The sequence below is a fragment of the Ornithorhynchus anatinus genome, chromosome 2 (assembly GCF_004115215.2).
Source record: "Ornithorhynchus anatinus isolate Pmale09 chromosome 2, mOrnAna1.pri.v4, whole genome shotgun sequence".
NCBI lineage: Eukaryota > Metazoa > Chordata > Mammalia > Monotremata > Ornithorhynchidae > Ornithorhynchus > Ornithorhynchus anatinus.
Genome location: NC_041729.1, coordinates 115,621,071 through 115,693,159, shown reverse-complemented (window position 1 = coordinate 115,693,159; position 72,089 = coordinate 115,621,071).

Below are 72,089 nucleotides of genomic sequence, written 5' to 3'. Positions count from 1 at the left end.
GGAAGGTAACTGATGGTGCACACTGCAAAACTAGAGCATTAGCTTGAACTGAGAGGGTGCCATAAAAAATGCTTATGTAAGAAATGCATTAACATTAGATAGGGCTCTCATGAAAGCCCTAAAAGAAGAAAGGCATGTTGGGGGACTCCTGTAGACATATTTTAGGAAATAATATTAATGTCAATGTGTAATAAAAACCAAACATACAGAAGTGAATGCTCAAGACTTTGTTTTAGGAACTTGCATACTGCTGGAGAAATCATTTTCATCCATTTCATTTATACTGAACCTAGCCGCAGCAGTTAAAACCAATGTACCAGAAACGTATTTTAGCACTCAGTGATCCTAATATTTTAATTTATTTCTGGGCAGAAATTCCATTATGATTGACATGATAAAGGTCTTGGCTTGTAATTTACCAGTGCAACTTTTTCACAACAAATGTGCCAGTTTTAATTAATTAACTTGTCACTATCTTAATGTCAAAACACTGAAGAAATACATATGTCTTCACCGACACCTTCCAAGAATAAGTGAATGTATACTGATAAAACAAATTTAGACTACAGACATAAAATCCTGTAGAAATGAAATGTATACTTGCCTATGCAGACAGTTCAAGCAAAGACAGAAAAGTAGTTACCATTTCTGCTTTTAAAATCAAAAAATATTTTAAAATATTTTGATTTTAATTTGTAAAATGTTCTGCTGTTATATTTTTAGTATATGGAATTTTCTAGACAAATATTTGATGAAAAATTGTTGAAACAAATACTTAATCATAATTCTTTTTATTTCAATTCAGAATATTTGTGTGTTCCCTTTTTAGCAACCTTACAGCATGTCAGGGTGACTTAGATAGAACAAAGCCTTTTTCCTCATGAAGAATAAAACCAGAATCACAAGATAATTTTTATAGGAGAGAGCCGGTCAAATTTTTCACCTGTTCAAATCTTTCTTCCTGTATTTATGACGCTAAATACCTGAAGAAATGTCTTTCTAGATTCCAGAATGCTCTATAGGAAAGAGGGGAAAATAAGGGAAATTGCTTATCATCAACCTCTTTCTCAATGGTAATGCTATCAGTAGTGAGTCCCACTGTTCCCAGGGTAAGGAGAATAGCATCAGAGGTAGTAGATGCTTTTATGAGGGGTCCGAGATGGGGTGTTATTTGCATAAGAGGTGTTTGGTTGGCTTACAATTTTGTCTGGGAGCCCTATCAATTCTACCTAGCAGCATGGCTCAGTGGAAAAAGCACAGGCTTAGGAGTCAGAGGTCATGGGTTCTAATCCCAGCTCGGCCACCTGTCAGCTGTGTGACCTTGGTCAAGTAACTTGACTTCTTGGTGCCTCAGTTATCTCATCCGCAAAAATGGGGATTAAGACTGTGAGCCTCACGTGGGACAACCTGATTACCCTGTATCTACCCCAGCGCTTAGAACAGTGCTTGGCACATAGTAAACGCTTAGCAAATACCAACATTATTACTATTATTAGTCAAAGAGATTGAACTACGATCCAACGTGGTGCTGGTTCCCCTATATGATTGACATCTGCTAGGCATGTGATGCAATCTGATGCCAGCCTGAGTCCCAGCTTAAACCATTTATGTAGAGTCCTCTTGATCTCTCCCTCTGCTTATCCCAGGTCTGCTCCCCAGCTGCCCCAGTGAAAGAGACAGAAGCAGCAGCAGCAACAACTCTCCCTGAACAGAGAAGAGGCACAGGAATAAACAAAGTGGTTGTGTCCTGGCTCTTCAGAAGCAGAGTCACAAAGGACGATGGAGAGGCTGAAGCAGCAACAGCTCTCCATGCCCTTACTGGAGAGCCCTAACTCCCACCTCTTCCACTGAGGCCTCTCCATCCCTCCCGGGACATCGGTCTTCAAGAAGCCAGGACAAAGCTGCTTATTTTACTCCTTTGGATCCTCTCTGTTAGGTGTGGTTGTGGAACCTCAGGCAGGGGGATTTTGATGTGGGGGTGGCAGTAGAAGTGCTGGTGGAATTGGTGGCATCTCTCCATGCCTGGCCAGGAGAACCACAGCTGTGGCGGCCCAGAGTGGGGTCCCGCTGCCCCAGCCATGGGGGTCCCCACTCCTCAACCTGCATAGACTGCAGGACATATCCTTCGCCCTACCTCTCCTGTCAAGGTCAGCTCCAGGGAAAAGCCCCACTGCTTTCATGCTCAGCTTCACCACCCATTCAGAAGATTGGCCAACCTCAATCATTAGTCTTTATTTAGTGCTTTCTGTGTACAGAACTGTGTACACAGCTTGTACATGCTTGTACACTGTACCAAGCATTTGGAAAAGTACAATGCAAGAGAGTTGCCCTGTTTCCTGCCTACAACAAATTTATATTCCAGATTTTGTAATTTAAACTATGCAGATTGTTGACCAAGAGGCATTAAAAACCTCTCCTTTATGGGATCTTCTTGAAGGATTTGCCTGAGTGTGTTCTGTAGTGCAAAAAGCACCGATTTGTTATAGAACCTTAATGAGCACAACCTAGGTAAAATAGAAGCACAATAGAAGCACAAAGTATGCACCTTGCATATTAGAAGTTTTCATGATTATAAAGGAGACAGATATAAAAGTATTTACAAAGAAAACTGGGGAACATAAAAAAAAGAGTAATTTCTCAATAATATTTGTGGCATTTATTAAATGCTTACTATGTTGAAAGCACTGTTCTAAGAGATATCCATGTCCGACTGCCCCTGATATTATATTATATTAATGTCTGTCTCCCCGCCTAGACTGTAAGCTCATGATGGGTATGAAATGTGTCTGCTACATTTTACTCTCCCAAGTACTTAGTACAGTACTCAGCACACTGTAAGTGCCCAGTTAAATTGACTGTGACTGACTGACTCAGGGCTCCCAATCTAAGTAGTAAGGAGAAAAGGTATTGAATCTGCGTTATGTAGATGAGGAAACGGACACATAGGGAAGTTAAGTGACTTCCCCAAGATCCCAGCAGACAAATGGCAGAGCAAGGATTAGGACCTGAATCTTCTGACCTTCAGGCCTATGCTTTTTCCACTACACCATGCTGCTTCCTCTAAATTTATCCACACATTTGCTACACTAGAAGATGATTTACCTTCTACCACAGTCCTCCCATGGTCTGGCTAAAATAAATATGTGGTGTCCTAATTTTGTATAAAGTCCTGGCTGCTTGGTCTTCTAAATTCTGAGGAGAATGTCTCTTCTGATATCTTCACTTCTTCACTGTAGGTGCCTCTTGAGGCTCAAATCTAGATTTCTTTCTTTGCATTCCTTTGGAGAATTCATCTGTTCCTGTGGCTTCAACTACCACCTCCATGACAATTATTTTAATCTTGGGTTTTAAATTTAGCTGTAACACTTGTCTTCTGTGTGACCTTAGGCAAGTCACTTAGCTTCTCTGTGCTTCAAGTTTTCTCTTCCAAAGTGAACCAGGGCACCAGCCACCTAAATATCAGAATGCTATTTCATAACTGCCCCAACTAGCAAAGTGGAACTCAGGAGCCCAGGCAGGGAACCATTTCCATGACCAAAGCCTTTGGACACACCCCAGACCAGGAACGTGGAAGAAGGTGGTGCATGACCCCATGCCAACCAAATAAGGTAAGGAAGAGCAGTGTTGGGGATGGAACAGAGATTGAACAAGCAGAAACTGGAAGTCTGATTGGGCTGGAAGGATAAATACCTGCCATTTCTAACATTTTGCACAGCAGATTTAGACTTGCATCAACCTGTTTCAGGTTGCCCCTGCCCAGACTGTGGGATGCCCTCTCTGCCTGCATCAAGTGAAGGGCCATTCAACAGATGAGTGACATGCTGAGAGCTGATTGTGTAATGTATAAGAGACTTGCTCCCAAGAGGAAAGAATTTGTGGACAGAAGGTAGGTGTTTTGCCATGTGCAAGTAACCCATAAATGTATTCCTCCCAAAAGGGAAGGGTTTGTGGGCAGGAAGTAGGTGCTCTGTCATGTACATATAACACATAAGCAAATTCCTTCCAAGCGGGAAGCATTTGTGGGAGGAAGTAAGGTGCTTCACTATGTGTGAGTAACTCATAAGTGCATTCCTCCCTAAAGAGAAGTTTAATTTGCTGCACGTTAATAACTAAAAATAAGGGTATTCCTTCAAAGAGGAAAGTTCAATTCACCACAGAGAATAAATTTTGCATGGCACAGCCTTTCTCACTCTGGCCTCTAACTCTCTCTGTGCCTATCCTCAAACCATACCACTGTGACAGGTGACATTTCCTCATCTGTAAAATGGGGATTCAATACCTGTTCACCGTCTTATTTATACTGTGAACCTTTTGTGGGACTGGGACTGCATCTGACCTGATTAAACTGCATCTATCCAGGAGTTGTTATTGTCGTCCTCATCCTGCCATCATCCTCCTCCTCTTCCTTCTCTTCTTATTCTTCCTATTAATAATAATAATGATAATAATAATTGTGGTGTTTATGGAGTGCTTACTCTGTGCGGAGTACTGCACTAACTTCTGGGTAGATACATAATAATCAGGATCGATATGGAGCTCATAGTCTAAGTAAGAGAGAGAATAGGCCCTGAATCTCCATTCTGAAGATGAGGAAACTACAGAGAAGTGGCTTAACCAAGGTCACTCTGAGAGTAACAGGTTGAGCTGGAATTAGAACCTATGTCTTCTGGCTCCCAGGCTCCTACTCTTTCCACTAGGCCACTGGAACATTTATGAATCTTTTAAATAAAACTGGTCCTAATTTAATCCCTCAGAGAATCCACAGTTTTTACCAGATTTTCCAATAAAGAAGCCATTTATCCTCCCAGTAATTTTCTTATGCAGTCAGTTTTGCTTTTAAAATATGTTTTCATTAAGCATGATAGAATGAGATGGCAGTTGGGGAATTTTCTCTGGACAATGCATGTACATCTGCCTAGAGCAGTGATGCAGCAGCATAATGATCACAAGCACTATCCTGAATGTGTTCTTCTGGAATGAATCCCCCACGTTATATTTTAAGCAACATCTTTCCATGACAGTGGATTCTTTCCAAATTCATAATGTTTCAGGCTTCTATTTGAAAATAAAAATATATTATGTCTATGAACACCTCTTTCTCAAAATTATTTTAATTTCTTCAAAAAATTCCAACAGATAAATGAGACATGATTTCATCTTACCAAATGTACTATCTTTCCCATATTATCCTTTCATCATTAAGGTTGTGGGAGTTTCTTTGGATGAAACTAATTTCAGGCATACCAATGAATTTAACCAATCTATGAATAATAGGGTTGCTTCTGCAACCCTTCTTATTGATGAACATTATACCTCATGTTGTGGAAAGAGCATGGCTCTGGGAATTGGGAAAACTAGGTTCTTAGGTACAGCTCTGTGAATAGGGAAATGTTGATTGGGATTTTGTCATCAGTAGAAATGGCTAATGAACTAAGATCCCCCTGAGTAAGGTGGACAGGCCCAACAGAAATCCATGTCCAAGTAGAAACACAATCGTCAAAAAATGTGTCACTACTCAAACTATTATTCTGCTGCTCATATTCTTTTGCATGGGGCCTTAATTTCAATAGTGAGCCTCATGCATCATCAGTTAAATACAGTTGATTGTGCATTTTTATGAATTTTGTCATTAAATCTCTCTAGGACTCACAAGAAGATGACACCCAGGCCTGTTAAGGTTAGCTTTATCAATCTGTTTGAAAATGCCTTTGGGGTTATCCCCGTTTTGACCTGATTCCTCTAACCAGCATATTAAACAAGAATGGAAGGGAAATCAAATACAAAATATCTGCTAAGATAGTGGCAAAAGAAGGGAGAAGATAGAGTTCACAGCAGGCATTTGTGTTAGGAATTAGATTCATGCCTGAATGAACTCACAAAAGACTTTTCAAAAAATGGGATCAAGGGCAAGATGGTAAAATTAATGATACAGACACTTATTCCCATATTGTCTCAGAAAGGGGGAAAAATATATGAAAGGAATTGGAGGCTATTCATACAGCTGAACAGAGATTATAACAAATATGTGATAACATCAATAAAAGGTTGAATATTGTTTGAGAAGTAATGATCCAGTGTGAAAAGATGTCAAGTAAAATACAAACGGATTGCTGTATGCTCAATGCACTTAGGAGAAATTTTTGTATTCACAAAGGAAGTGTGGTTGAGTTGGCACTTAATAAGATTGATCTGGAGAAAGCCTTTGGCAGGATGAATCATGACTTTCAGATGATCCTGCTGGAGGTTTACAGGATTCCTGATAGGTTTATAATATGTAAAATCAATGTATGAATCCATCAAAAGTACCCTATAGTTGAATGAATAGAAGACAGGTTTCAGACAGAAATTATATCATTACAAATACGGATGATAAAACCCCTAACATCCCACGTGGCACCTATAAGTCCAGTAACATTCCAAAGCAAAGATGATATGATTAGGAGCAATTTAGAGACAATAAAAGCTTAAGTTAATGGCATCAAGAAAATAGGCCAAACATTACCCTTTACTACTTTTAAAATATGAAGTATATATATAAAATGAAACAATGAATACAGACTAGACTAGAGTACAAAAGTTAGCCAAGCAGAAAAAAAATAACAATGATTACTGGGGCAGAAGAGAAAAGCTAATTAAAACTTTCAGTACCAATGAGGGATGATATGATTGGGAAAAGAATTGGGGTGCAAAATTGGAGAAGCAAGAGAGAAGAGTAAAACAAAGACTACTGAGGTTGCCTTTAGACAATATAGAGTTTTGTGCAGAAACTGCTGGATAGTTCTCTAATCTATGATTTGGGACAAAGAATAGATATTTTAAAATACAGTTATAATATTTAGATCTATAATAGAGGAGTTTGGGAATGATGAACAAGTAATGTTTTACATCTTGCTTTAAGTATGGAAAGCCAGAAAAGAAAGTAGACTAAAAGAGTCCAAATGGAAAACAGTCATTTCAATGCTTACACAGGTCAAGTTCCTGGCATTTACACATTGCAAAATAAATGCTGATGGTGACATTGTTTCTTTTTAAAGCTTTTCACATGTTATGCCAAATCTTATCCTGTTTGAATCTGCAAGATATCCCACTTTATCTCCAGTACTAACTTTCCATTGTATTCTTCATTAATTTTACCTTATGATTTTCTCTTATATATATGGATACACTTAGGAATATATTGAAACTTCATTAAGCAAAAATCGATAATTCACTTTTTTAGACAGATTTTGATAAAAATTTAATTTTTTTTTTGCAGTTTCCAATAGGACTGATGTTAATGGGCACATACTTATTTTGTATACAAAGCATCTTTCTTCCAAAGAGCTTAAAGTGCTTTATCAATTTATCAGTGAATATACCAGTTCTGTCAAATATTTTTCCAAGTACTGCAGAGGTTTTTGTCAAGTTAAATATACCTCCAATTAATTAGTGTATTTATAAGTATTTTGTTCTTTGAAAATATATGTATAAGGTATGTTCTAAGAAAATTTTGATAGAAGCTTAATCTTTGTATGTGCTGATTTGGAAAAGTGCATTGTTTTTCTACCTCTGGCATTTTGAATAGATATTTAAGTATTTTCAAGTTTTTTTTTATCAATCGATCATACATCTATTGAGTGCTTACCGTGTGCAAAGCACTGTATTTAAGCACTTGGGAGAGTACAGTATAACAATATAAGAGGCATTTTACATGCCCACAAGTTTTACAGTGTAGCAGATGAGCTTACAGTCTAGAAGGGCTTTAGCAAAAATTTGTACTCACAGTGCTCATTAATTTTTGAGAGCAGTAATTGCAAATATTCATTTTTTTCCCATTTCTACTTTTTAAAATGATGTCACATTTATCCATGACTGCCTTTTTGACAGAAAAAAAATAATGTAACAGGAGGCAACTGGTCTTTAGAAAAAAATGTGTATTTAAGTGTTTGTGTTATCCTGCTCATAATAGGGCAGTTTCTGAAGGCTGAATTCTGTTGGTAAGTTGCCAGCAGGAAGGGGGAAAAGACTCCCAGTGTTTACTGGCACCTTTAAAACAATTTAAAGCCATAGACAGGATGAGCAACAACCAATGTGAACACAGTAATAATGATGATGATGATAATAACGGTGTTTGTTAAGTGCTTACTGTGTACCAAACACTGTACTAAATGCTAGGTCAGAAACGAGAGCATCAGGTCAGACAATCTCTGCCCATTATTGGGCTCATAGTCTAAATCAGAAAGTGAGGAGATATCCAATCCCTAGATGAGGAAACTGAAGCCCAGAGAAGTTGAATGATTTGCCCAATGTCACATAGCAGGCAAGTGGCATTTCAGAGATTAGAACCCAGTTCTCTTGTCTCCCAGGCCCCTGCTCTTTCCTTTAAGCTCAACTGCTTCTCTAGAGCAGCTCTACCTCTTTGTAGGGGGGATGATTACCAGTGATTATAAACATTTGGAATGCTACTAGTGATACTAATTTGTGATTCAGAACTGGACATGGAATTCAATTCAGCTATCTGGACAGAATATAGCCACACTATGCATAGGCAAAGTAGCAAACTACATAGAGAAACCAAGAGTATTCTTTACTAGATAGAATTAGGGTGGTTCCTGTGGCATTACTGATGGTCTTTAGTTCTAAATCCTATCTGATAGGGCTCTCCAATTCACTTTAGGAGAGGCGGACCCCAGTGATCTTCTGCTGAGTATTAAAACCCTTTAGTTCTCCTTTAGTCCCACTATAGGTTTTTGGGCACCCCACTAACTTCTCCCCAGGTCCCTGCACCCCTATCATTGTCACCACTTGGTAGATTCATTTATTTATTCAATCGTATTTATTCAGCACTTAATATGTGCAAAGCATTGCACTTGGGAAAGTACAGTATAACAATAAAAGACACATTCCTTGACCACAATGAGCTTAAAGTCTAGAGGATGAGAAAAACATGAATAAATAAATAAATGAATTTCAAATATGTACAATGAATTACAACTATGTGCAGTAGACATAGATGTAACCCAGGCTTCTCCCTGAAGGTAAGAGGTCAGCAGGAACTAGCTTACCACATCCTAAACAGGGCTGGATGCAGGAAGCCCGTGGACAAAACATTCCTTCCACACCCACAGCTGTCCAGGTCCACATGTCTCCAGAGCGCCTGGAGTTTCTTCTCCAACCCCTACTACAGACATACACAAACCTCTGAGATCTCAATGATATTCAATACACTCTTAAAGAGATAGCAACAAAATAATTTCAGTTCCAACTCCCTTTCTCTGTATCTACTACTTCTCCCTCCAGAACTTTGTACTTCCCTGTTTGCTTCCCTGGGATCGAGTTTTTCAAATCGTCAGGGGCAGGAGCCTTACTCCTCCAGAGTCTTAGCAGCTGGACTCCAAACCTACAGGGATGGACCCTTAATAGACAGGGTGAACTCACAGCTTGAGTTCTCTTGGGCACACAGCTCACTGTCCCCGACAGTCTGATGGCTAGAGGTCTTGCCCTATCTGACCCCACTTTTTCCTCTCCAACCCCTCTATAATGATAATAATAATAATAATGGTATTTGTTAAGCACTTACTACATGCCAAACACTGTTCTAAGTGCTAGACTCTATGACTGTTCAATTATACTATCAAGGGCTCAATAGAGTACCCCAGACTAAGCCCCCCTTTTACTCAGCTCACCCTCCGCATCGCCCAACTCGATCCTTTTGTTCTATCCCCCTCTCCCCGCCCATGGCACTTGTGTATATATGTAAATATCTATAATTCCATTATTTATATTGATACCTGTTTACTTATTTTGATGTCTGACTCCCTCCTTCTAGACTGTAAACCTGGTATGAGCAGGGAATGTCTCTATTGCTGAATTGTACTTTCCAAGCACTTAGTACATTGCTCTGCACACAGGTAGCGCTTAATAAATACAATTCAATGAATGAATGAAAGAGTGACTCTCTTGGTTCCCTCTTCCCTCTTCTAAGTGAGGGAACAAATGAAGCTTTTCATAATGCCTAAAAGACATCACAATTTAGAGAAGGTCTAAGGTCCCTGATTAGTGGAAATATCCAAATATCTATTTGACAATGTGACTTTAAAAATTCTGCTCTCCCATAAGTATCTTGAGTAGTTTCATTAGAATCACCTGTCATATTTACAAGTTGCAAGATAGGGTAGCAAACAATATGATCCTAGAATGCAGTCAGTCATCACTGATCATTACAGCACAGCTTCATTGGAAGGGTTATAAGAGGAAATACATTATAGTAATGTCTAAGAAGATTAGAGAAGCAGCGTGGCCTAGTGGCAAGAACATGGGCTTGGGAGTCAGGAAGTGGGTTCTAATCCTGGCTCTGCCACTTATCAGCTGTGTGATAAGTCAAGTCACTTAACTTTTCTGTGCCTCAGTTACCTCATCTGTCAAATGGTGTTTAAGAATGTAAGCCCCACACGGGACAACCTGATTACCTTGCATCTACCCCAGTGCTTAGAACAGTGATTGGTACATAGTAAACACTTAACAAATACCATCATTATTATTATTAGAATGGTGACCTGAATTGTAAAACAAGGACAGCAGAAAGAACTTTAAATATACAATGAGGTACAATTTCAAATGATACAACACATGTAAGGATTGGTCTAAGTCAGTAGATGGAAGAAAAACAAGCTAATATGCAGTGATCATAAATGGAAAGGATCTTTTGCTATGGCAGCTTTTGGAAAGGGGACTAATTGAAAACAAAACCATCACTACAAATAGCAAATAGAATCCGATGATCTCTTCTCATGAAAAATGTGGAAAGGATGCTTCAATCGTATTTAATTTTTTCAGCCATACAGTTAGATAAACAATTCACTGTCATTAGCAACCTATTTAAACTCTAAGGACAGTTTTAAACATAACTACTAGACAATCAAAGCGGTTCATTGTACTTTATTGTACTTGGCAGAATTTGAAAGTACAGCACTTCATTGTCTGTAATTTACCAATGGGGTATTCAAACTCACTTTCCACAAAGCATTTTCTTTATAACTGCTAATGTTGACAAGTCCCAAGCTGGTTGTATTTATTTACATGGTTAGTTAATGCTCACTTTTACCTGTTGTATTTAGTAAACATTAGGCAAATTTTCTGAAAAGGTGAGCCTTTCAAACTGCTCCTAAATAGATCCAAACATGTATAAACCTCACAACTGAGTGACGTGGACACTAATACAGGAACTTACCTAGATTTTTTTTTAAGACAAAAACCATACTATTTTCCCTTGATTTTACAGAATTTCAGGCAAAGTATATTTTGCTTCCTTTAATCTCAGTCCATTTTAGTTGTTTACTCAATCTATGGAGAAATGAAAGGAGAATTAAACACCTGGTTTGCTGAAGCATATTACCCTTCTGATCACATAGTCCATGCTAGATCATTAGGAAGAATTGCTCCAGTCCCAGGAAGCTGTTATCTTTAAAATCTGTTCTCTGACTGGGAAATGAATGGTAAAATAAAAGCTGATTGGAATACAAGAAAAGAAATGGGAATCATTCTAAAGAAAAATGGGTGCCACTCCAAGAATGAAATTGAAACAACTGGGACCTCTTTAATTAATATTGACAATTACTTCCCCAGTGCCTATTTTTGCATTCCTTTCCTCTTGTCGATATTACAGTGTCTGCCCAGGAACTGACATTTCTTCACTCTTTCCTTTACCTGCCTCTCTTAGCCCTGTGGAGGATTTAAATCAGCTGTCAGAGCTAGTCATGTTGAGAAGCTCCAGGGCTACTTCAAGTAACAAACTACAATATTTCTCCCATTTCTGTGCTTTCAATGTCTTCAGGGGACTGTTTAAATGGTTTAGCAACAAAATCAGCTGAAATGTTCCCTCCTCTACAAGTGACAAGTTGAGAGATAGGTTTTAGTTTATTGAAGAAACTCTCTTTGCTCTATCTTTTTGGATTCCCTCGCTATAGAGATAGCCACCTTATTTTCTTCTCTAATCATTTTTGCTTTTTATTAAATGGCAATTCCTTCATCTTCTCACTCTCTGCAGTTAGGCCTGAATCACAGTGGAAAACACAGAACAAGTGTGGCTATCTGGCATCTGGGGCCAATGATGGGGATTTTTACAACTGAACAACTGCCTGTATTTACATCAACCCAGCCTATTTTCTTCTATAAACTCACCTCTTACCTCTCAAGGATCCACCTGTACACAGTTCAAAAATCTAATCAGGAAACCACCAGATTGATGACCAGACTGACACCCTCAATACCACCCTCTCTACTGAACTCAACTCTCGCTCACGCATCCCTTCACCAATTTTATACCACTAACACACACTCCTGGATCACCACCCCACCCCTATCCCCAGGCTCCTTCTTTTGTTGCTGTGTACTAGCTACAGAGTTCAATTAAAGGAACTCTAGATGCCAGGCCAACCTCATCTACCTCAAGTTCATCCCTGCATACTTTAACTTTGCCCTCTCCATCCTTACTGACATCCATGACCATTCGCCCTCTCCAGTTTTTTCAGACATTAAACACCCTCCTCAAGTCCCCTGTACCTCCACCTTCCCCATCTCTTTCCCTAATGACCTGGCCACCTATTTTATTTAAAAAATTGAAACTATCAGGCATAATCTCCTTCAGCTCTCCCCTGATCTTCTCCAGTCCCTCTCTCCTCCTACCCCTTCTTCAATTCTCACATCTTTCCCAGCAGTATTTCGAGAGGAAATGTCCTGCCTTCTCTCAAAATCCAGCCCTTCTACCTGCAAATCCAACCCCATCCGTTCGCACCTTATCAAAGTACTTGTCCCCACCCCTTTTCCCTCCCTGAACATCATCTTTAGCTGTTTGCTTTCCAATATCCTCAAACAATTCTCCTTGAACCCACAGCTCCCTCCTGTGATTGCCCCATCTCCCTCCTACCATTCCTCTCTAATCTCCTTGTGCAAATTGACAATACCCATTGCCCAAGTTCCTCTTCTCCCTTTCTATCCCTGACACTCTCCCATCTGGCTTTCTTCCCCTCCTCTCCACAGAAACCACTCTCTAAAATCTCACCAACTCTCTCCTTTTTGCCAAATCCAATGGCCTCTACTGCATCCTATTCTTCCTCAATCTCTCAGCTGCCTTTGACACTGTTGATCACCCCCTTCTCCTATAAACATTATCTGGTCTTGGCTTCACTGAGTCTGTACTCTCCTGGTTCATCCTCCTATCTCTGTGGACACTCACTGTCAGTCTCTTTTACGGGCTACTCCTCTGTGGGAATGCCTCAAGGCTCAGTTCTTGGTCAATGATAACAGTGATGGTATTTGTTAAGCATTTACTATGTGTCAGGCACTGTCCTTAGGGCTGGGGTGAATATAAGCAAATCAAGTTGTCCACAGACTCTGTCTCATGTGGAATTCACAGTCTCAATTCCCATTACAGACAAGGTCACTGAGGTACAGAGAAGTGAAGTGACTTGCCCAAAGTCACATCGCGGACAAGTGGTGGATCCGAATTAGAACCCATATCTTCCAATTCTCAGGCCGGTGCTCTAACCACTAAGTCACTGCTTCTGGGTCTCTTTCTATTCTCCAGCTACACCCATTCCTTTAGATAACTCATCCCCTCCCATGATTTCAACTACCATTTTGCAGATGATTTCCAAATCCACATCCCAAACCCATCAGGTCCATTCCTCCTCTGCAGTCTCATATTTGTCCTGCCTTCAAAACTCTCTATTTGGATGTACTGCCGAAACCTCAAGCTAGACCAAAATAGACCTCCTTATTTTTCCACCCAAACCCTGACCTTCCCCTGATTTTTATGTCTCTGTAGACAGCATTACCATTCTATTATCTCACAAACCCATAACCAGACATTGTCTTCAACTCAGCTTTCCATTCAACCCACATATTCATTCTGTCACTAAATCCAGTCAGATTTAGTGAAGAGGCAGCAAGGCATAGTGAATAGAGCATGTCCTGGGAGTCAGAAGGTCATGGACTCTAATCCCGGCTCTGCCATATGTTTGCTGTGTAATCTTGGGCAAGTCACTTAACTTCTCTGGGCCTCAGTTACCTCATCTATACAATGGGGATTGAGACTATGAGCCTCACGTGGGAGAGGGGCTGTGTCCAACCTTATTTATTTGTATCCATCCCAGTGCCTGGCACTTAGAGTTTAACAAGTTTAAGCAGCATGGCCTAGTGGATAGATCAAGGGCCTGGGAGACAGAAGGATGTGAGTTCTGCCCTGGCTCTACCACTTGTCTGCTGTGTGACCTTAGGCAAGTCTCTTCATTTCTCTGTGGTCCAGTTACATCATCTGAAAATGGAGATGAAGACAGAGTCCATGTGGGACACTTAGTGTGTCCAACCTGATTACTTTGAATTTACCTCAGAGGTTAGAACAGTTTTTGGCACATGGTAAGCACATAACAAATACCATTTTAAAAAAAGAGATCAAGCATCACATCATCATCAAAGCCCACCCTTACCTCTCCATCCAAACTGCAATCATGTCAATCCAAGCACTTTTCCTATCCCATCTTAATCACTGTACCAGTCTCCTTGCTGACCTTCCTGCCTCCTGTGTGTCCCCACTCCAGTCCATATTTGACTCTGGTGTCCAGATAATTTTTCTACAAAAATGTTCAGACCACATTTTCCCACTCCTAAAGAATATCCAGTGGTTGTCTATCCATCTCCACATCAAACAGAAACTCCTTACCATTCACTTTACAGCACTCAGTCAACTTGCCCCTTCCTACCTGATTTGTCTTTCTACTACAACCCATTCATTTGTTCATTCAATCTTATTTACTAAGCACTTACTGTGTGCAGAGCACTGTACTAAGTGCTTGGAAAGTACAATTCAGCAATAAAGAGAATCTCTGCCCACATAGGGTTTACAATCAGAAGGGCAGACATCAAAACAACTAAACAGCTATTACTACAAATAAATGGAATTATAGATATTTACATATATACATAAATGCTATGGGGTGAGGGGAGAGCAAAGGGAGCAAGTCTAGGTCTGCCTAAATTGGGGAGAGGAAGGAGATTGGGAGGTCAGAAAGGAGGCTGATACAGTAATCCAGTAAGGATAGGATGAGTGATTGTACTAATGTGGTAGTGCTTTGTATAGAGAAGAAAGGGCAGATTTTGGTGATGTTGTGAAGGTGAGACTGGCAGGATTTGGTGACAGATAGGTTATACGGGGTGAATTAGAGACCGGAGACAAGGATGACACCAAGGTTGCGGGCTTGTGAGATGGGAAGGATGATTCTGTGTCCACAGTGATGGGAAAGTTCAGGAGAGGACAGGGTTTGGAAGGGAAGATAAGGAGCTCTGTTTCGGACATGTTGAGTTTGAGGTGACGGGAGGACATCCAATAGAGATGTCCTAAAGGCAGGAGAAGATGCGAGCCTGGAGGGAGAGATAGAGAACAGGCGAGGAGATAAAGATTTGGGTGTCATCTACACAGAGATAATAGTTGAGGTCGTGGGAGCTAATGAGCTCCCCAAGGGAGTGAGTGTAGATGGAGAAAAAAAAGGGGACCAAGAACTGAACCTTCAGTGACCCCTAAGGTTAAGGGATGGGAGAGAGTCAAGAGGAATTTGAGGCAGCGAATGTAGAGGACTGTGGAGAGGAAGGGTAGGAGACAGATGGGGCAATAACTGGAGGGGGCTGTGCAGTCAAGGAAGGTCTTTTTTTTTTTTTTAGGATGTGGGAGACGTGGGCATGTTTGATGGCTATGGGGAAGAAGCCGTTGGAGAGTGAGTGGTTGAAGATGATAGTTAAGGAGGAAAGGAGGAGAGGGACAAGAGTTTTTATAAGGTGTCAAGGAAAGGGATTCGATGTGCATGTGGAGCAGGTGGCACTTGAGAGGAGGCAGGTGATGTCCTCTGAAGATACCACTAGGAAGAGTGGGAAAGTTGAAAAGAGGACCAAGAGGAGGGGGGATGGAGTAGGGGAAGGGTTGATTTTGGGGAGTTCAGACCTGATAGTGTTAATTTTCTTAATGAAGTAGATGGCCAGATCGTTAGGGGCAAGGCATGGGGGGGGAAGTAGGGGATGGGGTCGGCAGGAGACGGGGGCCTGAAAAGGGAGTTAAATGTCCATCCCCTCCTCTAGATTGTAAGCTCACTGTGGGCAAGGACTATGTCTACCAACTCTGTTACAGGACATCATTATCTTGATTCCCTGTTGCCAACACAAATCCAAAATTGAACAGGGTAGCCTCTGGAAAGAAGACAGCCTGGGAGTCAGGGGACTTAGGTTCTAATCCTGGCTTTGTGCCTCGGTTTCTCCATCTGTTAAGTAGGGTTTAAATCTCTTGTCTGTCAGACTGTGAACACCTGTGGGGAGGTTTCTGTGTCTGACTTGATTATTCTTGCATCTATCCCAACTTTTAGTACAGTACAGCACATTATTATTATTATTATCATTATTCCCTCCCAAACTCTCTCCTCCTCTTTCCCAATACTCTAGAAGCATCACTAACATACTTGATTCACAGACCCACATTATCTTTGACTCATCTCTCTCCTCAACTACAGGATTCAATCATTCACTATGTCTTACTAATTCTATCTCCACAACATCTCCAGAATTCTCTCCTTCCTCACCATTTAAACTGCTACCTACTACAGTAGTTGAAGCATTTGTCATATCCTATCTTGACTACTGCATAAGTCATATCACTGACTTCCCTGCTCCTGTCTCTAGCCTCTTCAGTCCATACTTCACTCTACTACCTGTTCCACCTCTCGAAAAAGAAAAAAAAAAGATCCTGTCCATGTTCTCATTCCTGAAGTGCTACCTATAGTTGACCATCCACTTCATCAAGCAGAAACTCCTCAACATTAGATTAAAGACACTCAACCACCTCTGTCCTCCTTAGTTATCCTTGTTCCCTTCCCACTATAACCCAGCCCACATATTTTCATATTTTACTTTTGTAATAGCAACCTCCTCACACCTACCAGACCACTGATCTCTTAGTCATGTCTCCCTATGACTTGGAACTCTTCCCCACCATATGTCTGACAGAACAGCATTTTTCCCATCTTCAAAGTCTACTGAAATAAGCTCTATCTTCTCCAGAAAACATATCTTCTCATATTAAGCTCTCATCTCCCCTACGCCCCGCAACATATTCTTCCGCCCTAACACCTCTCACAGAGACTTAGTCCCATGCTAAGTATTTATAGATTCTGCCACTTCAAGTCTTCTCATCTCACAGCACTGTGTACAGATCTTTATACTCAGTTGCTTTACTTACCTGAAATTTATTTTAATGTCCATCTACCCTGTTAGACCAAAAGCATCTTGAGGGCAGGGAATGGGTCTAACAACTCTATTGTGCTCTTTCAAATACTTAGTAAGTGTTCTGCACAATAGATGTTCTCAATAAATTCTACTGATTGAAAGGTTCCAAAGCCAAGTGAGAAAGCTTACCCTGGAAATTGTCTAAGAATGCCACCCACTCTCTTCTTCCAGGAAAGAAAAAAAATGTTTTACAAATAACTATGAAAACATTTATGGGACCCTCAAAATATTTGTCAGATATCTTTTCTGAAAAGAGCAAATGAATGAAGAAGGGATTTTAGCCAGTGCAAATCATTATTTCTTCTGGCCTATTGAGTTAGTATAGCAGTTTTTAAGTTGGTATAGAAAATATAGGCATCCAGACAACAGAACCATCTCTGTTGAAGGTGCTCTGTAATCCGGCCCAAAACCAGTACTGATGTATGAAGGATCATGAAGCTTGTTGATCTTTGTTTCACAATCTTTGTTGTTCAGCCTGTGTGGCACAGGGACAAAATAGCTGGTGTAAATTGTGGTATGGGAGGGTCAATTTTTGTATTTATCTGTGAGGCTAAAATGTGTTATAATGTGTTCTTGCCATAATAAATTTCATACTACATTTTTTTCTTTGTTTACTGTTAAACCCTCAGCTATGCCAAAAAAATATAAAAATCATTAGACCACTACGTGCAGAAAGTTATTTAATGTGTTATGTATTCCTACCTACCCTTCCCCCAGGCTATTCGTTATAGCATCAGAAGATGAATTTTAGATGTCAGTTAATGATGCAAGATGGGTTACAGTGGTGAATTTTATTGGAAAAATGGGATTGCCTAAGAAAATGAAAATCTAAATCTTGGAAATTTATATAAAATAGTTAAATTACTTTTCAAACTTTGTCTAAATGATAAAAGCTATAGTAATTGTAGGTTATATTAAAAAATCATATTGAATAGCATGACAGGCTGTCAACATATCACCCTGACTAAAGTTTATCTATAATAATAATAATAATAATAATAAGACATTCACCTGTTGATATTTTTTCCCAAAGAAGCACAGGACAGAGAACTGTTCTGAAATGTCCTGTGAAACCTTGATTTGATGACAACATCAATAGAAAAAAAGCATTCCACTTGCAGTCCAATTGAAAACTATGACTTCTACAAAAAAAAAAATACTACCTTGAAAGGTTTATCAAATTACATGATATAACAGGCATTGTTAGTATTAGAAAGCCCATATCTGCTACTTACCCTATCACCAGTGAAATAAATGGCAGCAGTTTGACCTAGTGGAAATAGTAGAGGACTCAGAGTCAGGGGACCTGGTTTCTAATGTTCTTCTTAGCATGACATTGGGCAAGTCATCGAATGTTTCTTTGTCTCAGTTTCTTCATCTGTAAAATACAAAATTAACTCCCTGTCTCGTCCCCCCACCACCCTTAGACCGTGAGCCCTAGATGACAGTGACCGTGTCCAACCTGATTATCTTGTATCAACTCCTATGCTTAGTACAGTGCTTGGTATGTAATAAATGCTTAAATACCACAATTACTAAACAGTTACTCATTAGAGGAGCATATTATATTTACACCAAGTGGAGCCCTAGAAGTTATATACTCTATGTATGTACAAAACTATAACCCTGACCCAATGGAGAACATGCCTTGAACTTTTCCACCTCACCCCAAATGCTACCTCTATGACAGTCACTCCAACTATCTCCCATGTTCAGGAGAGGAAGTAGGAAAGTAGGAGATTCACTCAGTGGTGCACCTCCCAAAAGGTAGCATGGGTCCAGAAGCCCCTAAATTGACTCTGGGGGCTGATTCCTACTTCAGCAGTATCATAGTCCTTTCCCAGGGATGGGGTGAGTCCTTTATTCCCCACCCTTGCACTAAAATTGACCTTCCTCCACACTGTCACTCCCTCAGCCTCAAATTCTGCTGTTGGAAGTTGAAGCCATGAAAGTGAATGAGATCTTCAAGAGAGTATATGTACAAAGAGAATAGAAGAGGACCCAGAACTGAGCCTTGAGAGACTTTCATTCATTCATTCATTCATTCATTCATTCATTCAATTGTATTTATTGAGTGCTTACTATCTGCAGAGCACCGTACTAAGCTCTTGGAATGTACAATTGGGTAAAAGATAGAGACAATCCCTTCCAAACAACAGGCTCACAGTATTCATTGAGCACTTACTGTGCTGAGACCACTGTACTAAATGCTTGGGAGAATACAATGTAACAATAGGTATACACTTCACAGTAAGGTATTGAGAGACAGAGAAGAGCCCCCAAAAGAGGCTGAGAATGAGCAGCCAGAGAGATAGGAGGAGAACTAGGAGAGGACAGTGTTGGTGAAGCAAAAGTTGGAAAATATACCTAGGAGAAGGGAGTGGTAGACAGTGTTGAAGTCAGCTAAGGGTAGAGGAAGATTACGATGGAATGCAGGCCTTTGGAATTGGAAAGAAGGAAATCACTGGTGAACTTTGAGAGGGTGGTTTCTGTGGAGAGAAGGAGGCAGAAGGTTTCTAACCATCTAGAAAAATTGATTAAAATATTGCATCATTTTAAAATTATTCTCTTTCTGGTCTGTTAAAAAAATGTACTTGAACCCATACAATAAGAAAGCTATTTTTGCTAAAGTGACAAGAATGAGAGTAACATATTTTGCTTAAAAGGATCAAATTTACATCTGAAGATAAAAAATGTAGGCTCCATTGGATCAAAAGAATAAATGCATTCTGACAATAAATGGCTGTCATAATGCCCTTTTCTATGTCTCCTGTTTTGAATTATCTCTTGTTCCTGGCTATATTCTCCCTAAGGATGTAGCGACTCAGCATATCATGGCACAAATATATTTCCAGAGAGAAATAACTAAATAAAAGCATGAGTAGTGAATTCCTAGAACAAAACAAACATGCCTCTCTTTTCTGAGGTATAAGAAGTTACAGAGAATTTTGGAGTAATGAAGGCAAACTGAGACACTTCATTATTGTAGTGTTTAAGTGCTTATTATGGGTGAAGCACTGAACTAAACACTGGGACAATTATAGGATAATCAGGTCAGACACAGTTCCCGTACCTTGTGGGGCTCACAGACTATGTTTAGATTAACGAAATGAAAACAACGATGCATATCAGGTATTGAAACTACCTATAAAGAGAAAACCATTTAAAATACTCATAATGATTTCTTTTCTTTGAGGTTATAAGCTGAGAGCATTTTGAGTGATTCTCTAGTGAAATGCACTCCCCAGATTGTGAAAGTGAGTAGGAGGAGGTTCAGGTCAAACACACTTTGACCATTTCATTGCATCTTCTATATGCTTTAAAAACCCTTCCTCATTCAGCTCAGGGGTCAGTAATCCTTTCATGGAGAAGTGCCAAAAACATGAAACCTGTCCTCTGTTGGTGTGCAAATAATCAATTTTACAATTTATACAATTTAAGCAGTGGAGAAGGTGGCAGGGGAGAAGAAAATAAAGATAAAAGGAAGACAAATGGAAGGGAGAGAGAGGGAAAAGAGAAGTAAGTGAGGCAGAGAGAAAGAGAGAAAAAGAGAAAGAATGTATTTATTTCTGATTCATCTAGGAAGCAGTCAGATTGTGTGCCACAGGATTGCAATGTACCTGGCCTTCTATGAGCCCCATGGAAGATGGGACTTTGTCAACTTCTATTATCTTGACTATACACCAGTGTTTAATACAGTTTTGGCACATAGTAAATGCTTAACAAATATCATTATTATCATCCAATCTAACACCCTCCTCTTCCTCCTCCTCATCCTCTGCTGACCTTTCTTAGTGAATCCCCTAAAATAGTGCACAATGGGAGATGGATCAGGAGAGTCTAGGAGGTGGAATGGACAAAGTAAATGCATGGTATTAGCTGATAATTAAAGTGATTCCCCAGGGAGAAAGGTTCAATATGTCCAATACAGTGGATAAATTAAGAAGCCATAAAGAAAGTTGATAGTAATTTATTGAGCACCCCGTAGGCTATGCTCTGTATTAAGTGCTTGAGAAGCAAGTGAAAGTATCCTGCCTATAATGAGTTTACATTGTAATGGGTAATGCTTGTGTTGAAAAGCTGTGATGGGGGATAATTTTGAAATATTTTAATTATAGTTTGCCCTAACACAAAACATTTAAAATAAGAACTGTCTGTGTATTATTTTCTGCTAGTTGTCACTTTTTGATATAACAAAAGTTTACAACATAGTACCAGAAGGGACAATATTTGTGGTTATATTGTGCTTATAGAACTATTAGTTCCATATCATTTCTCAGCTACGTTCACATTCATAAGTAAAACTAATTGTGGTGTCATCTTTGAATGTGAAGGAAAAATACATAACATATATATTATGCATATGTATGTATTTTTATTTGTTAATTGGCACTAAGATTGCTGGCATAACCCATATTTCAATACTACATATTTTGATAGTCTATTTTTACAAACACTGCAACTTAGAGCAAGTGCTAATTGGGTCTGGAGCTTCCACATCAGTGAGTGGGAATTTGAGTGAGATAAATAGACAGTTCCAGTAAACAGATGCCCAAGGAAAATCTACTTCAGGTCTTGATGAATCATAGCCCAGAAATCCACAAGTTAAGTAGGAAAGTTCCATGAATACTGGTGTTCCTAAAGTGGCTGAGCAGAGAGGAGGAATCCCAGTTCATTCTGTGGTCTCCCATAATCTAACCTCTGTCCCACAGTACTTTAGTAATTCTCCAGAGGCTTCCCGAACTGTTCCAGATGAGGAAAAAGTTCCTGGGATACCTTTAGATCTGATCTGGTCTGACCTGAACCAACATCCTTGTATATGCCTAGAAATCTATTCCTAAACTGGGGTACTCCATCAACTGTTAGTGCTAATTCAGTTGAATTCAGGGTAATGTACTCATATCCTTCTTTCCAAACTTTCACGTTCTTTCCTATCATTATGCCCATCATCACCAATCTCTCATCAACAGCATATACTGAACACTTCCTTTTACAGAACACTATGTATAGTGCAGAAGTATTAAGAACTATAAAACGCAGTTTTACCTTCAAAAAAGGTGAAATCTATTACTCCCATTTATTGAGTGCTTACTGTTTACAGAGCATTTTTTTACTTTTGTTAAATGTTTATTATGTGTCACACACTGTTCTAAGAAGTAGGGTAGGTTCAAATTAAATAGGACACAGACCCCCTATTCCATGTGGGGTTCACAGACGAAGTAGGAGGAAAATCAGGTATTTCATCCCCAATTTACAGCTGAGGAAACTGAGGCACAGAGAAATTAAGTGGCCTGTCCAAGATCACACCACAATCAATAGCTTAGAGAAGCAACGTGGCTCAATGGAAAGAGCCTGGGCTTTGAGTCAGAGGTCATGGGTTCGACTCTCAGCTCTGCCACTTGTCAGCTGTGTGACTGTGGGCAAGTCACTTAACTTCTCTGTGCCTCAGTTACCTCATCTGTAAAATGGGGATTAAATGTGACCCTCACGTGGGACAACCTGACTACCCTGTATCTACCCCAGCGCTTAGAACAGTGCTCTGCACATAGTAAGCGCTTAACAAATACCAACATTATTAATTGGTAGATTAGGGATTAGAACCCAGATCCTTCTGACTCCTAGGCCAATGCTCTTTCTACTATGCCAGGCTACTTCTCAGAGAGCTGGAAGACATGTTTCCTCCTACAAAGAGTTTATAATCTTTAGGGGAAACAGACATTAAAATGAATTATGGATCTGTACATAAGTGCTGTGGGGTTGATGGTGGGGTGAATAAAGCATTCAAATCTGAATGCAAGAGTGGCACAGAAGAAAGAAGTAGAAGAATTGAAGATTTAATCAGGAAAGGCCCCCTTGAAGGAGAAATGATTTTCATAATGTGTTGAAAATTGGGAGTGCGTTCAACTGTTAGATATGCTCACTGTACCTCAGGCTCATCTATCTAGCTGCTGACCTCTTGCCCAAGACCTGCCTCTGGCCTGGAATACCTTCCATCTTCATACCTTATAGATTATCTCTTTCCCCACCTTATAAGCCTTACTGAAGGCATTTCACTACCAAAAGGCTTTTCTTGACTAATCACTCATTTCCACTTCTCCCTTCCCCTTCTGCATTGCCCTTGTACTTGTATTTGCATCCTCTATTCACCCCTCCTTCAGCCCTTATGTACATTATCTCTAATTAATTTATTTATATCAGTGTCTGTCTCCCCATTTAGTCAATCATATTTACCGAACGTTTACTGTGTGCAGAGCACTGTACTAACAATTTGGAGAGTACTATATAACAATAGAGAATATATCAACAGAGAAACAGCATGGGTCAGTGGAAAGAACCTGGGCTTGGGAGTCAGGTCATGGATTCTAATCCCGGATCCACTGCTTGTCAGCTGTGTGACCTTGGGTAAGTCACTTATCTTCTCTGTGCCTCAGTTACCTCATCTGTAAAATGGGGATGAAGACTGTGAGCCCTACGTGGGACAACCTGATTACCTTGTATCTATCCCAGCGCTTAGAACAGTGCTTGGCACATAGTAAGTGCTTACATTATTATTATTATTGTTGTTAACAATGAACAGGTACATTCCCTGCCTTCACTGAGCTTACAGTCTAGAAGGGAAGCTCGATATTCTAAGCTCATTGTGGAAAGGGATCAGGTCTGCCAACAATGTTATGTAGTGCACTCTCAAGGGTGGCGAGATAGATATGATTGAGGAACAATGAGTGGGTTGATATCAAGTGAACATGATGGATTGTAGAAGGAAAATGGCAAGGTATGGCAAGAGGACAAGGTGATTCAGTGCTTAAAAGCTAATAGAAAGGAGTTTCCATTTGATATGGAGGTGGATGGGCAGCCACTGGAGATTCTCGAGAAGTGGGGCCTGAACTGGAGATATTTTTAGAGAAGTGATCCAGGCAGCAGAGTGAAGTATCGACTGGAAATGAGTAGAGACAGGAGGGAATGAGATCAGCAGGGCTGATGATGCAGTAGTTAATATGGGATGTGATAAGTACTTGGATCAATGTAGTAGCATTTTGGATGGCAAGGAGAAGGTAGGTTCTAACAACATCATGAAGATTTTACTGCCAAGAATTGGTGACATTGAATATAAGGGTTGAATGAAAGAGAGGAGTCAAGGATAACACAAAGGCTTGTGAGACAAGGAGGATGGTGGTACTATTTATAGGACAGGGTTTGGGTGGGAAGATGAGGATTTCATTTGATGTGTTATTGGGACATCCAGGTAAAGATGTCTCAAAGACAGGAGGAAATATGAAACTACAGAGAAAGAGAAAGATTAAGGCCAGAGATGTAGATTTGGGAATCCTCCACATGGAGATGGTAGGTGAAGTCATTGGAGAGAATTAATTCTTCAAGGGAGTGCTTGTAGATGGAGAAAAGAAGGGGTCCCAGAAGGAGAGCCAGCAGTTTGTATGACAAGGAAAAGGTGGGTTCTAGCAATGTTGAACCTCACTGAACCTCAGGTAGGCAGGAGGCAGAGGAGGAGCCTGCAAAAGAGACAAGGAATGAATGGCCAGAGAGATAGGAAGAGAAGTGGAAAAAAGACAGTGACAAGGCAAGGTTAGATAACATTTCAAGGAGAAGAGGGTGGTTGAAAGCAGGTGAGAGGTCCAGTAAGATTACGAAGGAGTAGCAGCCATTGGATTTTGCAAGAAGCAGATCACTGGTGATCTCAGAGGGACAGTTTGTCTGGAGGGGAAACAGAAGCCAGATTGGAATGGGTCAAGGAGAGAATTGGAGGAAAGGAAGTGAAAGCAGTGCATGTAGACAACTTATTCAAGGAATTTGGAGAAAAATGGTAGAAAGGAGATAGGTGGTAAATGGATGGAGCCATTGGATGAAGGCAGGTTATTTTTTTTTTTCTTTTCAGTATAGGAATATTTGGGCACATTTTAAAGCAGTGGGGAAGAACCTATTTTAGAGTGAGTAGCTGAAGATGGTGGTTAGGGAGGGAAGAATAGAGGAACACAAGAAGTGTTTTGAAAAGGTACAAAGGAGTGGATTTAGAGGTGCAGGGAAAGTGGGTGGATTTTGAAAGAAAATAGGCAATCTCCTCTTGAGATATTGATGGGAAAGTTGGGAGAGTCCAAGAAGGCACAGGATAAGGGAGGGACTGGAAAAGATAAGGGGAAATTTTAGAGATATCATGACTGATGTCTTCAATTTTATCAACTAAAGTACACTGCCAGGTAACAGAGAAGACAAGAATACATAAAATGACAGAAATACAATAAATAGAATATATACAGATGGGATCAATCAATATGAAAAAGAAATAGAGCACTAACAAAAATTCCTGTTTTGGGGGATGGCCTAACTTTCTACATCTCAAGATCTCCTGGTTAAATAGTGAACACTGAGTATTATGGAGCCTTGCCCTTTGAAACAATCTTATTTAAATAATCCTTCATCTCCAATAAACACTAAGTTATTTTCTAGTATTTGAAGTTGGAGATTTGTAGTCTGTATCTAGGAGAACAACTGACAAAATGTTTTCTCTTTTTTTTGTATTTTTTTTTTAACCAAAGGGCAAATCAGTGGATTCACTGCATCATAATCATATTACATTAAGTATTCACCTTGAATTTCAATAGTTTTAATGTATGTATTAAATTATCCTTTAAATTACTGTACAAAGGTCTCTTAAAATGGCATTTATACATGATTTTAAGACATACCAGCTTGCATAACATGGTAATATTGTTTTCCCATCAAACTGTTTTATTGCCCTCTCAGTCCACAAAACTTTAGTGCCTTTTCCCAGGAGAAAGCCTTCAGCAAAGTAGAGACACTTCAGAGAACAGCTAGTTGCAGAATACAAGAATTATAAAACTGTCATAAATGTCAGAATGTATTGCAATCAGCAGCACAGTAGCATTGCCTGGAAACCAGACATTTCATCTAAGGAGTTCTTTATGGTCTGGTAAATTACACTGAATTTAAACAAAATAGTAATGACATTTCCTACCCAAAAGGGGAACAAAAATCAGTCAGTATGTGGCCAATCTTTCTGATGGTCTTTTGTCCTTCCCCTTTTTTCCCTTAGTTGAACTATTCTGGAATTTGGGTATTGTATTAATGTTAAACTAGCTAATACACTGAACCAGATATTAATTAATTCATTCATTCATTCAATAGTATTTATTGAGCGCTTACTATGTGCAGAGCACTGTACTAAGCGCTTGGGATGAACAAGTCGGCAACAGATAGAGACAGTCCCTGCCGTTTGACGGGCTTACAGTCTAATCGGGGGAGACGGACAGACAAGAACAATGGCAATAAACAGCGTCAAGGGGAAGAACATCTCGTAAAAACAATGGCAACTAAATAGAATCAAGGCGATGTACAATTCATTAACAAAATAAATAGGGTAACGAAAATATATACACTTGAGCGGACTGTAATACATTAGAAAACAAATTTAAAGGCATGTTTGTATGAATATTGTTCATGTGTTGCATATATGCATTTATGTGTATAGACACATTGATACAAATACAGAAAAAGATTTGGAAATGTTGAAAAAAAGCGTGTTTAATTTTATGCATTTAGCATCATGAGTCTTAGTCCCCAATATCTGCTTAGCTATAATTCAGAGCTCATTTTTGAATATTTAACTTATCCTTGTAGTAAATATGGTTCTTTACTTTTCCTCATTTACTTAATTTTATTATTTTTAAAAATATTCACATTCATCGTTTTGTGTCTTTTGACACTTTCTGTAGGCAAGTGATAGTAAGTGCAGGTAAAATATTATTTATTTATTGAGGATTTTACACACCATGAAGCAAATTAGTATTCTATCCTTATCACTCACTGCTAGGCCGTGCACACAGATGGAACACATTACCACATTAGACCAGTTAAGAGGTTTTAAATTAGATTTGTGACTTGAAAGTTTGAATAAGAAAACTAATAGGATACAAAATGAAGCAGAGGGAAAATTAGATTAATTATCTAAGGCTTTCAGAGTGGACTGTTGCTGATATACTGTTGCAGAATGCTGTAGTTGTACTTCAACATGCCTGCATAAAGTAGTTACTTGAAAGGCTGTGAAAACACATATACATATTTATATTTGTAATATGCTGAATTCCTTTTTCAAAATTAAATGTTGGGAAAAATTTCATCTTTCCTTTTTATTTTACTTTACTCAACTAAAGTGACATAACCATTCATTATATATAGGCCATGCACTTACAAATTAAGAACATAAATTCAAATTGAGAGCATAACACCAAATTGAGAAGAAAATTTAGTTAAAAAATGAAAATATATTTTTAAAAATTCTATATTTTGGTAAAATATAACCTCTGGGTATTTGTATGTGCTAATGCAACTACTAGAACTTTTGAATGCCAGACAATGTAGATTAAATGTAATGCCATACTTTCCCCTTTTTTTCATTTATCCCAAGGAAAAATGTTATCTTCCACAAAGCCAAAGTCAATACCAAAGAATAAGTGAGGTCATCACAGAATTTCCCAACCACCATTCCATTTTATCACCACTTACACAAAGATTAAGCTCTCATGTTTTGTTTCTAAACCCATTTCCTACTTCTTTATGGAATCCCGACAGATTGAAGCAATTCACCTACAGATCAGATTCAGTTCAGGTGTTTTAAATTTCTCTGTCATATGTGATTTATTTCTTACTCTAGTTTCAGTTTTTTAATAGCAATGACATTGATATTTCACACAAAAAAAATTCATGCTGGTACATTCAACATGCTTGAATAAACATCCACCTGTTCCTAGTAAATGGCAACATGTTTTGATCTTGTATATTATAGAGGTTGATCCATTCTTTGCAGGGGTGTGGCCATGTGGGTCTCTAAAGAGCTGTGACCTCCCCTCAATTTGTTTTCTGAAACAATTATATCCCTGCCACACTCAATCCCCGAGGTTTCATGAATGGTAAAGACACCGTGGAGCACTGGCCCGTTCAGTTGGCTGTGATGATCCAGTGTTCAGCATCCTATCTGGCCCAGAGCAGCCTTGGCACTTACTACCAGTAATAATAATAATATTAATAATGATGGAATTTGTTGAGTGCTTACTATGTACCAAGCACTGTTCATTCATTCATTCAATTGTATTTATTGAGTGCTTACTGTGTGCAGAGCACCGTATTAAGCGGTTGGAATGCACAATGCAGTAACAATTAGAGACAATCCCTGCCCAATGACAGGCTCACAAGTCTAAAAGTGCTGGGGGAATGCAAGGTAATCAGGTTGTCCCATATGGGGTTCACAGTCTTAATCCCCATTTTACAGATGAGGTAACTGAGGGAGAAGTTAAGTGACTTGCCCAAAGTCCCACAGCTGACAAGTGGCGGAGCTGGGATTAGAACTCATGACCTCTGACTTCCAAGCCCATGCTCTTTCCACTGAGCAACACTGTAGCAGATGCTTTAGAGAAGCATCTCTTCTGACATAAGGCAGTTCCCGATTTCTTGCTTGAGTTGTAATGATATTGGAAATTTCACTGACTCCGGAGTGTGGAATATTTTCAGGATTATGTCACAGGTCTCTGGAGACTCTCCAAGGCAGGAAACCCATTAGCACCTGTCCAGATCCCACTAAAAATGTCTTCTGAGTCCAACTCTGGCCTTGAACACACCTGGACCTAGGTCTTTTTCCTATATGGCCCAAGAAGAGGAATTGGAAATGATCCAGAGTGGCTCAATCCAGCTGCTCTGCAGTGATTTAGCAATAGTGCATGGGTAGTGTTATCTCTGAGCTGTGCTGGGGAAAGATAGATGAATCACTTCTATATTCATGTCTTGTCTAGAGTCACTAAACAATGTCCATGCCTGGGGGCTCAGAGCTATTTTGGAATGGGACTACACTGGAATGCTGTTCTTTCTCATTGGAAAGCACTTTCACACCTGAGCACTTTTATACATATTGTTATACTCAGCAAACTTTCCCTATCTTTAATGTATTTTAATGTCTGTCTTCCCCTCTAGACTATAAGCTGCTTGTGGACATATATCATGTCTATCAACTCTATGATATTGCATCCTCTCAAGCAATCAGTACAGTGCTCTGCACAATGCAATTACTCAAAAAATGCTTGCTCACTATGCCTCAATCATATCTATGTTGCTACCAATCCCTTTCCCACATCCTCCTTCTGACCTCAAACTCCCACCTCCACCATATATGCAAAACAAACACACTTCCCAATTTTAAAGCCTTATCAAAATTTATCTCTTCCAAAGAGGCCTTCCCAGATTAAGCCTTCTTTTGCATTGGCTAGAAACTTGGATCTGTATCCTTTTAGCACTTGATATCAACCCCACAGCACTTATGAAAATATCCATCATTTATTTATTTACATAAACATCTGTGTCTCCTTCTAGAATGTAAGCTTCTTGCACTCAGGGAACGTATCTACTAATTCTCTTGCACTGTATGTTCCCAAGTGTTAGTCAAGCACTTAGTACAATGGCTGGCATAAACTAAATACTTAACAAATTCCAAAATCATTATTATTATTATTACAATGTTATGCACACAATATTCACTTATTAAATACCATCGATTTTTTTTATAATTTTTACATGGGTCTTATTTGCTAAAATAAAACCCGATCTAGAGTTGCTTAAGAAGCAAAGCAATGGCAATTTAACTTTAGCTAAGCTTTCACTTTTACATTCACATAGAAATAATGTATATGTCTTATATCCATTAATATTGAGTGAAAATTGGTATTTTTTTGCTCAATCCTGTGCTCTTAAAAATCGTACAGATTGTACTTGTCAATATTTGAAAAAAATGAACTTCATTTTATTATATACACATATTTAAGTCTTACAAAGGGAAATGAAAGAGTATGATAGGTAAAAATGTTTTTATAGCAAGTGAGATACTAAAAATCAATAACTTGTGTCAAAATTTGAGAAATAAAACCATTATGAAGCTAAGTGTCACTGTCAAACACAACAATAATAAAAGACATTTCTGGAACCATTCCTAAAGACTTCACAAACTAAAGACAATGTATCTGTGGGGAATTTAACTGAATAGAGTATTTCTGGTGGAAAACTTAAAAATACAAATGTAGAGAATAATATATCAACCTGTTTTGGACCCCAGACTACCAGATATCTGAGGGCAAGAACCATGTCAGTACTGTGAAGCCCACCTAACTTTATGGATAAAGATCCCTGTATTAGGTGAACTTCATAAGACAATGTTTTAAATTGGAGAAATCCACAAAACAAAAGTTGCCCACAATCCTTTAATTACACGGGAAGTCATAAATTAAAAATTTACATTCCCATAAGGTACTTACTGTGTTTCTCACTCAACTGAGCTCACCAAAATACTTAGTATTATGTTATGCACTTTGCAGTTGCTCAATAAATACTATGGATTTATTAATTGCTCCTATCTTCAAAAACCTGCAATGACTTATCACTTCTCTTCTCATTAAATAGAACCTATATGTTGAATTATAGGCTTCTTCCCCAGTGTAGACCATTGCTGCTCTTTACCTTTACTTTTATAAAAAAATGAGTTATTATATTATAAACTTTGCAATTTACCCAACATCCAAGTTTCCATCAAGTAAAGGAATTGATCATATCATAGGTATTTCATTAAATTAATTTGGGACACCATATTGATGTGTAATTTTTTACTTTAACACATTTTTTAATACTGCACTTAACACAGCCTTTTTCTTTCAACACTCAATTAAAAAAACAAACACAACTCTGCCTATCATTACCCATTTACATCACTTCTGAAAGCTAAATTGCATATTGGTGTGGTCATATAAAGAATCCTTCTTTATAGTATACTTTGCTGCAGTGAGCATATACAATCTTTATGATGTAAATTGCAAATGAAAAGAATATGTTCTGATAGCTTTCTTTACAACTATACATATTTTTAGTGTTTTTTAAAATTATTCCTGAAATTGGCCACCTCCCCCAAAAAGTGCTTACATAAGAGGAGGCTACTGATTCTCCCACAACTCCTCATCTCTGCATACAAGAAAAAATATATGATATTAAAAAATTCAGAGGATAGGCATAAAATTTGTAACTACTATGAACAGCTGTTGGGTTGATGTGGCCAGAGATTATAAAAGGATTTTGATGATAGGGAGATCTGCCTTCTCTCCTGTATACTTCCAGCCCACAAATCCTTTTTTCACCACTGCTTCCCATAGCACTTATGTACGTATCCATAATTTTATTTATATTAATGTCTGTCTCCCCTTCTAGATTATAAGATTTTTGGGAGCAGGAAATGTGTCTGTCATACTTTTGTGTAGTACTTTCCCAAGCACTTAGTTCAGTGCCTTTTCATTTATTCATTCAATAGTATTTATTTATTGAGCGCTTACTATGTGCAGAGCACTGTACTAAGCACTTGGAATGTACAAATCGGCAACAGATAGAGACAGTCCCTGCCCTTTGACGGGCTGACAGTCTAATCGGGGGAGACAGACAGACAAGAACAATGGCAATAAATAGAGTCAAGAGGAAGAACATCTCATTATAACAATAGCAAATAAATAGAATCAGGGTGATGTACATCTCATTAAACAAAATAAATAGGGTGATGAAGATATATACAGTTGAGTGGACGAGTACAGTGCTAAGGGGATGGGACAGGAGAATGGGAGGAGCGGGGTGGGGGGAGTAGAAGAGGGTTTAGCTGCGGAGAGGTGAAGGGGGGGTAGAGGGAGCAGAGGGAAAAAGGGGGGAGCTCAGTCTGGGAAGGCCTCTTGGAGGAGGTAAACTTTAAGTAGAGATTTGAAGAGGGGAAGAGAATTAGATTGGAGGAGGTGAGGAGGGAGGGCGCTCCAGGACCTTGGGAGGACGTGGCCCGGGGTCTACGACGGGATAGGCGAGACCAAGGGACGGTGAGGAGGTGGGCGGCAGTGGAGCGGAGCCTATGGGTTGAGCAGTAGAAAGAGAAAAGGGAGGAGAGGTAGGAAGGATCAAGGTTATGGAGAGCCTTGAAGCTTAGAGTGCCCTGCACACAGGAAAGCAGTATGACCTAATGGATAGAGCCCAGTCCCAGAAGTCACAAGAAACTGGGTTCTAATACAGCCCTGCCACCTGTCCGTAGTTTGACCTCGGGCAAAACACTTCACCTCTCTGTAGCTCAGTTACTTCATCTGTAAAATGGGGATTAAGACTGTAAACCCCATGTGGGACAGGGACTGTGTCCAACCTGATTAGCTTGTATCTACCCTAGCATTTAGAACAGTGCTTAACACATAGTAAGCACTTAACTAATGCTATCATCATTACTATGATTACTATTATTAAGCACTCAAATATGGTATGACCACCAGATCTGTGGTCTGGTGACTTTGGGGTTGGAGGAAGTTTCAAGTTGGGGGAACCACTTGAGCAGGGAGTGGTAAATGAGCAAGTGGAGATTAAGGTGAAGCATGCTTATTTTCTTTCACTGCTTTTTCTCACGTTCTTACAAGAAATGGGAAGGGTAAAATTGGCAAGGAGTGTAGACTGGAAGAGGACAAAAATCTAGGAAGGAGTTAGGTGAGAGCAAAATGACCAGATTTTCAGTTAGGGACAATATGACAAAAATGACAAGTCTACTTCATGCAGAGGTAAAAGACACCCTGCTGTCACCTTCCTAAGCTTTCTCGTTCCCATGCTTCTTCGGAAGAAGTGGGGGGATAATCATTCAACCAACTTCATCCTATCCAGTGTAGGTCAAGCTCTTTACTGTGAGATTCCTAGGCTTGGTTTACAAGAAAACAGCCACTCAATCTGACATGAGAGTGGTGGGTAGCTTAACCACACTGGTATACTTATTCACCAGCAGTCTTGTACGTGATCCAGAGTTGCTGGAACCTGGGTCCAGGACAAGGAATAGCTGCTTTGGGTTGGTGGGGGCAGATCTTTCTAACTTAGAAGCCTGATGAACAAAGCCTCCTGAACACTATGGCAACTGCTGCCTCTCCCTGCCTCCCACAGAAAGTCTGCTTGCCATTGGAGAGGAAGTGATAACCATCAGTGACACCAGCATTTTAGGTAGACTTTTTTTTAAATTCAGTGCAAGGAGCATCAATAGTAGCAAAAATCTCTGAAGTTCAACTAAACAGGTAGTTCTCATTAACTAATTCATTTATTCATTCATTCAATCATATTTATTGAGAGTTTACTGTGTCCAAAGCACTGTACTAAGCACTTGGGAGAGTATAATGTAACAATAGACACATTTCTGCATCCTGTGCAAGACCAGGGGTGATATGAGATAGGCCTCATTCATATTTCTGCCTGCTTTCTATTGCACAGTCTGAGCATTTTCTGGGAAAGATTCTCCAAAGGGTGTGCCACATTCCATCTCCTGTGCTTCCTCAATATTCTCAACCAGAGCCAGGAATAGAGGCCCCAACACTACAGTATCATGGGGTGGATTTTTCCAGGAGCCCAGGAGTAAGAACTATTACAGGATTGAAAAGCATCAGTAGTTCTAGTGTTTTTCAGACAGACAGGCATAGTGGAAAAGACATTCTCATTATGGACAACCACATATTTGTTTGCAATAAAACAAAACAAAACAAAAGCCCTTGACTATGAAGAGGAGGTGATGGGACATATTCACATGGTTGAACCTGTCTGTAAATGACAATATGAGAAATGACAAAATGACTTTGAGAACACAAAGTAATGGGCCACATACTGAGGTTAATTTTATATAGAAACATTTGCATTACAAGGAGTGTTTGGAGGAAAAAGAACAGGATTAAAGTCATAGTGCATGGACAGAACCCTGAATACTGTTACTGAAGCAACTGAGGTAAGAGAAAAAAATGAAAAAATAGCTTTTTAAATATTTATTGGTTCTTAGGAAGCTCAACTGATTTCAGAGAAATTAATACCATCTCTGAAACATTACAAAAGTCAACTTTAAGCAAAATTTCCACCCACAGTCTTTTTGTCTTTTACTATGTAAAGCCACTCAGGCTAAAGCTAAAATATAACATATTGTATGGGGAACTTTCTGCTTTATGCTGCCTCTTTATAATGTGTTCTCTCATAATGGGCAGTGAATCTATCTGCTAAAATTCTGTTGTACTGTATTAATCCAAGCTTTACAACAGTGTTCTGCACATAGGAAGCACTCAATAGCATTGACTAAATTTCATAATTTTGACTATTAAACCATTCTAAATTAACCTATTTAATCAGTCATTTTAATCCCTTGCATTTTAGCTGGTGTTTTTATTTATAATCAGGGAAGCTGATTACATTTTTAATTGGAAATCTAAAAACAAAACTGAATAAGAAAGTCTTGAAGTAAAAGTTCTAAAAGCTATTATTTTTTGTAGAAGGCTAAATAAAAGAAGGCTTAGTTATTATTTAAAATTTAAAGCAGCATGGCTCAGTGGAAAGAGCATGGGCTTTGGAGTCAGGGCTCATGAGTTCGAATCCCAGCTCTGCCACTTGTCGGCTGTGTGACTGTGGGCAAGTCACTTAACTTCTCTGTGCCTCAGTTCCCTCATCTGTAAAATGGGGATGAAGACTGTGACCCCCACGTGGGACAACCTGATTCCCCTATGTCTACCCCAGCGCTTAGAACAGTGCTCGGCACATAATAAGCGCTTAACAAATACCAACATTATTATTATTACTTTACATCATATAAGTAGTAATTTTTTTGAGTGCCCAATTGTTTCAGTGAATTGTACTAAGTGTTTGAGAAGTACAAACCTAAGAAGGGACACATTCTCTACCTTCAGGAACTTACTTCAGGATATGGACATAGAAATATTTTCAACTAGAGTAATCAAAATGAATAATTTAATGTAGAAATGAATTAATTGTATAATAGAGTAAGTGAACACAATCCTGCTTTCAAGGACCTTATAATTTACTGGGGAAGACAGACAAAGTAAATTACAAGTAAGGTGAAGCAATGAAGAAGAAGGATATGTACATAAATGCTTTTGGGGGAGGGGAATGGGCAATATCAAAGTACATAGGAGATATGGAATTAAGTGCACAACTGATTCAGAAGTGTGGAAGAATGGGGGGTTAGGAGATGAGAGATTAGTCAGAAAAGGCTTCTTGGAAAGGATATGATACCCTTTAACAAGCATTTGAACTTCTTGAGAAAGTCCGATTTAGAAGGATGTGGATATATTATCACTAGGAAGCTGAAGATATTTCCTTTTTCATCTGTCATTATTCTGTCCTTCAGTAGTTTTGATGTCAATAAAATAAAATATAATTTCGTGATCCTAAATTTCATGAAAATGTAAAATTATCGTTAAACTTCATGTCACCTTTCATAAATCTATTTAACCTGTTATTCTCAGAGATTTGATGGGGGGAAGATGATTCCCCTACCCCTAGGACTCATATGGACTCTATCCCAGCTGCTGTTTTTCTGTTCTCTTCTTGAGTGCTGCATCAGTTTTCTCACTGATCTCCCTGCTTTCTTTCCTTCCCATTCTGGTCCCTCTTTTGCTTTGATGCCCAAATCATTTTTCTAGAGACCCACTAGGTCCATATCTTCCCACTCCTTGGGAGCCCCCTGAGGTCACCCATCTACCTCTGAATCAAGCAGAGATTCCTAGCCATCATCTTTGCAGCACTCAGTCAGCTCTCCCCTTCCTACCTTACCACTCTGATTTCCTATTGCAAGTCTGTTAATACCCTTTGCTTCTCTAGCACCATGTTCTAGACTGTTCCTTGATCTCCTTTATCTCACCACTGGCCCCTAGCCCATGTCCTCCCTCAGGTCTGGAGCTCCCTTTTTTGTTAGACTACCAACTTCCCTAACTTAATATCCTACTGGGATCATGTGTCCTCAAGAGGTATTTCCTAATTGCGCCTTTTTATCTGTCTCCCTTCCATTTCCTAGACTGTAAGTCCTTGTTGCCAGGGAACATGTTTGCTGGATCAGTTGTACTGTACTCTCTTGAGCACTTAATACAATGTTCTGCATACAGTAAGCACTCACTAAATGCCCTTGATTAATTGATTACTCCCGCTACCTCTCTCTTCTTTGCTGGCTATGTACTTGTATCTGTACACTCTGAACATTTGATATTCACCCCACCCTCAGACCCTCAGCACTTGTCAACAATGGTATTAATTGAGCACTTATTATATATAGAGCACTGGACTAAGCGTTTGGGAGAATAAACTACAACAGAGTCTCCAGACAAGTTCCCGAACCACAATGAGCTTACAGTCTAGAGGGGAAGACACACATTAATATAAATAATTTGTAATGCATAATTTAAAGATATGAACATAAGTGCTGATGGTTGAGGCTGGGGTGAATATTTAGTGTCCAAAAGTCACTGATAATAATAACAATAATAATAATAATGCTATTTGTAGGCACTTACTATGTGCCAAGCACTGTACCAACCGCTGGGATGGATACAAGTAAATCAGATTAGACATAGTCCCAATCCCATATGGGGCTCATACATATAAAAAGAAAGGCCAAGGTTAAAAAAGGGAAGGAATGGAAGGGGTGGTTTGACAGGAAGACTGAGAAAGAAATTAAATGTCTGAAACAGCTGGTGGGGCCAATGGTTATGGGAGGTATGTAGGATGGAAAGATATTGCTGTCAGGCAGAGGAGAGGGCAGAATGAAATAATAATGATAATTAATAATTATGACATTTAAGTGCTTACTATGTGCCAGGCACTGTAATAAGCACTAGGGTAGACACAAGCAAATCAGGTTCGATATAGTCCCTGTCCCACGTAGGGTTCACGGTCTCAATCCCCATTTTACAGATGAGGCAAATGAAGCCCAGAGAAGTGAAGTGCCCAAGGTCACACAGCAGGCCTGTCAGAGTCGGATTAGAACCTATGGCCTTCTGACTCTCAGGCCTGTGTTCTATCTACCCTGCCATGCTGCTGCTTCCAGGGGCATATGTACATATCTGTAATTTATTTATGTTTTATGGTATTTGTTAAGCATTTACAATATGTCAAGCATTTTTTTAAAATTGTGTTTGTTAAGCACTGATTATGTGCCTGGAGTAAATACAAATTCATCAAGTTGGTCACAGTCCCTAACCCACATATGGCTCAGGAGTTGGAAGAAGGAGTATTTTATCCTCATTTTATAGATGAGATAGACACAGAGAAGTTAAATGACGTGCCCACAGCAAGCAATTGGCAGAGCTGAGATTAGAATACAGGTCTTCTGACTCCTAGACATTGCTCTTTCCACTTATATATTTATATTTGCATTTAGGACCGCCTCCCACTGTGGACTGTGAAATCTTTGTGGCCAGGGAATGTGTCTACTGACTGTGTTGCATTGTACTCTTTCAACTGCTTAGTTCAGGGTTCTGCACATAGTAAGCATTCAATCAATACCACTGATTCATTGACTGATCATTTAATTATTTCACTATTCACTTTTAGCAGTAGGGATAGATTTTAAATCTCTGCTATAGTCAGGTGTCAGGAATTTGTGCCATCAAAGAATTCTAATATTCACTAGAAATGCTATTTGATTTAATGAAATTGAACATATGAAGTTTCAGTATCTGTGCTAATGAAGTAACATTGCTAACAGGTTATTACTGTTCAATAAATAGTGCCCGAATAGTTTGAGATCTCAGTGTTTATCTGAATGGATGGAGGTGGGCTGATTAATTCATTGTCATGTTATTCAAATGTTTGGATAATTCGAAGCAACTGCTATTACTGTTGACCCTTAAGGCTTTTAAATGAAAACATAGGATTATCTGAAGTTGGTTAATTATAATTTCAATTTTTTTTTCTGGTCCCTTGCCTTTCAAATTAACGAGGTGTTACCTCATTTATTTTAAGCATATACTAGCTCATAAGCCTAAGAAAAGCAAATTTACTAGAGGTTTATTTCCCTTTAAAGAATATGGAAGATATTTTCAATTTTGTTTTCAGATAAATGATAAACATTTTATAAGACAATTTTTAAACTCTCCCAGCTTCTTGCACAATTGGCCCTCTTCTTCTGAGGCTGTTGCCAGTAAGGCTAGTGTGAACCATAAGCCCCATAGATTGTTCTTATATCTGTTGATTTTACTGAGAACATCAGCCTTACTAAGATTTTAATAATAATAATAATAATACCGATGGTATTTGTTTAGTGCTTCCTATGTGCCAAGTGCTGTTCTAACACTGGGGGAAGTACAAGGGGATCAGGTTGTCCCAGGTGGGGCTCACAGTCTTAATCCCCATTTTCCAGATGAGGTAACCAAGACACAGAGAAGTTAAGTGTCTTGCCCAAAGTCAGACAGCTGACAAAAATAAAAAATAAAAAATGGCGGAGCCAGGATTAGAACCTACAACCTCTGACCCCTAAACCCGGGCTCTTTCCACTAAGCCATGCTTGGTGACTGTGATTATGACTATGTGATATGTGATTATGATAGTGGGGATTACTGATTCTTTCACATTTTTAAATTTAGCCCCTGGTATCAATTAGTAGTATTTATGACCCTCCATTGAGTTTTCCAAAAGTTCTGGGGAAAATGATATAATCATATACATTACTTTTGGTGCATTATAGTTTCTGCATCTTCCAAAAGCAGCAAGGCAAATGGATGATCCAAATAAGTGGTCAACTATGATATTCCTTTTAGGGTTCTCTAGATCTTATTGATGTCACTATTTGTACATTAAAGGACTTTTGACTTTAGACATTTCACCAAGGGGTTTATAGAGACCTCAGTAAAAATCATATCATAAGTTTACAAATTTAGAATACATTTCAATCTAATGGGCACATACATATACTATTAAGTGGTTAATACATTAGCATAGCAGCAATTGGTCCTTTAATAGCGGTAGCTTGTTCTGAAAAAACATTCTGACTTTTCATTTAGTAAGGCAAAGGTGATGTCTATTTGACCCTGCCCTCTCCAGGGTCACTCTTTTTGGTCTTGTCGTTAATTAGTACATTTATGTCGTTTCTGCTCACATTAGGGACATCCTTTGTCTGATGTCCTTTATGCTTTGAGTAGCATGTTTGACCCTTTCCAATCCTACAAGTGAAGCATCATGGCCTAGTAGAAAGAGGAGGGGCCTGGGAGTCATAGAACCTGCATTCTAAACCTTACTTTGCCATGTGCCTGCTATGTGACTTCAGACACATCGCTTAACTCCTCTGGGCCTCAATTTCCTCAACTGAAAAATGATGTCAATAATTGTTCTTACTCCAACTTTTCATTCATTCAATAGTATTTATTGAACGCTTAATATGTGCAGAGCACTGTACTAAGCACTTGGAATGTACAATTCAGCAACAGATAGAGACAATCCCTGCCCATTGATGGGCTTACAGTCTAATCAAGGGAGACAGACAGACAAAAACAATAGCAATAAATAGAATTAACAAAATAGGGTAGTAAAAATATATACAAATGAGCAAATGAGCGCAGTGCTAAGGGGAGGGGAAAGGAGAGGGGGAGGAGCAGAGGGAAAGGGGGGAAAAGGGGGCTTAGCTGAGGGGAGGTGAAGGTGGGGCAGAGAGGCAGCAGAGGGAGCAGGGGGAAAAGGGAAAGCTCAGTCTGGGAAGGCTCTTGGAGGAGGTGAGTTCTCAGTAGGGCTTCGAAGAGGGGAAGAGAGTTAGTTTGGGGGAGGTGAGGAGGGAGGGCATTCCAGGAATGCGGGAGGATGTGGGCCAGGGGACGACAGTGGGATAGGTGAGAATGGGGGGATGGTGAGGAGGTGGGCGGCAGAGGAGCGGAGCGTACGGGGTGGGCAGTAGAAAGAGAGAAGGGAGGAGAGGTAGGAGGGGACAAGGTGATGGAGAGCCTTGAAGCCTAAAGTGAGAAGTTTTTGTTTCGTGCGGAGGTTGATAGACAACCACTGGAGGATTTTAAGAAGGGGAGTGACATACCCAGAAAATTTCTGCAGGAAGATGATCCGGGCAGCGGAATGAAGAATAGACTGGAGCTGGGAGAGACACGAGGAAAGGAGATCAGAGAGAAGGCTGACACAATAATCCAGCCAGGATATTATGAGAGCCTGTACTAGTAAGATAGCCGTTTGGGTGGAGAGGCAAGGGTAGATCTTGTGAGCCCATGTGGACACGAACTGTGTCTAATCTACAATCACTCTATCTACCCCAACAGCTAGTACAGTCTCTGCCACTCATCAGTCTGGGCTTCAGAGTGGAAGTTGGAGCAGTAAAGCCCTTCTTTTACCTACCCTCTGTCACCCGGGAACAGGTTCATTTGTGAATCAGTGTGGCAAGAGAGAGAGAGATTGGGGACAGAAAGGCTGAACTTTATACAAAGTTTATTCAGAGCGGTCATCCCACACTCTAGGCAGAGGTGACATCCAGTAGGTGCTGCACAGCTGGATCTGCTACCCCGAAAGTCAAAGGCCGCAGGTATTTAATACCTGTGCTTCTCGACCATTCCAGCTTCCAGCTTCAGTTTATTCAATCTCTCCCCTCCCCGCCTCCTCCATACCTAATTTTATTGTTACGGAAACAAGGAACACTTTCTGTATTCCCAGCTTGGGTTGTCAAAGTAGCGATTTTGGTTGCAGAGGCTTGGCTTTGTAAAGATGTCTCTCTCTCCTATGAATCAACATCTATCTTATCATGGCAGAAGAGTTTGCTTATGCTAATGAAGCTTAGAGCTATGCCCTTGATAGATACTCTATGTCATTAAGGTCACCCATAATGGAAAGGTCTAAATTGAAGCATGAGACAAAGATGATTTACCTGTGTTGGACAGCAGCTGCATGGGAAAGAGTTAAAGGTAGATGATCAAGTGATCAAAATGTTGATCAAAGACAGTGGCAGAGACTTAATTTTTTTACCATGCAGAAGAAGACAGTGGTAATCCGCTTCTGAATTTTTTACCCAGAAAACTCTATGGAAAAAATCCATAGAGTTGCTGTGAACTGGAAATAACTCAACAGCATCTAAGAAGAAGAAAAATATCTCTTTTCTTCTAAGAAGAAGAAAAACAGTCAATCTTGGGGGGGGGGGGGATCACAATACATGAGTATCTCTGTCCATAAAGTCAGATTAGCTTAATGACAGCCCAGAGAAACACTCCTTGTTGAATGGTTGCGGGGCATACATACCACTTCTCCTCTTTAGTCACTAATAATCTTGAGGCTTCCATGAACAGGTTTACATTTTCCCTGTTTCAGGATGCTTGCCTAGCAAATGGGTGGTAGAATTTGGAAATCCATCTATCTGAGAAAAAGAACACTCAAGCTCCAGTTTCCTTAGGGACTCAGTCAGTCAGTCAACCATATTTACTGAGTGCTTACTACGTGCAGGGCACTGTACTAAGCACTTGGGAGAGTACAATATAACAATAAACAGTCACATTCCTTGACCACAATGAATTTACCATCTAGAGGAGGATATGGTCATTTATATAAATAAATTACAGCTATGTATGAAAGTGCTGTGGGTATGGGAGTGAGGTGAATAAATGGAGTATGTCAGGGTAATACAGAAGGGAGTGGGAGAAAAGAAAAGGAGGGCTTAGTTAGGGAACCGCTCTTGAAGGAGATCTGCCCTGAATAAGGCTTTGAAGCAGGGGAAACATACTTGGAAAAAAATATTGAGTAGCACTATGCAATCCTGATTCAGTTCATAGACCTTCCAGAGGAATCAAAGGGACACCTAAGAGTATCAAGTGGTGATCAGAATCTACGTCAAGTTTCTTTTTCCCTAGATTTGTCTCCTGTGAAATCCTTTCAAAAGTGTGAGCTCCTAGCAGGCAGAGATCATGTCAATCGACCCTACTGTACCCTAATTGCCCAAGCGCTTAGTATGTGCTCAGCACTCAGTAACAGTTCAATAAAGAACACTGATTGATTTAACAATTATTTGAGCAATGTAAGCAATTGCTGGTACTTAAAATAAACTATTCTACCTTGAAAACTCCCAACTCCCTGTAAAAGAGCTATAATGTTATATAGGGTGTTATTTTAGTGAAAATCTGCTTTGGCTCCCAGAAACCTAAATCTAGCCATCAATAAAAGAGAGAGAGAGAAAAGAAAGGGGTTGGGGAGTTATGTTTCTAAACCCCTCTAGACCACAAACTCATTCTGGCCAGGGAATGGGTCCACCAATTCTGTTTAATTATACCATCCCAAGCATTTAGTACAGTGCTCTGCACACAGTAAGCACTCAATAAATACCATTGATTGATTTTGTCTGTTTGGAAACTAACACCTTCAAGCTTCCATGGGTGCCCTAATATTGCACTGTAACTCAATAGACAAAAAGTAAACTAACATAGAAAACAACTTTGTGAAGTGTGAAAGGTGATGAGAAGAAAAAATCCTTGAGGATAAAGAATGCTGTCTTGTAGTCCCTCTGATAAAAATGACCAAAATAGGAGGTGGAAACAAATGTCCTCTAACTTACAAACTTGAAAATTATTTTTAAAATATTCAAAATACATATCAAAATGGCAGATCATTCTTCTTGTGGAAATAATTGTGAAGGAAAGGAAATCAGTGTTCTAAAAAGTTCATTAAAATATCAATCCACAAAACCAAGGAAATTCATTGTGAAGGTTAATTCACATATTTTTCTTGTTCCATTGTACTCAGCCATTGTCAAGGATTTAAGAATGGGACCAAATGTATCGTACAAAGGAGAATACTGCACTTTCAAATACACACAACATAAAAAGATAATGACATAATCTAACTGAAGACAATTTTTTTCTTGATTGTACTGGATGGTGCCATAGTTATAGTTATGTATTGGTGGAAATGAATATTAAAGAGAGATTTATATTTCTAAGCTACAAGTATCTACAGAACAGCTGAAATCAAGCATATGAAATAGGTTGATATTTAGCATTCAAGCTTATCATTATTTATTCATTCATTCAATAATATTTATTGAGCACTTACTATGTGCAGAGCACTGTACTAAGTGCTTGGAATGTACAAATCGGTAACAGATAGAGACAGTCCCTGCCCTTTGACGGGCTTATGAGAGGAGGTTATTATTACCTGACACTGAATTAAGGAGTGCCTTTTTAGCATTCATTGCCATTGCCATAGCAAGTTGAAGAGCAAAAAAAAAAAAGAAACATTTATAGAAGTAAAAAGGAAAGTACATACAAGACCATCTGTTTCTTATATCTGGTTTCATTTCTCAGAAATCCCCACCTATCTTATTAAATCAAGTCATTAACCCAAAGCATGTTTACTGATGACACTAAAATGAAACACATATATTGTTTCTGCCCATATCTGCTATTAATGGGGTTAAGTAGTTAGTTTTGAACTAAGAAGGACACAGTGATTTACAGAGTGATCTTGTATAGATGAAGGAGAAATTGAGAGGAGCTGAGTTTTATTGATACTGTGATCTTATTATCAAGCCATTTAAATTACATTACATATTACCTTCCTTCCAAGGATATTAGATAGATAATTAGGAAAGTAAAGCAGAAGATCTTCAGATGCTTGCTACAGGGTAAGATTTAGTACTGTTTAGAAATCTGCTGTGCGTGAATATAGAAACAGCATTATAGATGGTATATATAAGTACCTGAAAGAGTTTACGCAGTTTCCAAATGTATAATCCGAGACTAATTCAAGCACTGGAAGCATTCAACTACTTGTAGATTCTAAAAATGTAATAAAATTATATTTTTAATGACATTTGTTAAGTACTTAGAATGTACCAGACATTCTATTTAATATATTAAATACTGGAGTAGATACAAGCTAATTAGCAAGTTGGAAACAGTCCTGTCCCACATAGAACTCCCAATCTAAGTAGGAGGGAGTAGGATTCAAGTGATTTGTTCAAGTTCGCACTTCAGATAGTTGGCAGAGCCAGAATTAGAGGCCAGGTCTTCTGACTCCCTACCCTTTCACTAGACTAGGCTGCTTCACTATACAACATATTTTACAAATCACTATCCTGCTCCTTCCCTCCAAACTCAGTACAATAAATCCATTTGCATTTTTTCTTCCTTGTTAATAACATGGGGATGGGAGTAAGGAAAGATAATCATATTGCTCAATTAAGAAAATGCTTAATTAAGCAATGGATGCTAATAGCTAAGAGATGTCAGCATTATTATTATTATTGCTATTCCTTTTCTTAAGCACTTATCAGGTGTTAAACACTGCTCTAAACTTGCTTCCTATATTCACCCACCCCTCCAAACTACATCACAGCACCTATGCACATATCTGTAATTTATTTATTTTTGTCTTCCCCCTCTCACTGTGGGTAAGGAATGTGTCTATGTTGTGTTTTGTGCTCTTGCAAGTGCTTAATATAGTGTTTTGCAACAGTAAATTCTCAATAAATATATTGATTTGGATAGATACAAATTTAATTAGGCTGAACAAAGTCTCTGTCTCAAATTGAGCTGAGTAGGAGAGTATATAATTTAATCCCCATTTTATATTTATATTTGAGGAAACAGGCACAGATAGGTTAAATGACTTGCCCAAGGTCTCACACAGAAAGCAATTGGCAGAGCCAGGTTAGGCCTAATAGATAGAACATGGGCATGGAGCCATTAGGACCTGATTTCTAGTCCGGACTCCACCACTTATCTGCACCACTCAGTGCTTAGAATAGTGCTCCAGTGCTCAGAACAGTGCTTAACAAATACGATAATTATTATTATCAGTAAAAAAGAATGTCCTTGACTCCTCCCTCTCTTGAACCTCCATTTTCAGTTTGTTGCTTAAGACTGCTTTTTTTTCCTCCAAAACGTATTCAGTATCTGCCCTTTCCTCTCCATCCATATGGTCAACAAACTGGTAAAAGCACTTCATTCATACATTCATTCATTCAATCCTATTTAGTAAGCACTTACTGTGTGTAGAGCACTGTACTAGGTGCTTGGGAAAGAACAGTACAGCAATAAAGAGTGACAGTCGCTGCCCAAAACGAGCTCAAAGTTTGGTGAGGGGGGTGGGGGGGAGATCAGAAAAGCAATACAAATAAGTAAAATTACAGATATATACATATGCTCTGTTGGGCTGGGAGGCAAGTACACAAGTTCTGTAGGATGGGAGGAAGAGCAAAGGGAGCAAGTTAGGGTGATGCAGAAGGAGGAGGGAGATGAGGAAGAGTAGGTCTTGGTCTGGGAAGGCCTGTTGGAGGAGATGGGCCTTCAGTAAGGCTTTGAGGTGGGAAAGAGTAATGTCTGTCAGATTTAAAGAGGGAGGGGGTTTAAAGAGCAAAGGAAAAGGGGGGCTTAGTCTGGGAGGACCTCCTAGAGGAGGTGAGCTTTCAGTAGGGCTTTGAAGGGGGGAAGTGGGCTAGTTTGGCAGATATGAGGAGGGAGGGCATTCCAGTCCAGAGGTAAGACATGGGCTGGGGGTGATGGTGAGACAGGCTTCTCTCCTTCTACAGCCCAGCCCCCCACACTCCACTCCTTTGGTGCTAACCTTCTCACTGTGCCTCATTCTCACCTGTCCTGCTGTTGACCCCTGTCCCACACCCTATCTCTGGCCTGGCCCTTCCTCCTCATAATCCTCCACACTAGCACACTTCCCCCCTTCAGAGTCCTACTGAAAGCTCACTTCCTCCAGGAGGCCTTCCCAGACTAAGCCCCCCTTTTCCTTTGCTCCTCCTCCCCTTTTCATAGCCCTGATTCCCTCCCTCTGCTCTAGCCCCCTCCCTGCTCCACAGCACTTGTGTATATATGTACATTTTTATGATTCTATTTTATTAATGATGTGTATATTATCTATAATTCTATTTATTTATATTGATGCTATTGATGTCTGATTACGTGTTTTGATGCCTGACTCCCCCTTCTAGACTGTGAACCCGTTGCTGGGTAGGGATTGTTTCTATTTGTTGCTGAATTGTGGTTTCCAAGCACTTAGTACATTGCTCTGCATACAGTAAGCTCTCAATAAATATGAATGAATGAATGGACTGGAGACAGACAAGGAGACTGGGAAGTCAGCAAGGAGACTGATGCAGTAATCTAGGTAGGATAGTATGAGTGATTGCATTGTGATGGTAACAGTTGGGTTAGAGAGGAAAGGAAGGATTTAAGTGATGTCGTGAAGGACCAAAAGGATTTGGTCATGGACTGAACATGTGCATTGAATAATAATGTTGGTATTTGTTAAGCGCTTACTATGTGCAGAGCACTGTTCTAAGCGCTGGGGTAGACACAGGGGAATCAGGTTGTCCCACGTGGGGCTCACAGTCTTAATCCCCATTTTACAGATGAGGTAACTGAGGCACAGAGAAGTTAAGTGACTTGCCCACAGTCACACAGTTGACAAGTGGCAGAGCCGGGATTCGAACTCATGACCTCTGACTCCAAAGGCCATGCTCTTTCCACTGAGCCATGCTGCTTCTAATTGAATGAGAGAGAGGAGTCAAAAATAGAACCCATGTTTTGGGCTAGTGAGAGAGGAAGGCTGGTGCTGCCATCTACAGTGATGAGAAAGTCAGGGAGAGGAGAGGGTTTGAGTGGGAAGATAAGAAGCTCGGTTTTGGAAATGTTAAGTTTGAGGGGGCGGAAGACATCCAAGTGGAGATGTCTTGAAGGCAGGAGGAAATGAGAGCCTGGACAGAGGGATGGAGATCAGTGGAGGAGATGTAGATTTGGGTGTCATCTCCATAGAGATGGTAGTTGAAGCCATGAAAATGATTAAGTTCTCCAAGGGAATGAGTACTTATGGAGAATAGAAGGAGACCCAGAACTGAGCACTGAGGCAGGGTCCACCCCCCGCCCACCACCAGAGTTATGGTGTGGGAGGCAGAAGAGGAACCCATAAAGGAGACTGAGAATGAATGGCCAGAGAGATAAAAGGAGAACCAGAAGAGGACAGAGTCAGTGAAGCCAAGGTTGGAAAGTGTTACAGGACAAGGTTGGTCCACAGCATCAAAGGCAGCTAAGAGGTGGAGGAGGATTAGGATGGAGTAGAAACCATTGGATTTGGCAAGAAGGAGATGATTGGTGACATTTGAGATGAGGGTTTCTGTGGAATGAAATGGAGGGAAGCCAGATTGAAAGGGGTCCAGGAGAGAATTAGAGAGGAATTTAAGACAGCAGGGGTAGGCAATTAGCTCAAGGACTTTGGAGAAGAAAGGAGGGAGATGGGGCTATAAATGGAGGGAGCCATGGGTTCAAGGGAGGTTTTTTTTTAGGATGGGGGAGACTTGGGCATGTTTAAAGGCAGTGAGGAAGAAGCCCTCGGAGAGTGAGTGGTTGAAGATGGTTGTTAGGGAGGAAAAGAGGGGGATGATGAGAGTTTTTTTAAGGTGCAAAAGAATGGGGTTCAATGAGTATGTGGAGGTGGTGGCATTTGAGATCTCCTCTGGACATACAGCTGGGAAGGATTGGAAAGTTGAAATGGGGGCCAGAAGGACTGAGGAGGGGCAGAGATGATTTTAGGGAACTCATATCTGATGGTGTTAATTTTCTTAATAAAGTAGATCACTAGGAGCAAGAGATGAGGGAGGCAGGGGGCAGGAGACCTGAGGAGGGAGTTGTATTTCTGGAACAACTTGTGAGGGTGATGGGCATGGTGTGTCAATAAGGGAAGATAAATAGTCTTGCCGGGCAGAGGAGAGGGCAGAGTTAAAGCAAACAAGCATAAAATTGAAGTGGACAAAGTCAAGATTTATGGAAAAGCACAGATTTAAAGGAAGGAGGTATGTAGAAGAGGAGGTAAGTAAGGAGGATGTTGTCTGATAGAGGGATTTCAGAGTTGGTGAGGGTAGAGATCATGCAGTGGTTAGAGATGATGAGATTGAGTGTGTATTCAAGTTTGTGAGTGTGGTAGGTGGGGTAAAGCAGGAGGTCATGGAGTTGAGAAATGAAAGAAGGGGGCAGCACAGGGGTAATCGGGAACATCTATGTAAATATCCAAGTCCCCAAGGATCAAAGTGGAATTTGTCTTATTTTAAATAAGAATTATCATTTGTATTCTCATCATTATTCATCATCATCATCATTCCTACTCTATCCTCATCCTCCTCAACCTCTCAGCAATAGATCTAACACAAACGTTCCCTATTTACAAAAGCTTTTTGTTATTAAGAATTATTTTTTTCATTAAAGGGTTTTTTTTGTTCTTTACATACATATTGAAATAATGAAATAAGTAAAAAATAAGAAATCAGATGCAGATACTATACAAAGTAGCATTTTATTATTTTGTCACCTTAATGTGTTACTGCCAGAATTTTAAACAAGAAGATAAACACAACCTTTTTTGTGTTTAAACGGAACAACCACCTTTATTTCTTATGGCTTTTCATTATCATTTTATAAATGAAAAATAAAGTTGTTTTTACAGGGCAAGAAGGAAAGGAAAAAAATATCAAAGTATAAAGTGCTCAATTGTTTGAATGGTCTCTTCTGCCTACTACCAAAAACACCATAGAATCCAGAGACATAAAATATGTGTTTCTTCCTCATTAAGTTTTAAAAGCCTACTGCCTTTGTGGAGTTACGGGATCAATTTATAAATGATATATGAAATGAAAAATCCCAGCCCTCCTGCAGAGCACAATGAGAATATAGTGTTTTGCACTCACTGCTGTGTTGAGCTGAGATACTTGCTGGAATATTAGTTGGAACCTGAGACATACATCAAGCTAAAGCATTCCACTAGCTGAAAGGGAAGGCGGGTTTCTATTTTCTTTATATTCCCCGAGGAATGGAAGAAGGAAGAAGGTCTTGCTATTTGCCCACTCTTTCTTCTCCCATACATTCTCCTTTTATTGTTCAAACACTGAATCCCAGTGACTATAAAGGTGCCTATACATTTTTGATGCTTAATAGTGCTTATTGAACTATTTTTATTAAAAGTATCCATTTTTGGGTTGTGGAGAAAAAATACAATCAATCATATTTATTTAGCCCTTGCGTTCAGAGTTCAGAGTAAGTGCTTGGGAGTGTACAATGCAACAGAGTATACTCCCTACCCACAGCAAGCTTCCATTCTAGAGGGAGAGACAGATGATTAATATAAATAAATTAAATTATGGATACACACTTAAGTGCTATGGGGCAGAGCTGGGGTTGAGACAGGGTTGTGAATAAAGGATGCAAACCTTAGTGCAAGGGTGAACTTCTTAAAACCCCAAACAAGATATGTAAATCATCTAAGTGCATTATATATGAATCCTTCTTATTCTTATACATCACTTCTAATTAGAAAATATGTCATAAGAATATGAATGGCTAATAATAATGATAGTAACTGTAGTATTTGTTAAGTACTTACTATGTGCTAGACAGTGTATTAAGCAGTAGGGTGAATAGAAACAAACCAGATAGGACACTGTCCCTATCCCACTTGGGGATCACAGTCTCAGTCTCCATTTTTCACATGAGGGAACTGTGACACAGAGAAGTGAAGTAACTTGACCAGGGCTCACACATAACATCTTTTCTCAATATTTCCATGCTTGTCTGTCCTCAGCAACTGAATCTCAGTTTTCAGCTGGGAAACAGCATCTTCTGAGGCTTTGCCTTAAATGTTCCCTCTTCCCTACTTCCTTTTGCTATAGAAATTTCAGTTAACCATAGAGTAGTTGTTGTGTATCCTGCTGAGTTCATCCTCCTTACCTTTTCACACCCAGCATAGCTGGGCTACCGTGAGCACATCTTTAATGCTAGGACAGACAGTAGTTCTAGAACTACATTTTTCGAGCCAGATGTGATGCCTATCTATTGTTCAGGACTCAAAGCTGTAAAGAAGGTTGGCTAGCCCTACAATACGAAAGATATTTAATCTGGAGCCTGTTAACCATGCTGCCACAATATCCTGTTTGACAGTGACCCAAAAAATGTTCTGGGCTTATTGATTCTGTTTTCTATTTCTTTGCCAATCACTACATCATTGACAGTGTACCATGTAGGTAACAAAACAATGTGACAGCATTTAGCTCTATACAGTTGATACAAATTTTGCTTGTGTAGACACCTCTCATGTAGATAAAATCAATGCCTTAGTTTTCTTTAGACATCATCAGTCTGTATCACTTGGCTGATTTGTTGAAAAGGATAAAATCATTTTGATTTTTTGCTTATGAGGGTACACTCTTGTGTATAGAGCCTCTTGAAAGATTGATTCTAAGACCAATCAATTGTATTTATTGAACACTTACTGGCTGCAGAGCACTGTACTAAGCAACCATTTGGGACAGTATGGCATAACAATATACCAGAGTTGGTAGACTCATTTCCTGCCCACAATAAGCATATAGTCTAGAAGGGCAGACAGAGGTTAATATAAATAAATTACAGCTATGTATGTAAGTGCTATGGGGCTTAGAGTGGAGGGTGAATAAAAAGAACAAGACAGAGTGATGCAAAAAGGAGTATGAGATGAGAAAATGAGAGATTAGTCAGGGAAGGCCCCTTGTAGGGCAGGTGCTTTCAGTAAGGGTTTGAAGGTGGAGAAAGCAATTGTCTATTGAATATGAAGAGGGAGGGTGAGCCAGGCTTGAGGGAGGATGTGGGAGAGTTGTCGGCAAGATTGGGGTATAGTAAGTAGGCTTTCATTAGAGGAGAGAAGTGCATGGCATGGGTTGTAGTAAGTGAGCAGTAAAGTGAGGTCGAGGGACCAAAATGATTGAATGCTTTAAAGGTAATGGTAAGGAGTTTCTGTTTAGATAGAAATGGAAAGGCAAGGTCTGGAGGTTCTTGAGGAGTGGGGGAACACATGGACTAACTGTTTTTGTAGAAAAATATGAGCAGCAGAGTGAAGTATGGACTGGAGTGGAGAGAGATGAGGCAGGAAGATCAGCAAGAATGCTGATGCATTAATCACGGTGGGAAGGTGCTTGAATTAAGGGGGCAGCACTTTCGATGCAGAGGAAGGGCAGATTTTAACAATATTTTGAAGGTTGATAGGATTTAATAATAAAATGAAAATTTTTGTTATGAATCTTAGGAATCTTCTGAGTTAGAAGAATTTCATAGACATGAAGAAATGCATTTTGACATATGCATCCAGGTCTCTTGTTTCATCTTGCAGTATGATTTTGTGAAATAAATTTAACAGTACCAGACAAAATCTACATCTGTGCTTTACTCCATTAGCAATATGGAATAGATCAGACAGGGTATCAGACTCAACCAGCAATGTCATCATTGAATAGTCTCAGAACCTTGTGGAACTTTTCAGTAATGCCAAATTTGCTTAGTAGTTTCCAGAATCCATGTCTAATAATGGAATCAAATACTTTTGGAAGAGCTATAAAAACTGTGGTGGTCTTTTGTGCTGTTTCCTGATCTTTTTGTGTATCTGACAAGCAGTAAAGATCATGGTCATTGTGCTGCATTGTGGTCTGAAATCACATTGTGATTTCTTTGTTCTATTAAAGCGGTGTATGCTAAATTTTAAATAATTAATGCAATAAAAACAACATAATGGGGACCCACACACACACGTACACACACAAATGCACACAAAGGGCTTGCCCTGGATATTTTTTCAGTTTCCTTATGGTACCCATTCATAAGGAACAAAAATAAGATATTACTTCAATACCTATTATCTTCATATTTATTTGAAAATGATTGCTTTTGATGCTTGTAACCTATTTTACTGCCTTACTAATTTTCATTATTATCTCAATATTTACTGAGTATCAAGTTTATAAAAAGTACTGTATCATGTACTTTGGAGAGTACAATAGAGTTAGTATACCCATTCCCTGACATAGGAGCTCTCAATACAGTGGAAAAACAGACAATAAAAAGGCATACATGTAAGAGGAAGAAGGAATACACACAAACACCCACCCACATGATAGTGATTAATTATAGAGTAAGAAGACTTGTATATAAGTAGAATATATGAGAGGTCAGGGTTAAAACTGTGGGAGCAGATCAATTCCACAGGGACTAAATGCAAAGTTATAGAATGAGGCCCAGGAGTCCTAAGGGATGCTCACAGTTAGAGAATAAGAAGCAGAGGGAACTAGTGAAAGACACTAATGAAAAGCCAGAGAGGAAAGAAGAAAAACAAGATCGAGGTCTATAACTAAATCAAGATTAGGGAGGTTTTCTAGAAAAAAATGGTCTACAGTAATGAAAGAAGCTGAGAGGTTGAGGACAAAGTCTATTAGATTCATCAAGGAGCAGAACATTGGTGCCCTAGAGAAGGGAGTCTCAGTAGAGAGAGGAGGGTAATTGGTGACCCTAGATAAGGGAGTTTCAGTAGAGAGAGGTGAGTAAACTGGATTGTAGAAAGTGAAGAAGAGGGTTAGAGGAGAACAAGGGCAGGCAGTGGGTGTATTCAACCTCATAAAGGAGTATGGAGGTAAATGGGCTGATCCTGGAGGATGTGGTGGGATCCAGAGAGCTTTTAGTAGGAAAGGAGAATATGGGAATGCTTGAAGGTAGAAGGAAAAGAGCCATTAATGAGTAAACAGTTGACAGTAGCTATGGAGGGAAGGAAAATGAGCATGAGTGTTTTTCAAAAGTGAGAAGCAGTTGATGGTTGTTGCCTGATGATTCTAGTTTGACAACAATATAGTTGGCAAGATCATTATAGATGAGGACTTGTGACTTCAGGCAGAAAGTAAAGATCTGGATGAGTTGGTGGAGTAATGACATGGGAATTGAGAAGAAAAGTGAAGTCGCTGCATAGAAGAGACTGCAGAGTTATATTAAGTCAAAGTAGGTTTGAAATTATTGAAGCTCTGCTGGGGCCTGAATTTCCACTAATAGTATTAAGGAATAAAAGGCAACAGTGGGGAAAGAAGGCTGATCCAGGCTGTGGTTTGGTGGAAGATCCAGGCTGAAGAAAGGACATGAACAAGGGGTAGAAGGTGGGAGAGTCAAGAATAGAGTGAGGCAGTGAGCAGTGTGATCTAGGATGTAGTGACAGCCCTCTCAAAGGTAACCCATGACCTCCTTCTTGCCAGATCCACTGGCTCCTACTCTATTCTAGTCCTCCTCAACCTCTCAGCTGTCTTTGACTCTGTTGACCATCCTCTTATCCTCAGCACTTTATCTCACCTTGGCTTCATGGACTCCATCCTCTCCTGGTTCTCCTCATATCTTTCTGGCCGTTCATTCTCGGTTTCCTTCGTGGGATCCTTCTCCCCGTCCCATCCCCTAACTGTAGGGCTTTCTCAAGGGTCAGTTCTTGGCCCTCTTCTGGTCTCCATCTATACTCACTCCCTTGATGAACTTATTAGCTCCCATGGCTTCAGCTATCATCTCTATATAGGTGACACCCAAATCTACATCTCCTCCCCGGTTCTCTCCCCCTCCTTCCAGGCTGGTATCTCCTCCAGCCTCCAGGACGTCTCCAACTTTATTCTGCCCACCACCTAAAACTCAGCATGTCTAAAACTGAGCTCCTTATATTCCCTCCCAAACCCTGTCCTCTCCCTGACTTTCCTGTCACTGTGGACGGCACGAAAATCCTTCCCGCCTCACAGGCCCACAACCTTGGTGTCATCCTTGACTCAACTGTCTCACCCCATACATCCAATCCATCACCAACACCTGCCGCTCTCACCTTCACAATATCGCCAAGATCCGCCCTTTCCTCTCCATCCAAACTGTTATCATGCTGGTACAAGCTCTCATATTATCCCGACTGGATTATTTTTTGTTGGTTGATTATTGGTTAAGCACTATGTGCAGAGCACTGTTCTAAGCACTGGGGTAGATAAAGGGTAATCAGGTTGTCCCATATGAGGCTCACAGTCTTCATCCTCATTTTACAGATGAGGTAACTGAGGCACAGAGAAGTTAAGTGACTTGCCCACAGTCACACAGCTGACAGGCGGCAGAGCTGGGATTCGAACCCATGACCTCTGGCTCCCAAGCCTGTGCTCTTTCCACTGAGCCACACTGCTTCTCTAATTCTGCTTCTCTGGATTATTTTGTCAGCTTCCTCTCGGATCTCCCATCCTCCTGTCTCTCCCCGCCTCAGTCTATTCTTCATTCTGCTGCCCGGATAATCTTTCTACAGAAACGCGCTGGGCATGTCACTGCCCTCCTCAAAAACCTCCAGTGGTTGCCTATCAACCTTCGCATGAAGCAAAACCTCCTCACTCTTTGCTTCAAAGCTCTCCATCACCTTGCCCCCTCCTACCTCACCTCCCTTCTCTCTTTTTACTGCCCGCCCCATATACTCCGCTCTTCTGCCTCTCACTTCTTCACGGTTGCCCATTCATGCCTATCCCGCCGTCGACCCCTGGCCCACGTCCTACCACTGTCCTGGAATGCCCTCCCTCCTCACATCCACCAAAATAGCTGTCTTCCCTTCTTCAAAGCCCTACTGAGAGCTCACCTCCTCCAGGAAACCTTCCCAGTCTGAGCCCTCCTTCCTTCAGCTCCCCCTCCCCTTTCCACCCTCTGCTCTTCCCCCTTCCCCTCCCCTCAGCACTGTGCTCATTTGTTTGTATTATTACCCTATTTATTTTGTTAATGAGGTGTCTATCTCCTTGATTCTATTTATCTTGATGATGTTGTCTTGTTTTTGTTTTGTTCTGTTTTGCTTTGCGACCTGTCTCCCCCATTTAGACTGCGAGCCCGTCATTGGGCAGGGTTTGTCTCTATCTGTTGCCAAATTGTATATTCCAAGCACTCAGTACAGTGTTCTCCACATAGTAAGCACTCAATAAATACTATTGAATGAATGAATGAATAAAGGCATGTAGGGTGCAGTACTTGTTCCTTGACAGAGGAGCAATTGTTAGCCTGAACCCAGACCTCACTGTATTCTAGCCTTTTTCCTTCTATATCCAATGAACTAGGGAAAAGGTTCAGAGTGGTAAGTCATCTTAGTGATAATAGCTCATCAATTCATTCATTCAATCATATTTATTGAGCACTTACTGTGTGCAGAGCACTATACTAAGTGCTTGGAAAGTACAATTCAGCAACAAATACAGACAATCCTTCCCACAATGGGCTTACATTCTAGAAGCGGGGACACAGACATCAAAACAAGTAAACAGGCATCACTAGTATCATTATAAATGGACAGGGTTATAGATATATACACAGCATTAACAAAAATAGAATTATAATTATAAATATATACATATATACAGAAGTACAGTGGAGCGGGGAAGGACGTAGAGCAAAGGTAGTGAGTTAGGACGATAGGGAGAGGAAGGGAAGCAGAGGAAAAGGAGAGATTCATGTGGGAAGGCCTCCTGGAGGAGGTGAGCTTCAGTAGGGCTTTAAAGGGGGAAGTGCACTAGTATGTCGGATTTGAGGAGGAAGGGCATTCCAGGCCATAGGTAGAACATGGGCCAGGCGTCAAAGGCAGGACAGGCAAGAAGGTAAAGGCACAGTGAGAATGTTAGCACCAGTGAGAAGGTTGTTCTACAAGGTATCATTGATTTGTTTTCAGCTTAAAGATTTCCTTTATCTTTTGATACTATCCTTTGAGACAGATTTTTCTTTCAAAGGATTGAAAGGTTAGTGGCCTCAATCAATCATATTTATTGAGGGCTTATTGCATTCAGAGCACTGTAATAAGTCCTTGGGAGAGGAAACTAGAACAATATAACAGAGTTGGCAGACACTGTTCCTTGCCCACAATGAGCTTACGTCTAGAGGGGAGGCAGACATTAGCATAAATAAATTATGAATATGACATTTGGAGCCTAGAGGGGGTAAATAGAGGAGGCAAATCCAAGTACCAGTACGAGGCAGAAGAGATTGGGAAAAGAGGAGATGAGGGCTTAGTCAAAGAAGGTCACATACGCCCTCCCTCCTCACCTCCACCAAACTAATTCTCTTCCCCTCTTCAAAACCTTACTTAAAGCTCACCTCCTCCAGGAGGCCTTCCCAGACTGAGTTCCCCTTTTCCCTCTGCTCCCTCTGCCCTCACTTCACCTCTCTGCAGCTAAACTCTCTTCTCCCCCCGTTCTCTCTGCTCCTCCCCCTCTCCCATCCCATCCCCTCAGCACTGTACTCGTACGCTCAACTATATATATCTTCATTACCCTATTTATTTTGTTAATGAGATGTACATCACCCTGATTTTATTTATTTGCTACTGTTTTAATGAGATGTTCTTCCCCTTGATTCTATTTATTGCCATTGTTCTTGTCTGTCTGTCTCCCCCTAGACTGTAAATTCGTCAAAGGGCAGGGACTGTCCCTATTTGTTACCGATTTGTACATTCCAAGCACTTAGTACAGTGCTCTGCAGATAGTAAGAGCTCAATAAATACTATTGAATGAATGAATGAACATATTCTCCAAGAGACCTTCCTGATTAAGCCTTCTTGTCCCTGGCTCACTCTCCCTTCTGCATCATCTATGCACTTGAATATGTGACTTCTGGACATTTGATATTCATCCCACCCCCATCCCTAAGGCACTTATGTCATAACTTTAAATTGTATATCGAATATTCTAAATTAAATAAATTAATATTATATTGTACATCATACATTATGTTATTTATTCATATTACTGTCTGTTTCACCTTCTGGACTGTTAGCTCCTTATGAGCAGGGAACGTAATTGTTAATTCTGTGAGAATGGTGATCTGACATATGTGAATGGGGAGGGAGTTCTCTCAGCACCCCAGCAATCTCCCCTATACTCATCCATCTCTCATCTTTCTTGGTCACCTCCAAGAAGAGATCTCCAGGCAGTTTTCATTTATATCCCCCACCACCTGCACTCCCAAACCCATTCCTTCACACATTAAGCATTCATTTATTCATTTAATCATATTTATTGAGCACTTACCACATGCAAAGTACTGTACTAAGTGCTTGGGAGAGTACAATACAACAATGAAAGACACATTATAAAAATACTGTCCACTCTTTCCCCTTCCTAACAGTCATCTTTGATCTCTCATTTTCTTATGACTCCTTCCCCTCTGCTTTCAAACATGCCCTCTCATCTGTAAAATGGGGATTAAGACTGTGAGCCCCACGTGGGACAACCTGATTCCCCTGTGTCTACCCCAGCGCTTAGAACAGTGCTCGGCACATAGTAAGCGCTTAACAAATACTAACATTATTATTATTATTATTATTAAAAAAAAAATCCCTTAACTTAGTGCACCATCCAATTATCGCTCCATCTCCTACCATTCATCTCCAATCTCCTTGAATGGATTGTTTACATCTGCTGCCTTCATTTCCACTCCTCCAAATCATTTGTTGACTTTCTGCAATCCAGCATTCTCCCCTTGACTCCAGTGAGACTGCTCTCTCAAAGGTCACCAATAACATCCTTCTTGCCACATACAATGGACTCTACTCCATCTTAATCTTTTTTGACCTCTTATCTGACTTTGGCATTTCAGACCACCCCATCTTCTGGGAATGCTATCTAACCTTGGTTTTTCTGAATCGCAATCTCCTGTTTTTTCTATCTCTAGGACAAATCATTCAATCATTCTCAGCCTAATTGTCAGCTCTTCATCTGCTTCGCATTCCCTTACTCTGGGTGTAAATGAAGGCTGAGTTTCAGACACCATTCTATTCTCACGCTACATTCAATCCCTTGGAAAACTATTGCACTCTTACAGCTTCAATTTCCACCTCTAAACAGATAACCACCAATAGGCCATCTCAGAGGCCCAAGCTCCCTATTTCCCCTTCACCTCCTCCTGCCTCCACACGTTCTTTCATGAATGTCTTGCGAGTACATCAGTCTCAACATGCCCAAAACTTATCTCATCTAATCTCCCAAATTTTGTTCACAACCTAACCTCCACAGTGCCTCCTAGAAGCTTTTCATGATTAGCCTCTCATTTCTCCACCCTTTTCACCTTCCCTTCGAGATGTCTATGCACCTGGGACTGTACCCCTTAAGCTCTTTGTTCCTTATCCATACCTGTATGTACATATCATACTCTGCTGCTTCCCATAACTGCATTTTATTTTAATGTCTGTCTCCCTGTGTTGCAAAATCCTTGAGGGTGGTGAAAATGTCAACCACCACTATCATATTGTACTGTCTCAAGGACTTAGTGAAGTGCTCTGCAAACAGTAAGTAGTCAATAAATATCAGTGATTCCCATCACAGTTAACAAGCAATCATATTACTCATTCCTCAAATTTGTAATCTCAGCAATATCTTTGATTTCCCTCTCTCTTTTCACCCACATATTCAGTCACCAAACCTTGTAAGATCTTTCAGATATCTCCAGAATATGCTCCTTCCTCTCAATCAATAGTCAGTGGTATTTATTATGCTTTTACTATGAGCAGAGCCCTGTACTAAGTGTTTGGTAGAGTATAATCCTGTTGTATACACAATCCCTGCCTTCATGGAGTTTACAGCCTAGTGGAAATTAAAATAAATTACAGAGAGTGGGAGCAACAGATTATGAGGATCTGTAAGGATATGTATATATCTATACTCTAGTGCTTGGGGATGGCATAAATATCAAGTGCTTAGATGGTACAAATCCAAATGTAAATATGATGGAGAAGTGTGGGCAAGTAGAGGAATGAGGGCTTAGTCCAGGAAGATGTGATTTTAGTAGGATTTTGAAGGTGGGGAAAGTAATAGTGTGTTGTATATGAAAGGGGAGAAAGTTCTAGGCCAGAGGAAGGATGTAGGCAAGGGGTGGAGAGTGAGACTGATGAGGTTGGAGTATAGTGAGTAGGTTGTCATTAGAGTAGTGAAGTGTGCACAGTGGGTTGTGGTAGGAAATAAATGAGGAAGGTAGGCAGGGAAAGAGCTGATAGAGTGTCTTAAAGCAAATGGAAATTTAATACCCATTCTCTCTTCTACTTAGCACGGTAGCACCACTGGGGGCAGGGACTATGTCTGACCAGATTTTCTTCTTTCTATCCTAGTACTTAGCACAATGCTTGGTACATGATCAGTATGTAACAAATACCCCAATGCATTTATTTATTTTAAATAAAAATCTTTCATTATAATCACTAGCATCCCTTGCAAGATACCCATCAATTTCCTTCTAATTTCTTCCTTTCATCCATTCATTCATTCATTCATTCAATCATATTTATTAAGCTCTTACTCATTGCAGAGCATTGAACTAAGCCCTTGGGAAAGTACAATGCAACAATAAACAGTGACATTCCCTGCTCACAAGCTCACAGTCTAGAGGCGGGAAGAAAGACATCAATACAAATAAATAAAATTACAGATCTATACAAGTGCTCCGGGGCTGGGAGGGCAGGGAGAAGGGCAAATGGGTGCAGAAGGGTGTAGGAGATGAGGAAAGGTGGAGCTTAGTCTGGTGAGGACTCTTAAAGGACATGCACCTTCAATAAGGCTTTGAAGGTGTAGGGGTGGGAGGAGTAATGATCTGTTGGATTTGAGGAGGGAAGGTGTTCCAGGCCAGAGGCAGGGCATGGCTAGGGGTTGGTGACGATACAGATGAGACCAAGGCACAATGCAAATGTGAGAATGTTATCACTAGAGGAGTGATGTGTGCAGGCTGGGTTGTAGAAGGACAAAAGTGAGATAAGGTAGGAGGTGGCAAGGTGATGCAGTGCTTTAAAGCCAACGGAGAGTGTGTTTTGTTTGATTCAATTCGGGGGATAGTAGCAGTTTGGATAGAGAGAAAGGGTGGATTTTAGCGATGATGTGAAGGTGGGACTGACAGGATTTGGTGATGGACTATGTGGGTTGAATAAGAGAGAGGAGTCGAGGATAATGCCAAGATAATGGGCTTTTGAGACAGAAAAGATGTCGGTGCCTTTTACAGTAATGGGAAAGTCAGGGAGAGGAGAGGGTTTGGATGGGAAGATAAGGAACTCTGTTTTGTACATGTTAAGTTTGAGGTGGCAGGAGGACATCCAAATAGAGATGTCTTGAAGGAAAGAGGAAATACAAGCCTGGAAATAGGGAGAGAGATCAGGGGAGGAGATATAGATTTGGATTTCATCTGCATAGAGATGGTAGTTTAAGCCATGGAAGGGAATGAGTTCTTTCAAGGAGTGAGTGTAGATAGAGAGTAGAAGGGGACTCAGATCCATCTAACACATCTTTTAATGGGCCTTCCTGTTTTCTCTAAATGGTTTCCATTTTTAAAAGGATGACTATAGTCTAATGACATTATTTAGTCCTGCGACATAGCAGTGCAGGATCTTCCTTTTTTTCCTTTCCCTTTAACATATATAATTTATAATTCAATAGTATTTATTGAGTACCTTTGAAGTGATAAGCACAGAACTAAACTCTCAGAGTACAAGAGAAGCAAGACAAATATTCTCTGTCCCAAGGGATTTTACAATACAATGTAATACTGAGAAAACACAACAGGCAGTGGTCAGAAAAGTCATCTTTATTAAAAGGAAAGAGCAAAGGATCACTTTAATTGATGTTTGAAATTCAAACTCCTTACCATTGGCTTTAAATCAGTCACCTTGCCCCCTCCTACCTTACCACTAAAATTTCCTACTACAACCCAGTTCAAATTCTTCATTCCTCTAATGTCAAATTACACACTGTACCTCCATCTCATCTATCTCTCCACCGACCGCTTGGGCACATCCTGCCTCTGGCCTGAACTTCTTCCCCCTTCATATTCAACAGATGATCAGTCTCCCCGTCTCTAAAGTGTTATGAAAAACACATCTTCTCCAAGAGGCTTTCCTGGATTCAGTCTTCATTTCCACCTCATCAACATCATCATTCATTCATTCATTCAGAAGAATTTATTGAGCGCTTACTATGTACAGAGCACTGTACTGAGCTCTTGGAATGTACAATTCGGCAACAGATAGAGACAATCCCTGCCCAATGATGGGCTCACAGTCTAAGTTGGGGAGACAGTAAATCAAAACAGCACAAAACAAAAACAAGACATGATCAAGATAAATAGAATCAAGGGGATGTACACTTCATTAACAAAATAAATAGGGTGATAATATATACAAATGAGCACAGTACTGAGGCTAGGGGAAGGGGGAAGAGCAGAGGGTGGGAAGGAGCTGGGAGCAGAGGGAAAGGGGGAGCTCAGTCTGGGAAGGCCTTCTGGAGGAGGTGAGCTCTCAGTAGGGCTTTGAAGAAGGGAAGAGAGTTTGTTTGGCAGATGTGAAAAGGGAAGGCATTACAGGGCAGAGGTAGGACAAGGGCCAGGGGTCGATGGTTGGATAGGCATGAACAGGGCACAGTGAGGAGGTGAGAGGCAGAGGAGCGTAGTGTAAGGGATGGGCAGCAGAAAGAGAGAAGGGAGGTGAGGTAGGAGGGGGCAAGGTGATGGAGAGCTTATTGTACTCTATGTATTGTACTATAAGTGCTTGGGAGAGTATCACAAAACAATATAACAATATGGAACAAATCTTGTTCCATGTAGGCTGCCATTATCATTATCATTGATATTATTTTATTCAAGCTCTCCTCATACAAATGTTAGCCACCTGAAATATCTAAGAATTAAGCAAATGCATATTCATAACTATTACTAATTATGAGATGAAGAAGAGAGAAGAGAGATGTGTTTGTTCTAAAATTTATCTTGATGCATTCAAATGTCTGTAAGGACCCTTTCATCCCTCTGACTTTCCATTACTTTAGAAAGCACCACCATCCTCCCTGTCTCACAAGCCCATAACTATGGCATTATCCCTGACATCACTCTCATTCAACCCACATAATCATTGTGTCTCCAAATTCTGTTTTCTACTTTTAAAACATTGCTAAACTCTGCCCTTTCCCTTCCATCTTAAACTGCTACCAGGTTAATCTAATCACTTATCCTATCCCATCTTGAAAAACTGCATCAACCCCTTGGCTGATGTTCCTGCCTCCTGTCTCTCTCCACTCCAGTCCACACTTCACTCTATTGCCTGGATCATTTTTCTATGAAACCATGCAGTCCATGTTTCTCTATTCCTCAAGAACCTCCAGTGGGTGTCCATCCATCTCTGCATGAAACAGAAACTCCTTATCATTGACTTTAAAGCACTCAATCACTATCACCCAGCTCACTTCACTCCTCTAATGCCACTCTATCCTACTCATTGTCCCTCAATTTTGCCTATCACTTCCGATCTCTCACAAATCCTGCCTCTGGCCTGGAATGCCCTGTTTTTATATCTGACAATCACTCCCACCACCTTCAAAGCCTTATTAAATTCATATTTTCTCTAAGAGGCAGTCCCCAACTATGCCTCCATTTCCTCTTTTCCCACTCCCTTCTGTGTCACCCTTGCACTTGGATTTGGACCCTTTTTTACCACTCCCTCAGTCTCACTTATGTACTTATATACCATACTTATGTACAGTGCTCTGCTCACAGTAAGCACTCGAATGGTGAATTACTGAATGAATCTGAACACATTGGTAATTTATTAATATCTGTTTTGCCCTCTAGACCATAAGCTTAATGTGGACAAGGAAAGTGTCTACTAACTGCTATATTTCACACTCCCAAGTGTTTAGTAATAATAATTATTATGGTATTTGTTAATTGCTTACTATGTGTAATGCAGTGTTCTAAGCACTGGGGTAGATAAAAGGTGATCAGGTTGTCCCACATGGGGCTCACAGTCTCAATTTCCATTTTACAGATGAGGTAACTGAAGCACAGAGAAGTTAAGTAACTTGCTCAAGGTCACGCGGAGGACAAGTGGCAGACCTGAGATTAGAATCCATGACCTCTGACTCCCAAGCCCATGCTCTTGCCACTAGGTTATGGTGCTTCACAGTACAGTAGTACAGTACTCTGCTCAAAGTAAGCACTCAATAAACATGATTGAATGATTACCTTCCCTAAGACACAGGGAATTTGGACCCTTTATTATGCTTGATCCACATGCCCCTCTCAAATAGCAACAAGTAGTTCATGGAATTTAGATCTCTGGGAATTTAGTGCAGGCAGACACTAAAACTGCATGGCAGAGCTATTTGTATGTGAGCTCTGCTTATGAAATTCTTCTACCTCTGAGAAGGCGACACCCGTATTGGAGATGGTTCCAGTTATCTGAGGTCAAATCCAATAAGCAGATCTCTTTGAGATATAAAATTCCTAACATCAATTGAAATAACCTTCTGTTAATGCCCCTATCAATTGGATAGCAATTTTATTAAATGCTGGTCTCTATGCTGCTTCTGTTAAATCAATGATTTGAAATATCTCTTGGTTATTCCACAAAGGATTGCTTTCATTAATTTTTGGAGGTCTCTAAAAACAGTAAGAAAAAATAAGAATAAACAATATACTAATTTCTGAATCCACATATATGACCTATTCTCCATATGTTCATTTTTGAAGCTTAACATAATGGGAGATGATTAATAAATAAAAATCAACAAGAATGCTGATATTAAATGGGGAGTTGTTACAGAAGAGTAGCTTTAATATTGTTATTTTTAATAAACCATCAATCATGAGGGGAGATAAGAAAAGAATATCCTTACTTTTCCTTTATTTTTTTTTTACCTCTCAACTTCAGTGGTTTTAAGGAAGAATAAAGATGGAGAAGGAAATGCATTTTTATTTCCTGTTTACTTATCTTAATTATTTCCACAAAACAGGGCTAGGGGATAGAGCATGGGACTGGGAGTCAGAAGGACCTGAGTACTAATCTGGCTCCACCACTCTTCTGCTGTGTGACCTTGGGCAGGTCACTTAACTTCTCTGTGCCTTGGTTCCCTAATCAGTAAAGTGGGGATTAAGACTATGAAATCTATGTGGGACAGGGATGGTGACCAACCCAATTATTTTAGGGCTTAGAACAGTGCCTGGCACATACTGTTTACCAAACTCTACAGCTATTATTCATATTATTATTAACAACCAGCATGAAAGATTTCTTTTTTAGGCTACAATTCACCCCTAAGTACATTTCCATCTCCTTCCTTCTTTAGTTTTTCAGCTCCTTGTGGGCAGGGATCTTGTCTACCTACTCTATTATACTGTACTCTCTTATGCCCTTAGCACAGTGCTTTGCCCAGAGCAAATGTCCCAAAAATACCACTGATTGATGACATACTCCTGCATCATTATATATCCTTACTAATTAACAGTTTCATAATGCAAGCAATAGTGAAGTCAGTGGATGTTCAACTAAGTAAATAGTCTCCTAGAGTTCTGTCTGTTCTCCCTCCAGATCAGGGTGGTTGGGGTATCTTTATCACATCAGTAAAGCATGATCAAATCACTTTTGTCAGGTTTGCCCGTGTCCTCAAACCTACTGTCCATGTGGTTACATTCAGAATCACACAGAATACCCAATAAGTACCTTTGATTAAAAAGATTTTCCTTACATAGGTTGAGGAAAATCGTTTTTTAGATTCTGGACATTTGCCTCAGCATTTTTGGTTTATTCACAAAAAAAAGTTACATTAAAATTACTTTTTCTATTCAGGGATATAATTTTTGAAAATGAATTATTTTGACAATTTTATCTAAGGCTTGCAGATTTTCTGTTTGAAGTACAAAATTCACTTCATGAGGAATTACAGTGCAGGACTTCATTTTTGTGCCCATCATCTAGGAGGGTATTTTTGACACACACATATATGCAATTCTATGAATAGATGGCCTAACTTAAAATGGCTTTAATTCAAGTGCCTGTAACTTAGTATATCAATTTTCCTGAACATAGGTGTACATAAGTGAACATAGGAGAAGCAGCCTGGTTTAGTGGATAGAACACAGAACTAGAAGGCAGAGGACCTGGGTTCTAATTCCTCTACATCATGTGACTGCTGTGTGATCTTAGGCAACTCACTTAACTTCTCTGGGCCTCAATTATCTCATCTATAAAATGTGAATTTAGAATGTGAACCCCATGGAGGATAGTGACTGTATCCAACCTGTATATGCCCCAGAGCTCAGAACATTGTTTGGCACATAGTAAGCACTTAACAAGCTTAACTTTTTCTTATTATTATTATTATTAAATGTAGCAAACCTTCACTCAATTTTTAATTTTAGAGAACATTTCCAAAATGATTAGCTTTCTATCAGATTATGTATTCCCTTTTTAACTGTATGAATTGTCATACTCACCTCAGTATAAAAAGTTTCCAAGGGACGTAAACTCACTATGGTCAGGGAATGTATCTACCAACTCTGTTATATTGTATTCTCCCAAGTGCTTAGTACAGTGCTCTGAACATATTAAGTGCTCAATAAATACAGTTTATTAATTGATTGAAAACGATCATAAGTAAGGCTCTTCCTTTGTTCAACCTTGGTACTGACAAGAGAAACAGGACAAAATAAGAGGAAATATGAATGTAGGGTCATGCATCTGAATTCCTTTGAAATTGAGAGCCTGATAATAGATAATAGGGAACAAGAGTGTCTCCTTATGTATTTTGAATTCTGGACGTAAGATAGAAAGCCTTTTCAAACCCATTAGATTGAAACTCTTTAGATTATGAACTTCTTGAGAGCAGGCAGTAAACATGAGTTTCTCAAGTTTTTGGTTCAGTGCAGTGCTCTGCCCTCAGGCACATAATAAATGCTATTTATTGACTGGTTGATTCTGGATGGTGAGGACCTTCTTTGCTAGGCATTCTTTTACCTTCTCCTCCAAGATAAAAAGGGGAAAATTCAGGACTGATGACTCCCCTCACTCACCTCACCTTAGTAGTTCCCTTTGACAAAAATAGCTGTGCTTCAATTAATCAATCAATAGTATTTATTGAATACTTAATAATAATGTTGATATTTGTTAAGCGCTTACTATGTGCCGAGCACTGTTCTAAGCGCTGGGGTAGACATAGGGGAATCAGGTTGTCCCACGTGGGGCTCACAGTCTTAATCCCCATTTTACAGATGAGGGAACTGAGGCACAGAGAAGTGAAGTGACTTGCCCACAGTCACACAGCCGACAAGTGGTAGAGCTGGGATTCGAACTCATGAGCCCTGACTCCAAAGCCCATGCTCTTTCCACTGAGCCACGCTGCTTCTCAATACTTGCTACTTGAGAATACTTGCTAATTCTGGGAGAATATAATACAGAAATAAAATGTAGAAAGACATGATTCCTGCCCACAAGGATCTTACTGACTAGAGGGGGAGACAGACATTAAAATAAATTATTGAAGGATATCTACATAGGTGCTGTGGAAGTGGGGTGAAAAAACAAAGTGCTTATAGTTTACAGACACAAGTGAGTAGGTGATGTAGAGGGTGGGAGGATAAATAGGGAAAGTGAGGGTTTAATCAGGGAAGGCCTGACTGGTTGCTTTCACCTTTTCATGGCAAAAGTCTTTGTCTTTTTCTTATTCCAGTGTACTATTGGGATCTGACTCCAATGGTGCCCACCAAGAATGAATGGATCAACACAATTTTTGAAGAGTCAAAGGAAAAAAACATATTTGTTTTTCTCTCGCAAATTAAGGCAAAATTAATGACCAAGAAAGCATTTAAAAACTTCTGTTAAATGAAGTGCCAAACACTTAGGTTGTCAGTTTCCTCATAGCACAGGAAATTATATGAAACATCTTTAAAGTAGCAGTACTGGAAAATGCAGAATAGGAGAAAATAGTCTTAGAAATTACATCACTTGGGTAAGCACATAATCCAGTCAACCTCAACCTTTTCTAACTTTTAAATTTTCATCGATTTTTCTTTCACCATTTGTCTATCAATTTCAAATATTTTATGTTGAAACCACACATTGAGTCTACTGTTGAAATAAAATATATACATCAGGAAACTAACATTTTTAAGGTGAAGAAGACTAAATACTTTTTTTCTATATTTCGATCCACTCAAAATTTGGGAAATATGGCCTTCTAATAATAATAATAATAATAATAATTTGGCATTTGTTAAGCGCTATGTGCTAAGCACTGTTCTAAGCACTGGGGTAGATATGAGGTCATCAGGTTGTCTCACGTGGGGCTCACAGTCTTAATCCCCATTTTACAGATGAAGTGTCTGAGGCACAGAGAAGTTAAGTGACTTGCCCAAAGTCACACAGCTGACACAGGGACATCGTTGGCATTAGAACCCACAACCTCTGGCTCCAAGCCTGTGCTCTTTCCACTAAGCCACGCTGCTTCTAATGAAAACATACTTTTTAGAATTTATAATATTGCATTGAAAGTTTTGGAAACTTCAAAAATGTTTTGTCAATATTTCAATCACTAAAGTTTAATGATTCAGGACATGAGTTAAGTTACTTTGATGATGCAGAGTTATAAGAAAGGTCAAATGTGTTACCTTATTGATTTGGGTCTTGCTTGGAAAATAATACCATTTTAATCATTTTTCTATGTTCAGTGCATCTGAGGTACCAAACAGCCACAGAACACTACTCTTAGATTTGATTTGTCCTTAGGTCCTCAGTGAATGTGGATGATGATGTTAGGAACATTATAGGAAGCAGTATGGACTAGTGAAAAGAGCGTGGCTCTGGGAAGCAGAGGACCTGGGTTCTAATCCTAGTAACACCACATGCCTGCGTTGCAACCTTGGACAAGTCATTTAATTTCACTGTGCCTTTGTTTCCACATCTATAAAATGGGAATTCAATACCTTTTCTCCCTCACTTAGATTGTTATCCTCATGTGGGACACAGACTGTGTCTGCCCTGACTATCTTATATGTTTCCCAGTGTTCAGAATGATGCTTGATGCATAGTAAGCAGTTAATGAATACCAAAATTATTATTATTGTGAGAATAGAATAACTCTAGTAGCATAGATTCAACCAATCAATGGTATTTACTGAACCCTTACTATATGTAGAGCACTGCATTGAGTGCCTAGAACCCTGCAATACAACCGAGTTGGTAGACATGTTCCCTGTGCACAAGGAGCAACCCTGATCTCCTCTCTCCCTCTCTGCAGATTTGCATCTTTTCCTGCCTTCAAGACAGCTTTACCTGCATGTCCTGCTATCACCTCAAACTTAATATGTCAAAAACAGAACTCCTTATTTTCCTTCAGAAACTCTGTCATTCACCTGACTTTCCCATCACAATAGACAGAACCACCATCCTTCCTGTTTCACAAGCCCTTAAACTTGACATTATCCTTGACTCTCTCATTTAACCCTCATATTCAATCTATTATTAAATCCTGTCAATTTCACTTTAACAATATCAATAAAATCCACCTTTTCTTCTCCATCCAAACTACTATCACGTTAATCTAAGCACTTATCCTAGCCTGCCTTGAATACCATATCAGTCTCTTTGCTGACCTCCCTGCTTCCTATTCATTCATCCAATCATTCAATCACATTTATGGAGCTCTTACTGAGTGCAGAGCACTGTACTAAGTGCCTAGAAAGTACAATACAGCAGTAAAGAGAGACAATCCCTGCCCACAATGGGCTCACAGTCTACAGCAGGAGGGGAGACATATCAATACAAGGAAACAGCGTGGCTCAGTGGAAAGAGCACGGGCTTTGGAGTCAGAGGTCATGGGTTCAAATCTCGGCTCGGCCATTTGTCAGCTGTGTGACTTTGGGCAAGTCACTTAACTTCTCAGTGCCTCAGTTACCTCATCTGTAAAATGGGGATTAAGACTGTGAGCCCCACGTGGGACAACCTGATTCCCTTGTGTCTACCCCAGTGCTTAGAACAGTGCTCGGCACATAGTAAGCGCTTAACAAATACCAACATTATTATAAATATAAATACAATTATAAATATGTACATAAGTTCTATAGGGCGGGGAGGGGGGGCGAAGAACAAAGGGAGCGAATCAGGGTGTTGCGAAGGGAGTGGGAGCTGAGGAAAAGTGGGACAGTCTGGGAAGGCCTCTTGGAGGAGGTGCACCTTCAGTAGGGCATTAACTAAGGAAAGAGTGATTGGCGGATTTGAGGAGGAGGACGTGGGCCAGGGGTCAGCAGTGGGATAGGAGAGATCAAGGCACAGTGAGAAGGTTAGCACCAGAGGAGTGGAGTGTGTGGGCTGGGATATAGGAGAGAAGGGAGATGAGTTAGGAGGGGGCAAGGTGATGGACAGCTTTAAAGCCAATAGCGAGGATTATTATTTTTTTTTTACATGGAGGTGGATAGGAAACCACTGGTGATTTTTGACGAGGAGGGCGACATGCCCTGAATGATTCTGTAGAAAGATAATCTGGGCAGTGGAGTGAGGTATGAATTCAAGTGGGTAGAGGCAGGAGGTTGGGAGGTCAGAAAGGAGGCTGATGTCTCTCCTCACACTAGTCTATACTTCGGTCTGCTACCTGGGTCATTTTTCTACAGAAACATTCAGTCCATTTTTCCTCACTCCTCAAGAATCTCTAGTGGTTGACCATCTACCTCCAAATCAGATACTCCTCACCATTGGCTTTAAAGGATTCAATAATCTTGCCCCCTCCTACCTCATCTCTCTTTTCTCTTACTATAGCCCAGTCCGCACACTTCACAATGCCAATCTACTCACTATATCTCAATCTTCTCTATCTCACTGCTGACCTCTTGACCACATCCTGCCTCTTTATATCTGACTCTTGCCATCTTGAAAGCCTTACTGAAGGCATATCTATTCCAAGAGGTCTTCTCTGATTAAACCCTCTTTTCCTATTCTTCCATTTCCTTCTAAATTGCCCTGATTTCCTCAATTGATTCAGCCCCCTTCCCAGCCCCACAGAATTGAAGTACATATCTGAAATTTATTTATATATATTAATGTCTGTATCCCCCTCTAGACTCTAAGCTTGTTGTGGGCAGAGAATGTGTCTGTTATACTGTTGTATTGTACTCTCCCAAGTATTTAGTACAGTGTCTGCAAACAGTAAGCATTCAATAAATTTGACAGATTGATTGACTGATAAGGATCTTACAATCTAAAGAGGGAGACAGACATTAAAATAAATCATGTCTATATACATAGTATTGTGGGGCTGAGGATGGGCTGAATATTAAGTGCTTAAAGGGTACAAATCTAAATACAAGAGTTGCACAAGGGAGAGAGAGTAGGGGAAATGAGGGCTTGATTGGAGAAGGCATCTTAAAGGATATGTGATTCTAATAACCCCCTGTACCTCTGTCCCCCTATCCCTCTCCCCTAATGACTGGCTACCTACTTTATTAAGTAATCGAAACAATCAGGTGTGAACTCCCTAAAATCTACCCTATTCCTCTTCAGTCCCTCCCTCCTCCTGCCCCTTCTTCAACTTTCCCATCTTTCCCAGCAGTATCTAAGGCAATCTCCTGCCGTCTTTCAAAGTCTACCCCTTCCACCTACTCATCCAGCCCTATCCCTTCTCACCTTATCAAAACACTTGCCCTTTTCTTTTTACCTCCCTGACCACCATCTTCAACTATTCACTCTCCAATGGCTTCTTCTCCACTGCTTTCAAACACGCTCATGCCTTCCCTATCCTGAGAAAAACCTCTCCTGACCCCAAAGCTTCCTCCAGTTATTGCTTCATCACTCTCCTACCATTCCTCTCCAAACTCCTTGAAATAGTTGTTTACACCCACCATCACAAGTTCCTCTCCTCCAATTCTCTCCTTGACCTCTTCCAAGCTGGTTTCCATGCCTTTCCCTGCACAGAAACTGTCCTCTCAAAGATCACAAATTATCTCCTTCTTGCCAAATACAATGGCCTCTAATTCATCCTAATCCTTCCAACCACTTAACTTCCTTCGACATTGTATACCATCCTCTTCTCCTGGAAACTTTATCCAATCTCAGCTTCACTGACACTGTCCTTTTCTGGTTATCCTCCTAATTCTCTGGTCGTTCATTCTCAGTCTCTTTCTCAGGCTCCTCCTCTGCTGCCCATGAACTAACTGTGGGTTTCCCTCAAGGTTCAGTCTCGGTCCCCTTCTAATCTCCATCTACAGCCACTCCCTAGGACAACTATTTCTATCCCATCACTTCAGTTACCACCTCTATGTGGTTGAGTCTCAAATATTTATCTTCAGACCTGATCTCTTCCTTTCTGCTGTCTGGAATTTCCTCCTGCCAAGTAGGGATGTCCTCCCATCACCTCAAACTTAAGATGTCAAAAACAGAACATAATTATTTATTCAATTGCATTCATTCATTCAATCATATTTACTGAGTGCTTACTGTGTGCAAAGCACTGTAATAAGCACTTGGGAGAGTACAATACAATAATAAACAGATTCCTTGCCCAAAACAAGCTTGCAGCCCAGAGGAGAGGAGACAGACATTATAAATAAATTGCAGATATGTACATTAATGCTGTGGAGATGGGAGAGAGGACAGGGTTTGTTTCTCCGCAAACCCTGTCCTCCTGACTTTCCCATCACTGTAGACAACACCATCATCCTTCTTGACTCACAAATCTGTAAACTTAGAATTATCTCTTTCATTCAAACCACATATTAACCTATCACTTGATCTTGTTGTTTCTACCTTCACAACATTGCTAAAATCCATCCTTTCCTCTCCGAACTGCTACCACATTGGCCCAAACGCTTATCCTATCCGACCTTGATTATTGTATCAGCCTCCTGCTGAACTTGCCTCCTGTCTCTTTCCACCCACTCCAGTCTATACTTCACTCTGCTGCCCAAATCACTTTTCTACAAACACATTCAGTCTGTTTCCCCACACCTCAAGAACCTCCAGGGGTTGCCCATCCACCTCCACCTCAGACTCCTTACCATCCACTTTAAAGCACTCAATCACCTTGCTCCCTCCTACCTCACCTCATTGCTCTCCTACTACAACCCAGCCTGCACATTTTGCTTCACTAATCCCAACCTAATCACTGTACCTTGATCTCGCCTATCTTGCTGCAAACTTCTCGCCAACATCTGCCTCAGGTCTGGAATGCTATCCCTCTTCATGGCTGACAATTACACCCTGATCTTCAAAGCCTTATTGAAGGCACAGCTCCTCCAAGAGGCTTTTCCTGACTAGGCCTTCTTTTCCTTTTTTCCATTCCCTGTGTGTCATCCTGACTTGCTCCCTTTATTCATCCCCAGCACTTGAGTATAAAACTGTAATTTATATGA